We start from the raw sequence: 70666 nt of genomic DNA, 5'->3' as shown, positions 1-70666 counted from the left end.
AAAAAAAAATTAACCGCTCGACTCTGTCTCATTCTCCAGCCTCGACTTTTCAGAGTCGTCGACATCTTGTCCCCATCCAGTGGAGAGTCAACTCAAGCGAGGCGGGATCGTGCCCACTGCAGGGCGGGAGGCCGCCCCTCCCCCGGATTATGGGCGGATCTTTGTGGATACCCAAAGCCACTAAAGCCTGGGGAAAAAGGGGGAAATAGAACCGGCTAGTGGGGCCTAGCGCAGGAAAAAAAAGGGTCCCGCATCGTTGACTCTCCACTGCCAGTGCTGAATTGCCGAGTTCTTGACCAGCCTAGGAAAGTTTAGTCTCATCATTGAACAACATGGTTGCCAAACACCGAAAAGAAAGAAAAGAAAAGAAAGAAGAAAAAAAAACCCCCCGAAATTTCAGCCTTCCATCTCTTTATCAATAGCATGACAAGTCGCAATCGTGCAACATCGGTTTCGTCCTCCTCCTCTGGATGCAGGACTCGTAACTGCCACAATGGTCGTCCTCCCTTTTGCACACACCAAATTGGGCGGAATGTGGGTTGAGTGCGTTCGTTGCGTGTGAGGGTGGGTGTGGTCTGAGGCCCGCAGGATGACCGTCCGGCCGTCTGCAGTTCCGCCCGTTTGTATATTGGTGTGTATGAGATGTGTGCTGATCCTGGGGTGCTTTTGACGTATGAGGCGTGTCGTGATTGGTGCTTGGAGCCATGGCTCAGACGCCTCTGCTCATTTCCATCTTGTTTACCCCGCTTCCCAGCTGCTCCTGGGGCATGTCTGGAGTGCCATGCTTGGCTGTTCGTCTCTACACGAGTACCTCCCAAGGTACCCTACTCGCGTTTGATCTGTTTTTGTTTTTGTTTTTGTTTTTCATTTAGTTGGTTGACTAGCGCCCACTTCATGCCATGGTAAATTGCATTTTCGATCAGGTTCTTCCATGCCCATCGCCATCTTCAGTGGCAGCCAAGGTGGGTAGATGAAGGGGGCTGCTACTTTGCAGCTGGCAGATTAAGCCGTCATGAGCAGGGATATGTGACAAACAATCAATGCTAAGTGAATTGGAGGAGGAGGCTTGGGCATTGCTCGTGTGCCCGCCACTCCTCGAAAAGCATGTACCGGGTAGTGGTAGTAGTAGTAGTAATAGTGGTAGTCGTATGAGTAGGAACTAGACAAGCCTGCCTTAGGTCGGTAGGGTACGTTTCCCTGACATCCAATAGTTTTAGTACCTCCGAACCTAAGGTACATTGGCTTTGGATGGATGGGGGGGAAGGTGACCAGCCAGCTGCCAAAGCACAAGAGGCCCCTTCATTCTTCCCTCCCATAAAAGGAATGCCCATCCTCTTTGTCACACATGCGTACCCTCTATCCTCTCCAACCTACCACACACATTCGACTCAGCCGTGATTAATCAATTCCATCGGCCGACGGTTCACATCAGATCACACCTCCAATCAAGCAAAGAATGTGAGTTGGCATTTCTTTCCATCCATCACGTAACTAGCCCAAATTCAAACGCCGGTTGTCATTTTCCCATTCCACGATAACTGTCTTGGGAGACCTAGCAGACCGTTGCGTCGAGCTAGGAACCTTGCTCAGTACATCTGTTGTTGTGCTGGCCGTTGGTTTTTTTTTTTTTTTTCAAACTAGACTCTTGACCTAGAGCAACATCTCCCCAATCTATCTATCTATTTATCTATAATCTATCTATATGTCCTCCCTTCATCCACGAGAGAAGACTTTCCCCCTCCCTTTCTCTCACAGAGAGTCACAGTCATCGGCAATCGTCCTTTTTCTTCAACAATATCACTGACCATACACAGAGACACACACATCAAAAATGCCCGTCCGCATCCCCACAGCCCGCACCTCCGAGGTCCTCTGCTTCGGCGCCGCCGGCGTCTCCGTCTTTGCCCCCCTCTACATGGTCCTGCCCGGCGCCGAGGAGCGCCTGGCCTCCCAGACCGTCCGCTGGGCACCCCGCTGGGAGCGCAACATCGGCTTCTTCACCCCGGCCGCCGAGCGGGGCATGCAGCGCGTCAAGCCGCCCGTCGAGCGCACCGTCAAGCGCATCGACAACCGCCTGCCGCTCGAGAGGATGGCCAAGAATCTCGGCGGCAGGATCGAGAGGGGCTTTGTCAGGTTCACCCCCAAGCCGAAGGAGTAGAAGAGAGAGAAAAAGAAAAAAGAAAAAAACGCATGTTTGGTTTGCGTTCCGGACGTCCAGACCCTGAGATGGTGGCGTCCAGGTCTGTCACATCTACCTACTGTCGGATGTTGTATTGGTGATTCAGGCCGTGTTTATTCATTCACATTCATTTTTGCATGCATGCAATTCAGAGGCATCAAGCATACTTGGGGTGTTTGGGATCCTTTATATAGGAACACTATGAATAAAGTCGATGAAATGTGTTACTGCCAGTTCCGCCGTAGTAAACTATTTCAGGTGTTGCATCGATGTGATTAGACGCATGTGGTAGGATCAAGGACAAAATATAACGACAGACCCACAAAGCGGCTCAAAACTTTTGCTCAACATGCTCGCCGGCAGGACAAGCCACTTCATATTCGAGCAACAACTCCACCCCTTTCCCGGGGTTGAGTGTCACATCCCATACGATCTCGCCCTTTTGCTTGAGAACAGCCACCGCCCGACCCCACGTCCTGTCGCCCTTCTCGCTGGGGGACCATCGCGAACCGCAACTTCCCCGGCAGGAACTCCCTTTCCGCCCGGGAGCAGCCCACGAGGCAAGGCAATGTCGACTCGCAGTCTTTCGTCCTGGCTGACGGGGACCTGGTCGAGCACCGAGAGCATGACCGGCTTGTACTTGGCCACCACCGTGTGGGAGAAGACGACATTGGCAAATGCGATTGTAGCAATGCGGGACTTGGAGGCAGTAGGTGCCGGTGCCAGAGTCTTTTGCCCGGGCAGCTCGTACGTGGCCGTGAGACCGGCCTCCTCGAATGAGGGCTCTTGAAACTCCAAGATTGGCAGCGGACTGGGCTCTTGGTAGTTCAACGCCATATCGGCATCCCGAACAGTGGGTTCATCAAAGAGCCTAAATTCTTGGTCATTGGAGCCCTCTTCTTCTTCTTCTTCTTCTCTTGCGTAGGCAAATGTCTCTCTCTCCTCCCCAAACAGCTCATCGCGATTTAACTTTGTATTTGTAGCAGGCTTGTGTCCAATCATGCGAGCCCTTCGTTCTTCTTGACTGTCGAGCGCATCATCCCACTTCTTGGATCTGGGAGCAAGTCGAATGTCCCATGGCTTGAGTTCGGGTACGTCACTGCCGGCACCACACAAAGCGGTGCGGCTGGTAGAGAGCATCATCTTGCAGTTTTCCCACGTCTCAGACGTTTGGTTGGTGATCTGCGCGTCAAAGTATAGCCTCCCCGAGTTGGAGGCTGTCGAAAACGCCAGGTCGTACGATGGGGCCCAAAAGGCCCATGAGGTCAAGTAAGACAAGGACAAACTGCAGGTCGTCTCTAGCATGGCATCACCCAACTCGCCACTGGTCTTGTCGGTTGCGACTGATGCAGTGTCACTAGCCAAGGAGCTCCGTCTTGACGAGCCTGGCGTTTTGCCCACGACCTCCAGCGTGACAAGAACCGTGTAGCACTTTATGGGCCAGAACAGCATGCGCTCCCCGCGCTGGCGCACACTCTCGGCTTCTTTCTCAAGATTTAAAAGGGACTGTTTGTGTTTCTTCTGGACTCTCGACTTGTGCTGCTTGTTGTACTCCTTGAGTGCCTTGGCGCGCTCTTTGTTTGTTATTTTTTTTCCAGTCGTACCTGTTCCTCACGTAGGCTCTCAAGGACGGCTTGTAATCCTCGCCGCTCGTCAGAAGCTTTCTTGGACTCCGCTGCCAACTTTTCCCGCTCTTGCTTGTAGGTCTGCAGAGCCTGATCAATGTCGGGACAGTTCTTGCGGTCAAGCGACTTGCCCCAGGAATTGAGGAACTCAAGTCGCATCGCTGCACTATTCTGCTGGTCTTGGAAGATGCGTTCAACTGCTAGGACGGCCTCCCGTTGCTTGCGCTGGGTTTGCAGCTTTGCCTCGGCGTCTTTGTACTCTACGCTTTCCGCTGGTCCTTCATATTCTGAATCGGTATCGTCCTCGTCGGAGTCGTCATCCTCGTCGGGAAAGATGTCTTCGTAAACGTCGCGGTTGGGGAGGAGCTTGATGGTGATGTCGGTGATGAGGGCTGAGCCTGTGCCCTCCACCTTGATCGAGTCTTCGTCGACGGTCGGAGACAGACCCACGATGGTGATCTGATTAGCGCCTGGATATATAGTGCAATTGGGAGGATCCGTCTCAGTCAGCATCTCCAGAAACCAACAGCAGCGGGTTGCGGATTGAACGGTAGCTTGAGAGGCACATCGCTGACGTCTCGAACCACCTGGGCCTGGGCCGGGAGCAGAGTGACGGATCGTGTCGCCAGGTCGCGAACGTGGTACTTGCGGCTGTGAACAGTAGCCATGGTGTACTGACGGTAGGCTTCCTTGTTTAACTGGTGCGAGCAAAAATGGAGCGCGACTCGATAGTTGGCCGAGCTGGGAGTAGAAGCCGTTTCAAACAAGATCAAGATGCGCAGGCCTACGCAACATGCCTGCTGCTGCCCGGGACGAGCCTCTGCAATGCATTGTTGCGGATGCGGCGCTGGAATGGCCTTGCATTCGCCGGCAAGAAAGTCCCAAGTGATTCATCGTCAAGATAAGTCAACGGTCAATTACCAAAGTTGGATGTGATACGCAACGTTAGGCGGAAGCTTGGTACGCCATTGGGGATCAGACAAACTTGGACGCAGGTCGGCGGCATAGCTTCAGTAGCCTGCCTTGTTGAGATTGGGGTAAGTGGAGTGGGGCTCCAAATTGAGGACCCATAAAATGCCGCTGTCGCTGTTCCACTGAACAGAATAAAAACAACTGTATCTAAATACAATGAGCAGCTTAATAGGATTAAAGAATGAGTGAGTGTGTCTTTATCTCTAAATATATAAGTCGGGCAGGTTTATAACAATAAAGACATTTGCTGGAAGACGCTTTGTTGATACGCGTTTGAGCAGCACCATATATAATGACAAAATCTGCGTTCCTTCCCAAGCACTGATGGTGTAATGGTAACATCGAAGCTTCCCATGAAAGTGGCTTGGTCCCCGATCAGGATAATGCTTTGGCCCCGGATTCGATTTCCGGTCAGTGCAATTTTTGTTTTGCTACCATATATCATGCATGGTAGGTAGATATGCATGGTCCGATACAAACCGGTGTGAGCATTTCTTCTATTTTTTATCTCTTGTTTTCTGGTTCAGATGCGTTTAAAATCGAGCAGAGTTGAGCGCCTAGAAACAGTTCTTTTAATCAACCATTTACCTCCCCGTCAAAGAAAATGTGAGCGGTGTTTTCCATCTATAGAAAACACTTTGGGTTGCGAAAGTTTTTTTAAGTTTGCCTACAGGGGTTGAAAGCCCCGACAGCCTTCGGCGTTTAACGTGCAGGGCTCAATCAAATTCGCTGCTAAGACAGATGGACTGGTCAAATAAACGCGGAACTGCAGCAAAGAGGAACATCCATGCACCTTTGTAAATTCCGATCGTTGACGGGTCATACAACATTTTGCATATTCCTCACCGGGAAGATAATGGGTATAAAAAGCTTGAACTCCTCCAGGTCTTTTTTTTCGAGTAAGGAAAATGCAGATTCATTTAGCAAACCAACTCCCACAATCAATTCCAAAGCACGCATCCATCCACCAATTCATCTAGAAAAAAAAAAACATGTCTGCGCAGACCCCTCAAAACCCTTTCCGCATGGCCGTCCTCCTCGAGGGCGTCCAACTGTCCGACATCATGGGCATCGACATAATCGGCAACCTGTCGCGCAAGTACGTCCGCGCGGTGCGAGAATTCAGCCCCGCCATGGCCGACTATGAAGGATCCGCAATCGACCTGGAGATCTTTTACCTCGCCGAGACCCTGACGCCGACCGAGGTCACGCCCTCGTTCCGGTACATGCCCAACATGACGTACGAAGAGTGCCCGCGCGATCTGGACCTGGTGCTGATGGGCGGCAACGGGTTCCGGTCGCAGACCGAGGCCTCCAAGAAGTTTATCCGCGAGGCCTGGCCCAGGACGCGCGTCTGGATGACCACCTGCGTCGGCACGCTCTGGCTCGCCTCGGCCGTCGACCTGGCCGGGCTCAAGGTCACCACCAACAGGGCCGCCATCGAGATCGGCAAGCAGATGTACCCTGCGGCGGACTGGCAGGACAAGCGGTGGGTGGTGGAGGAAAAGGTCTACGAAGGCCAAGGCAAGGGGGAGTTGTGGACTGGAGGTGGTGCAGGTGCAGGTAAGCATCCTATCATGCCCATGTTGTTTGTTTCTTTTTTTTTCTTTTTCTTTTATGCAGAGCAGCTAACAAGCAATTCTAGGCCTCGACATGGTCACCCAGTGGTGCTTCCAGAACTTCAACAAGGACTTTGTCAACGCCCTATCCACGTACCCCCTTGAGCTCCAGCCAGGCCGCAGCTTTGATCAGGAGTACAATTACGACCTCAAGGAGGTTGGAGGGCCTTGGGTACCCACACAGCAGTCTTGATAGAGAGACGGTTATTCTATTTTCTGGGCTGGGGAAAAAAAAATATTCAAAGTGGTATTTGGGAATTGGAGCCTAAAGACTAATAGATATACGTGTAACTCGGTACGCTTCAACGTGGCAACTCTTGGAACAGGCTGTGGCAGCAAAACCTGCTCATGCCAAGCACTGATAATACCAATCGTTGAGCTTCACACACCTGAATGGGCTCACGCAAACCGTGCCACCCTGCCAGTTGATGCCACCACATTGCTGCCATTGCGGCACCGTGCCGGGATTCGTGACGGGCGGAGTAGTCTCCTCGGGAGGGGCACTGGTGGTGGTAGAAGTGACAATGGTTGAGAAGCTGGTGGGAGGAGGGGTGGTCGCGGCAGTAGTGGTCGGCAGGTTCGTCGCAGGACCGCAACCGGAGCCCGTGGCCTTGGCGCGCAGGACGCTCGAGACGGAGGACCAGGCCGGCTTCTTGTTGTAGTTGGCGTCGTAGAGCATCGCATCGCCCGTGCCGGGGAAGGTGCTGGGGATCCACGAGTGCTTGTCGGTGAAACCCCAGACCGTGAAGCCAACGCAGCGGGCGCCGACGTCGAGACACGACCCCACCATGTTGGCGTAGTCAACACCCTGCTGGGCAGCAGCCTGGGAGCTGGCCGGGAGGCTCGAGTGGCGGATGTCGACCTCGGTGTACGACACGTCGACGTTGAGAGCCGTGAAGCGGCGCAGCATCGTCGTCAAGGCGGACCGGGACGGGGTTGAGCCGACGATCATGTGGCCCTGGAAGCCAACGGCGTCGATGGGGGCGCCTGCGGCCTGCACGATCTTGACGAGCTCGATTGCGCGGTCCGTCTTGGCCTGGTTGTACTCGAGATTGTAGTCGTTGTAGTAGCTAGAGCCAGACAAACCTTGTTAGTGGGAGAGTCGAAGGCAGTCGGGCGTCGTTACAAAATGAACTCAACACAACACAACAAAACACGTACAGCTTCGTGTTTGGGTCAGCAGCCTTGGCAGCCTTGAAGGAAAGGGGAATGAAGTCGGTGCCGAAGACCCGGTAAAAGACACTGTCGCGCCAGCCACCATTGTCATCAATGGCCTCGTTGACTACATCCCAGGCATAGCATTTGCCGAGGTAGTGGCCCATGACGTTGTTGATGTGGGTGACAATGACCTGCTCTAGGGATTGCCTGTTCCAGCTGCCAGAAGAGACTGCAAAGTGATGACTGGGTCAGTGGCAGTCCTGGAAACTGGTTCGAATGAAATTAGCCGCATCGACCAAACTTACCCCAGCCCGGTAGCTGGCTGTGCCAGACCAAAGTATGGCAACGGAGGACCTGCTTGTTGCGGGTGGCGACGTTGGTGACGATGTCTCCCTGCGAGTACGAGAACTGGCCTCTGTTGGGCTGCGTCGACTGCCATTTTTGGCCATTCTCGGGCACGACCTGGCCGAACTCGTTGACGTCGTTGACAATGTTCATGTACGGTTGCTCGTTGACGGCCCCTTCACCGACAGCCGTACCAAAGTACTGCAAGCCCGCGGCTTGGGCGACTTGGTTGAGTCCGCATGCCTGCGCGTTGACGGTGGGCAAGAGGAGGCCAATGGAGGCGGGGAGAAAGAAGGCGGAACGCATTGTAATTTGTCAAACAGTCTTTCTCCGAGAGGGGCAGCTAGAAACAGGTCCCTGCATTTAGCGAGACAGAGGGTTGGAAGGGGGAAAAGGAAAAAAAGACGGGAACAGGAAACAACAGGCTTATTAAGAGCAGCATCCTTCACATTGTTTCTTGATCTGATTTATGCTCTGCATAATGGTAATAACTGCTAAATTCTCAGCAAATAATCGTGGGCCAATCGGGCGTGCTCCGTGAAAATTTACCCATTGCGGCTTAGAATTGGTCGCCAAACCGGCCCAACGGGAACGACCCACGAAGTTTACCGTATAGCTTGACCTGATATGGGCTTGGCTTAATATGGCGACCGCAACAAGATTGGTTCAAGGTATGGGATTTTGACTATACTGTGGAGCCGTCGGAGGATCGGAGGATAGGAAGATATGAGGAGGTCTAGCGTGGTTATAAATACGCATACCCCAAGTCATATGATCGGGTTGTCGTGCGCTGAACATGGAAGCGAGGCAAGATTGATGAGGCAAGCAAATTAAGAGCTGTAAACCGGGGGTCGCATGCCATGCCGGCAGGCAGAATACCTTTTGGCACCAACGGCTAAAGTGATGAGTGCCGACGACTCGACCACCAACAGGTGCAAGGGTCATATTGCATTTTGTGAACGCCAATTTGCGCCAAGGGACATGCCCAAGGAAGTTCCACCAATAGGATAGCAGACAGGTTAACCAAGGCAAGAATACGATCCTCATGCTGTGATAGCCGAGCATTATTGCGATTTTACGCGCCAAGAGCCAGCAGAACACTGGAGGTGACAATCTTTTATCTGCTGTCGCTGTGAATCTCATAAAAGCTCAGCAACGCATCCGACTACCACACAAGAGCAACCTCGACCGTGGCGACCCGGCAAAATCTGGGACCTACCGCAAGATAAAGTACGCTGTAGTTTCTGTTTTGGCACCCCATCGAAAGCCGTTCAAGTCCAGGATGCTCCTCTACCACGTACGGGAGAGTCGATAGACTCGATACAGCAAAACGCACCAGAGCTTGGTCAAACCCGGGCCCAGAAATTATAACACAAAAGAACAACTGTAGCAGTGTATTGATACACCAGACATCATATCGCCATAGACTGAATTTTGGGGAAATTATATTAGCCTCTCTTTTGAGTCTGACATTGATCTAGAAAGGCTGGATTTCTGAACGCTTTGAAAGTGATATTAAATATGCGCTTCTCGAAATACCTTCCCGCTCTCCGTTCTGAAAACACTGGGTCCCCTCCAGGCTGCAGCATATATAAGTTTTGCTACGGCGAATAGATACTGGAAACAAGCACTAAAAATTACACTCGAGCAGACTTTTCTCTTGAACCAACAGCACCTGACATAACAAGGGACGTTGTGCATAGCCTAAAGCGCGCTCGAGTTAAAAATAGCAAAAAAAAAAAAAAAAAAAAAAAAAAAAACCATTACACTGCATAGGGCGATTTCAAGGACTACCAAGGCGATGGCCCGATCGAACAAATCTAGACGTGCAAGCCCTATGTGAACCTTTTGATGGCGGCAAGGTCTGTGCTCAGCGGTAGCTTGGGGTTGCGAAGGATGCAAAGACATGGCGTACTCGAGTCTCACGGATGATTTAAGCAAGTCGAATTTTCTGAGTGATCACGATACGGAAGGAGCCGACGCAATCAAAAAGCGCCGTGTTGCAGCTAGTAAAACATTGCGGTACGGGTGGCATTTATTATGTAACCAAGGTACGCAAATACCAGTCTTTAACCTCCTCTCTAGTTCTTCAGCCATCGATGGGGTCTTGGACGCCCTACTGGTTAGGCCTGCGCCGGAGTAAATATTAGCACGAGATAGCCGCGGATAGCAATTGCCCCAACATGGTAGTCGATTCCTGCAATCAACCTTGGCGGTCAGCCTGTCAACTCTCGGGCCCCATGGGGGAAGCCGTGCTCATGGCTCCGGCACTCCATTCCTTTGCACATTGACACGTCAGCTCGGCCGTCCCGATATTGGCGTTGACAAGAGAGTATATCTGCCATCTTGGGACTGCGACAACAGCAAAAAAAAAGAAGAGAAAAAAAAAAAGACTTTTGCTAGCAGCCTGCGATGGTCTTTGGTTCTCGCCGTGCAAGTATACGATGGCCGGCAGCGACACCGATCCAGGGCTAGACGAAGATCCAATCATCCCGAACAACGGGCTGAAAACAAACGTCACAGTGTGGTGCCTTTTTCTCCTGGCTACCGCTTTCCTCTTGCTTCGGCTGTACAGCAAAGGCCGCCGACCACGCCGGGGATTTTGGTGGGACGACTACGTCCTGGGGGTAGCATGGGTGGGTATCCCAAGCATGACTCCCTAGGTGTGTGTGTGTGTGTGTGTGTGTGTGTGTGTGTGTGTGTGTGTGTGCGTGTGTGTGTGAGTGCCCTATAAGCTGACACCATCTTTGGGATGCAACCAAGGCCTGCCAGCTGGCCTCGGTGGTGCAGATTAGCGTCATCATAGCCGACGGGTTTGGTCTGCCCGGGAGATACATCGACGCGGAGCATAGCTACCGAGTCGGCCTCGGCAGCCTGGTCGCTGGCACGATGCTGATACTCGCCACCACGGGAAGCAAGACCTCCTTCGTCCTCACCCTCGTGCGCATCTCGACCGGGCCACCGCTTACCGTCGCGCTGTGCGTTGCGGCTGCCTCGATGAACCTTCTTCACCTTGCCACCATCGTGATACAGTGGGCGCAGTGCAAGCCGCTCGAGAAGGCCTGGCGCCCCGTCCTGTCGGGCAGTTGCCTGCCGTCCGCTGTCAATATTGATATGGCCATGGCCAGCACCGGTGCGATACCCCCTTTTTGTTGTTGCCCTTTTCCCCGGTACTTGGACTGTCGTCCGTTTGCTCTAACAGGTAGCCGAGTGCGGGACAGCATATTCTGGCGTCGTTGACCTCTCGCTTGCTATTGCATCATGGTTCATCGTCGGCAATCTCCAGATCAGAAGGGACGAGCGTATTGGCATTTCTTTTGTCATGAGCATGGGTATATTGTACGACTCTTCCCTTTGCATTCTTCTCTGCTTTGTTGCAACTTGCAAGCAGGCCGAGTGATGCTGACTCGAGAAACCTAAGCGCTGCGATCACGGCCTTTATCAAAGTCCCTGTCCTCACTGTCATGGCCAATCATGACTTTTCCTGTAAGTTGATGGACTTTTCAAACTTCCGAAAGAGGGTCTCTACTTCAAACACAAGTTTGAACTCCGTCGAGACTCTGCTTATTGTTGGCATCGACTGTTCTGACATTGCTTCATCTGGACAAAAGATGAAGGGGCAAATCTTATCATTCTGAGCTCGATAGAGATTACGTTGACCATCATGGCAGCGTCCCTACCGATGCTACGGACGCTTGTGCGAGAATTTGACGGCTGTAAACCAAAGGGCAGCACTCAAGGGCCGGGTCGATTCGAGGATTTGCAATTACAGCGACGGGCGCCGGGAGAGCTGAGAAGGAATGATTGCGTGGAAGACTGATGATACCAAGATAAAAGACAAGTATGAACTAGTCTAGCCAGAAAAGCTCTTTTAAAAAGCCGTGCGCTCAGCGTGGAGATGGGAATCAACTCGACCGATCCCCGCATCTTGTGTCTCTATCACTTTTCCCTGTCCTCAGCGACATTTTACAGGTAGATAAAGCAAAATGACTTTGCATTTCAATTCAACGTCGAGTTGTACATCTGCCGGGCGAGGCCAGTGAGTATCGTTTTCCATAAAGAAGACTAAGAGAATTAAATACAAGGAAATGTTTTCCAGCCGTGAGCTATTCGCCATGTTTTCTTCGTAAAGGACATTACTATTAAACTTAATAAGAACCGGACGCCTCGAAGCCTCGAGGATCCGGCCGAGGGGCAAAGCAAAAACTGCAACTGCCATTCCGCAAAAGCCGAGACGCTTAGAGAATCAGGACCGCGCCGGCAGCAGCGAGGGCCACCGCATTGAAACCAGCACGGGCAGCGCCAGCCGGGGTTGGGGTCGAGGAGGCAGCGCTGCCAGAAGGCCTCGGGGTGGTGGTGCCAGCGGCGGCGCCGGTGCCGGTGGCGGTGCTGGCAACAGTGGCGGCGCTGCCGGTCTTGGGGCCGGTGCAGTGCCAGTGGTCGCCGTGGGGCTGGCAGCCGACAGACGCGGTGGGCGACGGCGGGAGCGTTCGGGTGCCGCTATGGTGGTCATCATCATCGTGATCGTCGTCATGGTCGTCGTCGTCGTCGTCGTCATGGTCATGGTCATGGTGGCGGCTGGAGGTTGCAGTCGCGCTCGCAGCAGCAGGAGGTCTAGTGGTCACCCCGCTGGGGTTGGCGGTCACGGACTGTCCCGGAACAGTGGTGCGGGGGCCACGACAGTGCCAGTGGTCACCATGAGGTTCGCAGTCGACCGAGGCGGTGGGAGATGGGGGCAGCTGCTGGGCAACGCCGACGGCGACGAGGCCGAACATGGCAACGATCTGAGAAACCCTCATTTTTGCAGATTGTAAAGAGTGACTTCTTTGAGTCGTCAGCGGAGAGAATGACTTGGCGATGCCTGAGCTGCTATTTCTCAAATTGTAGTCTTTTGCAAGCTTGTAGGCAGTAAAGAGGGAGTGCGCCGGCAAGCGAGATCCATTGGCTGTCAGAAGTGGCACGACAAGACGCTATTATAGTTGAAAAAAAGATAAAAAAAAAAAAAAAAAAACCATGCGTGATTGTATTGCAGTCATGCAAGCACCTAATAACCTAAACTGCGCCTCCCACAAACTCCATCGCGATAAACACTCACGGGGCCTGGGTCGAGTTTTGCATAAGCGCATCTTGGCGTCTTGGCCCCCCCCCCCCCAGCTCATCTCTATCCGCCATTTCAGAATCTCCAGCCTCATTGGTTCCCTTGGAACAAGACAGGACCTTGGTGCCAGGAAAATCGCAATGTTAATTACTCAATGCCAATGGAACTGAAGTTACTGAACCCCCACCGCTTCAAGCCCCTTTACACGAGTAGGAAGCAGCGAAGCGCCCCGCCCCAGCCCCCAAGCTGGCCATCAGGGTCCTCAAAGCCCATCAAGGTTCCCAAGATCCACCAGCTGTTGCGTCTGGATCCACTCGGCATAGCCGAATGGTAATATCGGTTTGGGAGTTATTCCTTCAGCTCCTAGAGTACGCACTTGAGGACTGTCTGCCTAACACAATTATGGGATCGAGGCCGACCAGCTCAAAGATCAGAACATCCATCTCGGTGACAGGGGACGACTTCTGATTTGCTGCCGACTCCGGCTTGGCTTTAAGCAATGGCGTTCCTCTTGTGTTCAGGAGCTACACATGTTTTTTTCCCGATACCTGCATTGGCTAGAACAAGCCAAGTCAACCGTGGCTTTTTTTTCGGCGAACTTTCTTTTCACTGCATTAGATTGAGGAGCGCACGACACCAAGCCTTATGTCAATTTCAATAGTCTGCTTTGCCCCTTCTTGCCTCCCCTTGGCTTTCGATAAGGTTAATATTATACTCTGATGTCATCAAGTGCGGCCCCATATTCACATTCATGTGGCAGAGGGCGATAAAGGCCAGATAGAACGGACAAATCCTGTCAGGGCGTCATTGCCTTCTCGTGCGCATAGCTCCTTCAATCTTCCCATCGCAGGAGGAGCTAAACGTCTTTGACCCAGGGTGTCTGCGAACACACTCATCAGCCAAGGGAACAAGACATCGGGAGACACTTAACCCTTAACTCTAAATCTGACCCTACACTTGGTGGATAGGAGGCGGCTTCATCATTGCGGCCAGGTACAGCTTGCAGAGAAAGATTTTTGTGGTGGAGAATCTGGAGACAAGTGTGGCAGTGTGGAAAATCTCTTTTCCTCGTTATGCATCAGCCTCGACGCCGCATTGGACGGTGCGGGGAAGCTGTGTGGAAGTAACTACACTCACGATTATACCATGTAAAAGAGTACTAGGGTTCCATGTAGTGGAATTTCTGCCACGGGATACCAGAAAGAGCATTGGTGACGATGATCGCGTATTTACCTCTGGTAATCAACGCCAACGTGGATGTACTTTTTTTTTTTTTTTTTTTTTTTTTTTTTTTGGGTCTACACAAGCAGTTCCATACTAACTTTCCAGAGATCAATTAATACTTGAAAAGACTCGTAGGGTTGATAAGGCTTCACCGTTGATATCTTTCAAACACACATGAACGAATAAAATTAGGGGGGGCATCTGAAACCTGGTTCCACCCGATCCGAGCTGATTCCACCGCGGCACATAACCTTGTCCGACTATTCTGGAAGGACTCCACGCATCACGGGTGCAACATGCATATACGAGACCAGCGGCTTTGAGAATTAGACTAGGTATTATAGCTGGGAACCCTTAGGCTGGGACCTTGTACACCGCTAAGGAAATTTCCCAAAACCAGGAAATCCTGTCCAACTCTGACCACTCCAGCAATTTCCATTGGTCCTCACTAAAAATAATATGGCATAATCGCCGCAGCTGTTCCCTGGCTCACCCTCCAGTAGCTACTCGCTGTCAGCTGATCCTGGAAGTCGGAGGACAAGTGCCCCATGTGCCATACGCAGCTTGTAAGCCCGGAACTGGAAAACTTCGAAACGCTGCACGCGGAATGCGTCGCCAACTCCATCGTGTCTTGGAGTTCAGTCGGGGTGCGACCTCACCGGCTTCTGTGGTCTCGCTTGGCAGCCTTTCTCCTACTGGGGAAAACTTCTCGTCGCAGAATGGCGCGGCGTTGGCAGAATTCAGGCGTGACGAATGTTCTCCTACGTGAGAAAAAAAAAGGACTGTATTAAACCCGCCAGGTGCACCCTCTCATTGGGGAAGTTCGAGCCCCGTGTCGCCATCACGAGGCTGGAATGACCCTGTCGCTCTTATTGAACCTGCATCACAGACTGGTTTCTGATTATACCAACGGGTAAAACTTGGGATAATTAGGCCCCTCAGCTCAATAAATGGATTTTCAAGTGCAAAAAACAGTTATTATAAAGAGTTTACTTCTTGTAGTTTGACGGATTAGAAGATTTTAAACTGCGCATATGATGTGCGAGTAACACAGCGAAGACACTAATGTTCATCGACATATTTTAGGCACAGGAGCCTGGATCTGAAAAAATACCTGGTGGAAATTAGCTACATTAAACTGGCTCCCAATGCTCTAATCATAAAACATCAATGAAGGCTATTTGCAATTATTCTAACAACGAAAACTCCATTCGCCGGGTACGCGAACCCAGCTGCGATGTTCACTGTGATTCTAATAATATAATTTATGGCTGACTTGACAACTAATCAAGGCGGGAGCTTACCACATAATTCTGAAAGCCTTAGAAATTTATAGCGTAAATTGGTGCGCATAATCTAGGTCGATTGACTCTATTCATACCGGATTTGATCTCGGTTATTTTCCTATTTTACGCGCCGGATTTATTTTTTTGAAGTCATGATTAAAACCTTGATGCGATTAAAACCCCAATTACATGGCCCCCAAATACAACGATTTACAAATGAAATCTTAAATTTAGCGCCCCCAATATATCACCGGAGGATATGCTTATTATACGTGTTGTAAAAGAACAAACGTTCTTTGTTTTCCAAGATTCAGAATAGTTAGTAACTGTTGCATGTTTATCTAAACAATACAATCGTTTGAACTCCGAACTTTACTTTGATTTCGGTCTTTTTTTATTTATCTATACTAAATTTATCAAAATGTAGCATAATAAAAGTTTTCCTTTTTCACCTGTTTTATTTCGCTTTAGTTTTTCCTCCAGCTGTTATAGCCATTCCATCTCCACTCATTTCGCAGCGCTGGTTGCGGCCAATACGCACCGAGGTCACCTGGGCGTTCCCGCGGTCTGGGGTTGTTCTTGCATCCTCAGTGACGTTATAAACATGCTTGATTGCTTCGTCTCACGACAACGATAATGCTGTTGCGGCGGAAGAATGATGGACTTTGTTTTGCTTGTCAAAAGCCAAATTTACACAGCTCCAAAAGGCAATTTTGGCCCTCGTCTCAACCGCCTAAGGTGTCATCGATATTGTACCATATCTCAGTGGACTTGACATTTCCTGTAACGAATTTGAATAGGCCTCGATTCTAGCTTTTATTTTCGGAGGTTGCAATCTCAGTCGATGGCGACCTTTCGTCCCCAGGAGCGGCGCAGGATTGCTACCTCGTAGCAAAGCCAGCTCGCCTTGTCCCAAGGCTCTGTCAATAACCCAGCTTCCAGCTGGTACGCTAAAAGAATGCTAGGTGGCAAACCTGCGAGGCGCCGGTCCCCCCCACCATTGGCTGAGAATATCGCAATCTTCTTCGTCAGGTACACGCTGTACTAAGATTCTTTTGCCGGTTACGTGGCCAACGTGATTCGATTCAGCGACTGACGAGTAGGATGATTCCAGGTACCGCGGGAAATAATCCATGCTTACTGGTTCAGTCAAGCGGCCATACGCCCAGGTAACCCAAGGGAATCGACAACAACAACCAATAAATCAATAAAGAGGCGCAAGAGTTGCACAAAAGTCGTACCGTAAAAGGAGTTAAAAGTGAGGCCTCCCCCGTTGAAAAAAAAGCTTGTTATTCTTTTCTTCTCATTGTTCATTTTATTTGATACACCAGTAATTTTTTGAGACCAGTTCGTGCAGTAATACGGCCCGGAAAACCAAAAAAAAAAAAAAAAATTGAATATCACCGTCTATACAACCCGAAAGGCTTCGCTTGGGCCGTGCTAAAAATGGCGTCAGTTTTACCGCTGGGGGCTGTGTCGGGAAGCGAGCATGTTTCGCCTGTTGCAATTGCTGACTCGGTATTATAGTTCACTGTTCTCCTCGGTGGATCAATGGGGCGATTTCATGCGCATGTTGTGGTCGCGCGTTTGGCGGCAGGAAGCAGACGGGAACAAGACGACTCTTGTCACCGTTCGGGAATTTATCACAGTTGTGAGGAACAGACAGTGCTTGACGAAGCACCTGGATCGGTGCGACGACAATATGAATGGGATTATCGATGCGTTTCGGCAATCGCTCATGGCCGTGGAGCGGAAACCATCGGAGGGGAACGATGGGTTCAACCGCTTGGAGTTTTACTTTGTAAACCAGCAGCTGGTTCAGAGACCCGTTGACCAGTGGCAGAGGTTTGTTGCGGCGCAGGGACGTAAGGTCCATCTTACCTTTTTGAAGTTACAGCTCGCGTTGGCATTAGCGCTGGCTAGCGGTAAGTACTTGGCGGTTCTGTCATCCCAGGCAGTTTGGGTTGCGGGTGCTGATTGGACAGGAGGACAGTCGATGACTGGTATTTCCGGAGAAGGGAAACTGCGGTTCCGTGCGAGGAGGTGAAGAGGTTCGGCGTTGTCGTGCTTATGGCGGCTTCAGATGGAAAACACTGTACGTGTGATGATTGCAAGTTCGTTTGGGGTGTGTTTGGCGGTCTGCGAGGAGTGGTGGATGAGAAGGCGTATGGGGCCTGGGTTGTCGCGGAGTGGGAGAAATGCCTTAACTTTTCGAGTATTACTCCTCAGCGAGAGGTGCAGAGGTTGCCGCAGGTGGATCCTGGTTTGTTGGCGCAAAGCATGGTTGGATTTTGAATATTACAGCATTGAGCGGCAATTTGTAACAATAAACTGATCCTTGAAAGAAGCGTGGGAAGCTCGAATCATCCAACATGTGAATGTCGAAAATAGAGTCATGTATAAACAGGTGAAATCGACGAATTAAATGAGTTCACGGAGTGCACATTGTAATTTTCAATTGTATTTGTTCAAATGACTTTACTCCTGCGTTGCCTTCCCGCCTTACTAACTATCTCCACAATTAGCACACACTTATTAACATACTTCAAGTGAAATCCTTTCAATCGCGTGCATAAGTGCGTCATACATTTAAGTATATGCCCTATTAGTTTTGGTATGGCTATTACAACAAGCCTTACGGTGGGCCTTTCTCTCATTAACAAGTGTGAGACTGTTGGGGATTATGCAGCCCGACAAGGAGATGGCAGGTAAAAGGCTAAGCCGTGTGCGTGGTGCACACCTGTGCTGTGCTAGCGTTGAGCGGGCCGAGGCGCTGTTTTTAGCGCGCTCTTCGGCGTCTCGGGGGACGGATGAATACAGACAGTAATTAATTGGCCAAATGTGTGTCTTGATCTGGGGTCATGTTATGGCCGCCCTGGTTAACAGAGAGATGACGACCAGTCATTACGGAGAACTTTGGGGGCGTAAGCGCTGACATCGGTGGTTTAGCACTACGGTAGGGTTTGAGTGCTACTTGGTTAACGCCCGTGTTATCGATTCTTGCTTGGACAGTACCCCCCTGGCTTCGTTGGAGACACAGAATGCAGTCAGTCATGTTCGTGTCGGCCGTGTGGTACGTTGGAAAAATGTGCTGAATGACAGAGTGCGGAGGATCAATGGCGTGGACGTGGTACCAAGTGAGTGGCCTTGGTATAGCACCTGCCCGAGACAATTGGGCTGCACGGGTTGAAATGCAACGCCGCCACAGATAAGACATAGCTTAAAGCCCTGGAATGATTTTCAGTTGGTGCTGGGAGTAAATCGGCGCTACTAGTTGCATTGTTGGCATTCATGGAATGGACTCAGAAGATCAAGTACATCCGTCCTCCACAGGTTACGGAGATACACAAACTCGTAAATCAATTGTCGCTAATACAATCTGGACAAAACAAAAGGACTGACAGGTTTAAATTGGCTTGACTAGTGGTCAATTTTAGATGCGATGACTTTTTCCGTGATCGACGCTGGGTGCAACATTAAACTATTTAAACAGAATTCAACTTAAACTTAACTCCGAAACAAGTCTCAGTCAAGTTGTATTAGTGTTACAGAATCCATATAATGTGGAGATTTTGATACTAGAGTAGTCTGTTCCCTTAGATTATCCATGATAAACGCCAAAAAAAAGGTATAAAAGGGTTGATGTTGGGCCTTGATGTCGTCCCATTCTTATTACTTTCATCTATATTCCTTTCGTCTATCTCATTTTCAGCCAAACAAACCGAGTTTTATTACATTAATTTATCCAAATCTTATCTTTTCATTTCCACATAATCAAATCCACCCGATCAACAATGTTTTCCCTCAAAGCTTTTCTGTTCGTTTCGGTCTTGGGCCTGGCGCAGCTGGCGGTGGCAAGCCCAATAGACAAACAAGTCGATCAACCACTCATTTGCGCGGTGGCCGGTACCAGGGGTGACCCAACCAACCCCAAGGATTTGTGCACCGTAAGTCGGTGCAACCCATCTCTCCCATACCCTAGTCCAAAGACTTTGTAGTTACGCTCAAATGCTAATTGTAATCCAATTGCCGTGGGTTATAGATTTGCACCAAAGGCTGCGTCCGTAAAGTTGATGAACAACCAACTTGCTGTTAAACGAGCCAAGAAGGCTGGCTCTGGGTGTGGAAATGTCCCACTGCCGAAAAGAAAATCGAAACTTGGACTGTCAATATTCAATAATTAGAAGTAGCGGGTACACTTCCAAAAATAAATCATGCTAGTCGTGCTTTTTGACTGGGTCTACTTGAGTGGTTACATTTGTTGATGAAAGCCCACAAAGCTTACGCTGGGAGTCGATAAAGATGAATGGCTCCATATTGAGCCTTGATTTAACTGACTTATGTACCTTTTGTACGTACCTGCAAGTGCCTGCAAGTGACTATATTAAAAGATAAATAATTTATCTGCACATTCCTAAACGTTAAACGTTCCTGACAGAAAGAGCGCAATACACTTTACCTTACTAGGGTAGCCGCTTTTGACATGGTTGTAGTGGATGAAACGCTCACAGAGTCACAGGTGGACCAGCCGTTATGATAAACCCCTACGACCTGGTGGGGGCAGGGTTTTACTGGTCGTCTTTTCTGTGATTTAATTCCATTGAGGAACATAGGCTGACATGACTTGGGTGTTTTGCTGAAGCTAGTTTTGAAAACGAAACTAGACTTATCAAGTCGTGATTTTGAAACCCGCCACGTAATGTCCACGATACTTGAAGTCCTTTCTTCTCAAATTTCATGATTCATCCGTGGCGTGGTTTTGATGCTTCTGAGAACAACCATGGCGAATTGATTTTTGATCAACTTGGGCACCTCGATCTGTTACCAAAGTTGGGCCACCAAAGTTTTAACCAGTCGTTGTGCGGCATCGGCTGCGGGCCGCAAATCTCGCTATGGCAAATCCTTTGTATGAGTGGCGCTGGATCAAACTATAAACGAACACGAGTAGAAAGTAGTACAATATACAGAGGACACTAGCTCCAGTGAAAAGATGACTCAATGAATGATTCGGCTGCTTCTCTTAAGTGTCCCAGGCAGAAAATCACAGACGTGGAAGTGCAAGGACTTGGCGCGGCTGCAGCAAAAGAAGAAATTGATAAAAGAAAAGGGTTCAGCAGGCGAAATCAGGACACTCGAAGCTCAGACTGAACTGACCATGGCAGGCAAATGCAAAAATTGCTAGCCTAAAGCGGCCCAGCGAAATGTTGTTATTAAATTTGCAACTTAGCTTGCTCCCTGATATGTATGCATGGCCCTGTGTTATTGATCACTGGTGAACCCATGCAAGCTGCTCCTCTCCAATCCCCTCAGCCAAGGAAACCCAACAACAGCAGGCTGAGGCCCAGTCCACCGAGCAGAGTTGTCACAACAGCCGACACTGTAAGCAGCAAGCCCGAGATCAAGACATTCAGGGAAATGACCAACGCGCTGAGAGCCAGCAGAAGCGGGTTGATCTGGACGACGAGGGGACGCAGGCCGAGCCGTTCGATCGCTGCGCGGATGGTGCTGGCAATCTCGTAAACGATGTCGAGCACCTTTTCGGTGATGCACTGCGCGTCGCAGGAATCCGCCTCCCCGTCCTCCTCCTGGCGAGCGGCCAAAGATCGGAGCTGGAACGAGGCCGTGGCTTCCCTGAGGGCGTCGGCAATGGCTGCGAAATGCGGGTTGATCTCTTCGGCGAGAGCGTTGGCTTCATCGGTTGAGGGGCTTTCAGGGGCGCCGTCAAGGGTAGCATCTAGGTGAGCAGGCGATGTTAATATTTTGGGGTCAAAAAGTTGATTATGGTGAGAGCAGGTGAGTGTATGTGTGTGTGTGTGTGTGTGTGTGTGTGTGTGTGTGTGTGTGTGTCTGTCTGTTTTATACGTACTGATTTGCGTCGTTTGCTCAACAACGGCTTGCTTGAGAGTGTCCAGAATTGCACCATTGGATTCGAACTGGCGCTTTTCCACAGCCATCCCGGCGGGCTGGGCCATGGCCGGCACTGCAGCTGACATGACGCTGGCGGCCATGGCCAAGGTGGCAACGAAGGAGAACTTCATTATGTCGGCTTACGGCGTGTGGGACGGGACTTGGGGCAAAAGTAAGTTGGATGAGAGGTTGGTACGGATAAAATTTATGTCTCTGCAATTGCACAAGTTTGAATGCCTAATACAAGAATGATAACATGGGAACAGAGGTCTCATATATCCATGCCTTCGCCCTGCCTCCAGCCAGCAGCAATACGAATGCAACCTCGTCAACATTTTTTTTTTTTTTTTCCCCAACAAGGGGCCACCAAATTGCCCAGTCCCAATCGCGCCATATAATGAATTGAATGACATCAAACCCAAGAGCTGCATGGTCTTGGTGAAATTGCGGCTCGGCGGCGATTGGTGCACACAACCCTGCATCGGCATTGCGGTCGTGGTGTGGAGGGTAACATCGGGCCCGCGCGGACCAAAGGTCGGGGGATTTGCATCGTCATCGATAGGATCGAACCTGGCCCACATGACGCGCACTGGAAACCTGGTTTGGGTTCGATTTCCTGTTTCTGTCCAGACTGCCACCGTTGACAGGAAGTCGGAAAAGGCATCCGTTTTCTCTCAAATCAATGGTAGAACCTCCCCCTTTTTTTCTCGGCTGCCAGCCCCGGTCTAGACTGTTGCTTTGTATTCCTGCCGTGTATATCAATGATGGAAAAAGACCGGGAGCTCGGCAAAGCAAAGCACAGTACAGATTGAATTTGTCGCACACAACCCAACGCCAAACTCGGCCATGATTCCCATGAAGAAGTCTGGTGTTTCTTCGCCGCCTTACTTTTTGATGGCGCCTTCAGTGACTGGTTCAACGCCATGGGTGACGACAAGCCACAATGTGTTATCGGTTGCCAGGTTGAGCGAAACACAGTCGGCATCGTCGCCGACTATGACCGGCGCGATCCACTGGCTCAGAGCATCCATCTGGGCGGCGGAGCCGGATGCGCGGTTTTCGTCGGCGCTGCGGACAATGGCGTCGGGGGTAGCGTGGACCAGGTGGGCGAGCTCGGACGAATCGAGGATGCTCGCATGCAGCTGTCGTGGATGGAACCAGTCCTTGTTGGCGGCGCCGACATAGGCAGTGGCGCGCTCGCGGGGCGTCTTGGGCTTGGTGGCCGCGGCGTTGAGGGCGGCAAATGGTAGCTGCACCACAGCGCCGACCGCGCGGATGGCAGTTCCGACCGGCAGACTGATGGCACCGCTGATAGCGCCGAACCCGGCACCGACGTAGTTGCCGGCGCGGGCCTTGTCGGCGATGCCGTGCCCGACGGTGCGCGCGTGGCTGGCTGTTGCCTGACCGAAATGCTTGGGCACGTTGCCGACCTGCCGTGCCATATCAGCCGCGTGCGAGACTGCCTTGTCGCTTACCGACGCCCTCAGAAAGGCACTGATGGTGTGAACAAAGGCGTGCCAAGTCCCGGCCGTGATACCGTACATCTGCAGCGACGGCGGGTACGCTGACAGGAACGGGGCTTTTGCGTCTGGCTGCCCCTGCGGCAGCGCTACCGGTCGCTGGATTGGCTTGGCTTGAGCATAGCTGGGGGCCGTGTCTGTGGGGAAGTTGAAAGGTGACTCAATCGACGGCTGCTGCTTCTCGGGTGTTGAGGTGCTGGCAGAACAGGCGGCGGTGGTCTGATCATACGAAGGCGGCGAATCAGGCCTTGCCCCAGCTTGCTTGTTAGCAGACATCTAAGTGGGATTTTTGCGTGCGTGTGTGGTATTGCCAGTGATGGAGGAGGTCAAAAGAAAAATGGCCCGACTGAGTGAGTGGTGTGTGATTTGGTGGATGTTGGTTGGGTAAGCTACCCGCAAGAGTCGCAAGACAAGGGGCAAGATGGTCATCCTATGTATACTTTGATAATAAATGTGGGCTGGTCTCACATGGCGGCCTGGCTTCACAAAATACGCGACTCGGGATATGGCAATCGGTGATGCTTCATGTGTAAAAACAAAACAGCCGGCGAATGGCATCCAAGCGAAATTGCCAGCTGAACCTGCGGGACCGCCCCGGTGGGCTTAGCGATTGCGCAGCGTCGTGTCCGACAAAGCCGGAGGGAGACTATCGGTCCTGCTTAGAATAAAATCACGAGGCGCAGCGGGGGCATTTGATATCTATGGATACCTACCTACAACGTAAGTACTGCCTCGGGGTCACTGATTATGGCGGGACTTGCACCCTTTGTGGCTGAGCCGGTCTTCATCCACGCCCCGCCTGCAACGCAGCAGCACGGCCGCCTGGACACTAGCGCAGCACCCTGCTGTCCAATGGGGACTTGAAATCATTTGTCAGATCCATTTTGTGCATCCATCAAAAGATTAGGCAAATAGAAATTTGTTCTCAATTTGGCAGCAGCCCCGTGTGTACTCGGCCTTTATTTCAAGGGATCCTTAGATCGCTGATATCAGGGTTCGCTTTAAAACACTGGAGAGAGGGCAGGGGAAAAAAAGAGGATAAAATGAAAATCGAGCCACTAAGTTGTCTTGCTGTGTCACTTAGCCGCTCTAGATATCCTCATATTTGACCAATGACCGCGTACCTACATGTCGGCACCCTTTCGACCATCTCTGCATCATCCCAGTCGCTTGATGCTACGTTTAACACAATAATAATATTGATCCATAGGTAAATTCACTATGCGATAAGAAGCAAAGGCCCCTAGTTGAACAACGGCATCCAGATCTAGGAGGGCCGCATCAAAGTCACTATTGAAAATGCAACAAAGGTCTGGAACTTTGACTGTTTGAAGATTTTCTATATCCTGGAAGGCTTTAGAGATATTCCTTGTATTAGAGCTTTGGGCGAGGCGACCCCAAAGTGCCCATGTCCTACCTGGAATCCTGGATAAGAGCAGCAAATGTGGCAATGCCGAGGTGCACCGTCAGTATTAACTGCTTATTTCACAACATCACAAATAGTTCGCGTGGCCATTATCAAGCAAACCAACAAGCCCATGTCAACAGTATACATCGGTGTATTCGGCTACCTATAAGGGAACCACCATCAACTCTGAATCAGCGCACCCAACCGAGTTCCAGGCAAATCGTCTTGCCTACGGCCGGATCTCCTGGGTGCTGGCCTAGGTTTGCATCGACACGTTGTCGGTCGTGGTGCCCAGTTCGGTCCCATTCAATTTCCAACCTTCAAGGCCACCACAAAATTTTGAGTATGTTGATAGCATCAACTGAATTGGCACATTTTGCCCAGGCCTAACTTCGTGTAGATGATATTGAGCCTTCAAGGTCTATCATCCTAAAGGCACCAATCCTCGATGGACGCCAAGAGTTTCTATCAGTGGGGCGTTGAAGATCAGATGCCAAGCTTGGAATTGGAGCTGCCCTGCGCTGCCTTGCAAACTACATGAATTCCTGGTGGGGATATGCAGTGACGTCAACAGCCCAGGCTGATGGTGACGGCCATCAAGGTTATGGAATTTTGTTGGACTGCATCCAATATGGAGTCAACGCAATGGGAATGCCTTTTTTTTTTCCCCTTTCTTTTCATACCGAAACTCCAAATGTGATCGACATATAAATCGACGAGAAGCATATTCTGCCTGCAATATCTCCTACCCCTTTTGGACTTTTGATTTGGTCTTCCATCTCTTGGCGCAGAAATTGTCAAGGTAAACAACCAAGCACCCATCCTAAAGGCGTTCCGAGCAAGATGACCAACAACCCTCCTTGCTCCTAGTCGAGATAAGCTTCACTCCATCTATCACCACTACTCTACCCGCCCCCCCCCGAGATACAATAGAGCCAAAAATGGGCCTGCCCTACTCGAAACAGATCAATGCGGCTTTCGACCAAGTAACACCGCTGGTGGGCGAGGGCTACAAAGTGCTGGAAACCATCAAGAACATCTCAGTCCTGCTGTCGTGGATCCAAGTGCTTACGGTCGTGCTGCTGGGGTCAATCGCGGGGTTGCTGCTGGCCCTGCTCGTCACGATAAACCCGGACCTGGATCACGAACGGCGCCAACTCGTCACCCCCGTCGTGCGCTGGCTTTGCGCCCGCGTCCTCGCCCACTTCGACTTTGTCGCCCGCCACCCCTGGGTTGCCGTCTGCGGCTACCTGTCTGTCGTTGTCGGTGTTCTGTTCGTCGCCTTTTGCTTTTTGGAATGGATCGATCCGCATATGGAGCTGCGGGGAGGTGGCCAGGCCCAGGACGGGAACGAAGAGGAAACTCAGAACAGAAACAAAGGAAGGGCTGACGACAAGAGCCGGTCCTCGTCCTCAAAAGGATCGGATGAATCCGACGGCGCCGAGGAGTAGCCGAGACATCCTGTTTGTAACCGCCCAAGCTATCGGAAGGGGCACTTAAAATTTTATACTATGCTGTTTAATACAACGTGAAGCAACAAGCCTTACTCGGGGGTGCGAGGGAAAAAAAAAGCTCACGTTCACGTTGAGTTGGGCAGGTGGCCAACGTACGTATGGCTGCCATCTTTGTGCACCTCGGCAAAGGCAGGACCGTCGTCTGTCGACTCCCAAGATAGTGTTCACTCCCCCACAGATGCAAATAGCTGGAGCTTACCAACAAAAGGCTGTGTCTTAGCATTGCGCCGCTAGCTCTTGTAAACTCTCCCTCTTTCGGTGTAGTGATCAACATGGGTCATGGCTGCGGGCGACGGCGGCGTCAGCGCTAGCTGTACGTGGAACCAAGGGCGTCGCATGCCGATCGCCGAGTGTTCTGAACCGGGCGGAGCTTTTCTGAGTAACCCCCGGTAGGCTAGCAATTACGATACGTATACGTCAGCACTTGGCATATGCGTATGATACGGCTTATATATTGGTGCGCTGTGCCGCTTTGCCGGACATGTTATTGTTACCTACGGTTCTACCAGTTATTTGCTGAACGCACTGTAGCCCATAAATTCCTGTTTCTGTTTCTCGGTAAAGAGTAGTCAAAGACAACCCTAAAAAATGGAATACACAAATGGTTACTTAAAGAAGCAAGTGAGAAGACTGTCCAAGTTGATCAAGGCAGCCTAGTTGACAAATCCCAGTATGGTATATAGATGCATTAAGAGATTGTATGCAATCTCGCATTAGCTCCTGGCTCGAGGAAAAAAAAAACACCAACCGGAGCCTTGTCTCCTTCTAATTGTCCACGAAGCCACGAATCTGTCCCAAGAATACCCAACACATCTCCGGCACCTTCAAAACGGCAATCGAAATTACGTCAAAGCACAAGCGCGTCAAGCGCGCTCAAGACAACGGGTCCTCAGTCGGACAATGGAACAGCATTGCTCAAAAAGTGGACAAGCATCTCCTTGCATGACAGGCCCTTAAATTTTTCCGCTTGTCAAACCCCTCCATTAACAGTCTTGTCATGTTTGCAGTTTCAGTTTCCTTTCGGCCTTTCCAATAGGGCCACCTTGGATAAAGACAGACATGCTTTTCTTGGCCTAGGTTGTCCCTCGTTCTTTACAATTAAAGATATGATGAGGAAGCATTTTCGCTTTAATTAAGAGTATAACTCAAGTTATAATTGTAGTCCCTCTGCCATTGCTGGACTCTAATGGATCAGAGTCAAGGCCAACAACCACAACGGATATAAATTCGCAGCCAAGCTCCTTACGTTCCTCTCCCTTCCAGAATGAACTCAGCTTAACCTTGTCAAAAGTCTGATTTTCTTTTACTTTTTTTTTTTTTTTTTATTGTTTTCTTTTCTGTCATTCCAGCATCGCTCCACCACAACGACTACTTTATTCACGCCCAAACCAAACGTCACCATGAAGTTGTTTTTCTCTTTTCACAGTCTCCGCAGCATTGGTTTCGGCCCACGGCGTGGATCCAACGGGTCCAATCGTCGCTGACTTCCAAGATACCGTCAAAGAGACTGAACTCATTAAGAAGCCCTTGCCGGGAGCGAACCTGGAGGACCCGAACCCCGGCTGTCATGTTTTCATTCTGGACACTGCAAAAGGGGGCATTCTTGCATATGGCAAAAGCAAACTGGGTGAAATAGCCAGGGTCAGCTTCGGCTATTGCCCTAATCCAACATATAAAACATGGAGTTTTAAAACCGCACCCAGGCCTGACAAGAAGTTTTTATGCCACGCTCGGCTGATAGAACCTGGAAAGGTCATATCTCCAGACTGGACGGTTCTGGGCTTTAGGGCAGGAGAATACCAAATCGCCATGTATCAAGGGTCATCCATGATGTCTGTCGGTTATAACACTGTACCTGCAGACAGCGTCGAGGGACAAGATATGGCAAGGAAGGCGGTTTCGAGAAATACCAGAGGGGGAAGATAGATTTAATGCCATTTTACCCAGCAGGTTATTTGAGCAAAGCTGGAAAAAACATCTGTGTATCTGGGTGAGCGCCCGCGTGTGCATTTGGTGCATTTAACTCTTTTTTTTTTTTCTTCACAGTTTATTCTTGAGCTTTAATTTTAATCTCTTGGACGGAATTGTTGCTTTTCGCAAAAGAAGAAAAAGGAAAAGAAGAGATTACAGGTCTTGCTTCGATGAACCTTTCATGAGTGTCTGAGACACACCAGATTGCATGACGGTGCAAGCCTCGGAGGGACAATTAACCATCACTTCGTCCCAGCCGTGTACTTGTGGAGGGGCCTATTGGCGCCGTAGCACTACCTAGAAACTACTAAGCAAGGTAATCTTAATTGAGCAGCCCCCGCGCTTTTAGGCCGCAGGAAGCTTCAAACACTCGAGGATCGCATTAAACTCAACTTCAACACACGCACGCACACACAGAGATAGGAAAGGAGAGGTGGTAACCGTTATTCGGTGTAGGCTCTACGCACTACGGCCAACGAGTCTGTTTGACAGCCCGCACTCGTGCTACTTGCGCTCGAGCAAGGCCCTGCTCAACAGGACCAATAACCGCCTCCAGCTTGCCTAATGAGCCCAGCCATGAGCCCCATGGTGCTGACGTAGGAACCAAATTACAGAATGGGCTCCTTCAGTCGACGTGGCATTTTTCCGAGTGGTAAAGAAGTGGCAAGTTGGTGCCCAGTGGCTCACCTTTCAGGCAGCGTTTGGTGCGGACCTCGTCATGGTCATTGCGGACGTGGCATCACGATAGAAAAGTGGTTTCCATGATTGATGGTAACACGGTTGCAGAGGTGACCAACACTCACTCGTTCAACCCTCCACTTTCGGGTATGTGAATCGCGTCAACCACCTCACCCAAGTGACAGCAGTGCCTTGACAAAAGCGACTGCCGAAGGCGGAAGCAGAAGCTTCGCTGAGAGAAAAGCTGGAGTCTGCCGTGCCGGCGCTGCGGGCTGCCATTGGCGCCAATGTGCCTGGCATTATGAACAAGACTGGCACCAGAACCGTCCAGAAACTTTAGCGTCTGCACAGCGCGGCTATAAAACCTTTTCTGACTGCAGTGCAACTCGACTTCTTTGACGTGGGGACAGGTGCGGGTGAATGAACGGCCCCGGGCGGCAGTTTCTGTAAAACATGATAAGCGCTTGACGTGTATGATGTAGCAAAATTTCAGGGCTGACAAATAGGAGTAGCTGGGCCAGTCCAGAGCAATTTGAGCGAAAGTAGCCCGGGCTGGAGTGCCAGGTTTGTGGAACAGCCATGCAGCATCCTTTTGTCTTGAGACCATAGCTATGGAAAGGCAGTGCTGGCGGACGGGTCCATACATGGTCAGGATATGCTCCTCCAAAAATCACCTACCTACCTTCCCATGGGCTACCAGAAATCTTCACCACGATGATATAGACGCTCGTTGGCGTTTGCCGCACCCATGAGCCTTGTGCTGACCGGTTTGCTTTTCGTGACTTGGGCATCGGCGCTTAATATATGTAGTGCCGACTCAACCTTTTTTTTTTTCTTTTCTTCCACTCTACTCTGCCATGCTGTGCAACCCAGGAATTCTAAACCCGCCAGCTGTTTAGGGGCATTCGCATCACCGATCTCTCCTCTCAACCAATCTGCATCGTTGTATGACCGGTGTGCACTGCTTACTAGGATGCAGACCGAACCTGCCTGGTCGCCATTATCGGCCTCCTACACCACTGCAGCTGCCCAGACTGTGTCAGAAAGCTTTTTCTTTTGCACATGAGGTACCGAGTTTCGACGCCGTTCCCTCTTTGTCGGTCAAGTTTCCCCGCCTTCATGTCCCAATAATGACTTGTAGCTAAGATGTGACTGAGCGCCTTGGCCAAATGAGAAAAAGAATGCAACTTGTTCAAGTTGTGCAAAATGTAAACAAGTGGTTATTCGCAGTAGTTATAAACAAATCCCGTCACCCTTCAGTTCTATCCCTTTCGCTCAGCTTGCTTTGCTCCGACTCTATCTTGGGTTTCAGGCACAGTAGGTACTGAGTCTTTTTCTTGTTGCAGCCAACAGGGTTGTTGTCAGAGTTTTTGAAAAAAATAAGCTACATACATACATACATACATACATACACACACACACACACATACACACACACGTTGGCGACGCATGCGCCAGCCATCAAAGCTTCAACATGAGTTCAAACCAGTATAACACATCGCCGGCAGACCCGGCCCCTGAGTTCTACCCACTTGTCAGGCTCGGTAATCTCAGCTGCATTGATGGAACGCCAATTGGATTCGACTTTGCTGGCGTAAACACCAAGGGCTTCAGAGCCGAAGAAGGTGAATGGACATCCTACAGGCGCAATTACTTCTCCTGCACTGCTTCATACACTTTAAACCCTCAGCCGCCAGGGATAGCCATCCAACTTTCAGATAGTTCGGGAAAAATGCACCGTGTATCGGGATTCGCAATAGGCCTCTCGGCTGTAATATCTGGTGAAAACCAGCCGATAGAGCTTGTCCAACACACACCCAAAAGGGACAAAGGCCCGACTTCAGCCCCCCAAAAAATCCGCCTCGAACCCAGGCCTGCACATCCGCCGGCAGGAAACGCCTGGATGCACATGGTCCAGCATACGTTCGAACGCCTGCAGTTCAAACGCGCGACGCCTAACAACGGCAACCGCCCTGCCCCGCAAAAGTTTTACAGCCTCGAAATCGAGCTCTGGGCTGACGTTGGCAATGGTCAAGAAGAGGAATGGATCAAGATTGGCTACAAAAGGTCGGCCAGGTTGGTTGTGCGCGGGCGGTCACCGGGCCATTACCACGAACGGATGCGTATTCTTAACTCGAGATCTGCAGTTGCTGGAGACCACAAGGACTATGAAGGTCCCGGTAGTGATGAGATGATCTCGATGAGGTCTGCTGGATTTACAATGGGTGGGAGTGGGATATTCTCGCCAAACTACATGGGATACGACACACGGGGCGGGACCCACCATTCGAACAATCGCCACGATTTTCAATCACCTTACAATTCGGGCTCGTATTAACCTTGGATCCGCTCACTCGTGCAACTAAAGATGTATTTTTTTTATTGTTCCTTTTGGTCCTATTCTTTTATCGAACCTAGTTTGCGAGCTGGACCATCATAGTGGCGGAAGGACTTTTGACGGGTATTTTGTTGGACTTGAAGTATTATTTGTTCTTGCTCCATCCCTGGCTGGCTTGAAAATATTTGGGGAGGGCTATGGAGTCATTGAATTTCTTGCGGCTTTTGTTTATTTCCTTGGACTTTCTTTTTGTTTTTTTGTTTTTGTTTTTTTTTTACAATGAAGAATACATACCCAGATACTTCCAAGGACAAATAAACGTCTGATCTTTGGTTCCGAAGGCATGAACCTTTTGGTTTATTTCGGTAACCTTAGACCCAAGAGAGCCGCCGTGTAATGGGTTATCTTCTCAGTCTATCTTATATAGAGTTTCATTCTTTTCCCAGCCCGTCGAAGGTGGTGGCATGGCCCCGTGTCGCTTGGTAGGTAACATGGCCGAGTTGCCACCTTCTTCAGTGTTACGACTCCCCCGAAACCCTACTCGTTGCTGGCTGTTGCTTCCGTGCATGCGTGGAGTACATTCCTTGTGTGCTGTTTCGTCATAGAAGGCGCCCATGGGCCCAAAATATTTCCCGCATCCCGTCGGTCACCAACCCCCGACCTGCACCATGCTGCCAATGGCAGTGAGGAGACAGCAGACCGATGGGCGATAACCTCAAAGAAATGACACCTTTGATTCCGCGGTCGAAGTTTATTGGTTGCAAATCAGCAAATGACCCAGCTGCCTGCCTAGCGTGCCAGACTGTCGGGTCCACCCCATGTCGAGTCGTCGGTTATTGATTGTTCGGTGCGGTTCGGTGTATGTGGGTGGCGCTCAACCAAGGGATTATTGACGTACAGGCTGAATTAAACAAAAAGCTGACTGCAGGTGATTGGGTTGCATATTTCTGGCCGTGATGTATGTACGCCTCCCTCAACCGGCTTGGGTCACTGTGATTTGCAAAAGGATGGTGTGCTTCCTCAAGCTCAACCCGACTTTGCCCCGTGGCAGCTCCGAGCATTTTTCGTGCTGGAATTATTTTTGTCATGGAATAACCAATGGTGATCTCGCTGGTTGTGCCATACCCCAGCTATAACGGCCGCGGACAGTCACCATGCCCAAACCCGACTAATGCTACCCATTTTGCCGCCCAAAACAGCCTTCCTCATTTGAGTCTGTGAAGCCGTGGTTCTCTCAAAGCGTGTGCTCAATCCTAGGTCTACTATAGTTTGGGTTTTACAGCTTTTCGTACCACTGTCGAAGCGTCCAGTTATATAGGATGCAGTTGTTTCCTGGATTATCTAGCAGCGATTGAATCCCATCAAATATGGAACAGGTTGACTGGTTGGAACCAATCAACCCATATTATTATCCCATACACAAAGGAGCTTCGTCTTACCCTGTTGGCCGAAGACTGGTTGTCAGAATGGTGCTGAAAAAGTAGAGGGTCAACGCAAGACCAACCATCTTGCCACCTGCAGTTTGCCTATACTTGATGCAGGCTCCGGATACGCTTATGAGCGAGTCCCAGAACCTCCTCATAACTGGTTCTTTTACTGTTAAAGCAATACACCCTTGGAGACAAACATGACCGCAACAATAAACTGTGGACATATAATTTTCTACTATTGTGCTTATAGTGAGTTCCGCCTTGCCATATGCCCTTGAACCCTCCTCCTTTGTCACATTGGCAGTGTCACTAGTCTCAGGGCTCATCCCTGAAGCCCAAAGCCCCACAATTGATCCACTCCGTTCGCTTCGCTCCACTTCGTGGCTCAATTGCGGCTTTGCAATGTACCTGTGGGTCCATCCAAAAAAACGTTTTGGTTCAGGTCTGAGGACAATTTGTCGATTTTCGCCGTTTATAATGGTATTTTTGGCATTTTTGCGACCGAAACTCCCTTATTATTCCACAACCACGCAAAATATTAAAAAAAGAAAATATCGTTAAAAATAGCGTTTAATACCGTTATTAGCAGCGAATTTATTTTTTTTTGTTATAACGGCCGAATTGGATACCACCTGCCCTTAATCCGTTTATGGCGGTATTGTTTTTTCGATTTTTTTTATATTATTTTTAATTTTTAACCAAATTTTATATTTTTTGCACGTGGAGGATCGTATATATATATATATATATATATATATTTACCGTTACATTAAACTTTGGTATATATATTATATTGTATAAACAGTTGAATAAACGGATAGGTAAAGTATATATTTTTTTATATATAATTTACAATCGAAACTCGTTTATACTTTTATTAATTTTAACGATAATGGAACCATAGTTTCAGGGATTATATAACGTGGGTAAGCAAACGTCCACGCTTAACCCAACTGATAGTATTGGTTTTTAAAACCTTTTTATATTAAAAAATGCTAAATATATATTTCATACTTTTTTTTACTATATTTAATCAATTTTATATTATTTTTATTTTGCAGCTAAATTTCATGGCTTCTGCACCTGGGGCCGGCATACGTTTATATAGTATAATATTACAATTTGGTACAGATATCCAATTATATAAGCCGTTAAATAAGCGTATAGGTAAGGTATATTTAATTTTGTATGTAACTTACAATCGAAACGCTTATACATTTTTACCAATTTTGACATTAATAGAACCAAAATTTGAAGGAGTCGATTACATATATAAACAAACGTCCCTGTGAAATCTGATTTATAGTACCCGCTCTTTTTACTATTTTATATCAAAAAGCTATATTTGTATTATTTTTCTAGTTTTGCTTTATTTAATCAATTAAAATTTATTAAAAGAAAGTTAAGTAAAGTTTATATCACAATCTATAAAAAAATGCGTACATTTAAGCTTTTGACAGTTTTACCAATATTCGCGTAAAGGATTCAGTTTTTTAATAAATTATCAATTGATATAAAAATATTAATAAAACTTTTATCATAACCGATAACTGCATGCATTTTATAGCTTAAATCCTTTAACTTATCCATATTTTAATCTGAAGTGAAATCAATACAATTTATCATTTTATAAAATAATAATAAAATATAATAAAAAATTACAAATTTCATTAAATATTTAAATATTTTTCCAAATACACTGGTTAAAAACCGCGGTTATTATTAGAAGAATCACCGAATTCCAGTTAATCCAACGCAGGTTATTTTATATTTTTATGATTTTTATTTATTCTTCTATCTGAATATTCAATTGCATACTATAATTATACCATTTCTTTTTACCATTATAGTGCGAATATATTATATATACCCGCTATAAACGGCAAAATACGACAGATTATCCTTATATTAAAAAAATAATTATTAACGATATTGCAACATTAGGTATATTATTAATAATACCGCTATAAACGGCGAAATACGACAAATTATCGTTAATAATACCGCCATAAACGGCGAAATGCGACAAAATGTCCTCAGACTAGAACGAGCGCGATCTTTTCGGCCAATGTAATTGGTCGAAAAACCATATGGCTAAAAGGTATATGGAGCGTTCGGTCGCCACTGCGAAGCAGGGGGGTTTAGTCTGAGCATTGAGACTACCCTCAGACTAACAATGTCCTCGATATCGCCAGGGAGTATGAACGCGAGGGAATAATACACCTTGTCAATGGAAACAGTAATTACCTTGAAGCATATTATCTTTTGGTTTCGTATTATACATTGGGACATATATCAAACATGACTGACGGAGAAACAACTTGTCTAGGCTAAACGTGTCATTAAAAAACGAAGAAAGGCAGGGCTACGTTGTAGCGTGTTTAAACCTTGGAATCTGGCAAAAATGGGTTCCAGTGCCCGCGGGAAGCATTTCTTTTTTTGTTTCGAAGAAGAACAGTTGCCCAATTACCTTTTTGCGTGCAACATCTCCCCCTATATTCGCAGCAAATCTCCTTTTACGTCTGCACTCAGCTGTGCTCGCCAGAGCTTGTGTTCGTTCAGTAGAAACAACTCGCCACACATCCCGAAGCAGAAGTTTGCCACACCGCCATCCACGAGGATCTTACCCAGTAGGACGCCCCCAGGAGACCAAATATGGAGGCCATCACCACATCCGCTGTACACATTGCCCTGAGTGTCGCACTTTATGCCGTCTGGGACACCTGTGTCGGCCATGGCGAACAGTCGGCGGTTGGTGAGGAAGGGCTGGCCTGAGCAGTGAGTGACGTCGAATGCGTAACTAGGAAAGAATTCAGGTCAGAACAACCCATTTTTCAAAGCCTGCACTGGGCGGTAAAAAGGGGTCAGTGAAGCGGTCGCTCACATGTGCGAGACGCGTGCGTCATCCGTTGTACCATCTCCATGTATCCAGTCCGTATCCGTGACGTAGGCAGTCTTCTCATCTGGACTGAAGCAGATGCCGTTCGGCCTCTGAAAGCCGTCTGCCATAGCTCGGATTGATCGCGTGGCCGGCTCGAACCGATAGACCTGGCTCGGCAGCCTGGGCTTGGGACGTATGCCTTGCTCGTAGCCGTATATCGGATCGGTGAACCACAAGCTCCCATCTGAATGTACAATCACATCGTTGACAGAGTTGAACGGCCGGCCGTGGAACGAGCTGATAATCGAGGAACATCTGTGAGGAGGTCTTGCTTCCATCAAAACGAGGCCCCCCGGTGATGTGAGCGTCCCCTGAGCACAGAAGAGGATGCCGTCGCGGTAGTTGACACCGCCGTTTGCCATTGGCACTTCCGGTGCTTCGATCTCCTCGCAGACAACCGATGCAGATGTTCGGTCGGCGGACAAACAAACCCGATTGATCTTGATGGTCCGCTGGCCAGTTGCCGGGTCCTTGAACTGGTTGCTGGTGACGAAAAGTGCGTTGTCTTGGGCGATGAAGACGCCGGCCTCGTGGGCAAATGGGTACTCATGGTTCTCGTGAAGAAGCTCCAGCGATGGTGAGGTGCCGAAGATGGGGTTGCATTGTTCCGAGTACACCATGAACTGACCCGTGGATGAGGCCATGATGACTGATGGTTGTGTCCGTCTGAGGGCCACGACGCTGGTTACCTACGTGAGGCTTCATCGACTCACATGCCTTGGTTTTGCTGCCCCTCTATATCGCAGCTAGTCACCGCCCCCCCAAAGGTGTGATGCATGATTTGGGGAACTTGGAAACGAGTCATTTGCGAAGGCGAACGCCGACGTCGGGAACATCGAAGAATCTTTGCCAATTGGGCCGCACAACAAAATCTTCTGTAAAATTTATCAACGTGTGGCTTCATCGACTCATATGCCTTAGAGTTTGTTGCCCCTCTATATCGCAGCTAGTCACCGCCCCCCAAACGCGTAATGCATGATTTTGGGAATTTGTAAACGAGTCATTTGCCGAAGGCAAATGCCGACGTCGGGGGTATCAGAGGAGATCTGCCAATCGGACCGCACAACATTTGTTCGGGAGTGTGGCAAGGACGCGACCAGGTGGGTAATCGATTATCCATTATTGCAATAAGAAATAAATACTTAGCAGAGCAGCGGGGCTGGCGATCGAATACCAAGGGAAAGGACACTTCGAACAGCGCAGCGCTGCTGTGCACATCTACTATTACGGGCCATTTCCCTGTAACAAGGTGTATTTCGAATTTTCGGACGTAGTCTAACAAGGGCCAATCCCTTGCCTGTAGACCTAATAACTGCGGGCCTAACGGTATGCAGCCCATATGGACATAACCAGTGTCCAACGCCGCGGCTGCAGTTGAAAAAAACGGGTGGTGAATTGTCCCTGGTTCGATCAAGAAATTTGAATTTTTTTTTTCTTTTTTCTTTTACTTCGAAACTTATCATTTGCGGCTAACAACTGGCGGGAACGGCCAAGCCGCTTACAAATTATAACAACGCCCTTAGAAATTATGTTTAACGTTCAAATAATTTCTTTTGGTTTCAACCCGCTAATTGATTGCATTAAAGCACTCTTGGAATATTATTAGATTAACACTATCTCTAAACAATTTTCGGGCGTGTTTTCTGGCACACTAAGTTTACGACTAGTCTAATGGGAAAGATGGCGAAATTTTCATGCACCATGCGCTGGCCTTTTCTACATCTGATATACCAGATCCACCCGCGTAACAACCACTACCTCTTCCATACACCGAGCGCCACAAATCGAGTCTCCATAGCCTGCATGGCCTGTCGTTGCCGAAAGACACGATGTGGCCTGTAACTCAATCGCCTCGGTCCCCGTCGCGATGCCCTGCTGCTGCCATCCCAATCCCATGACGAGAAGGCGCAACAGCTGATAAGGTCGCCATCTTAGGATCGAAGCGTGAGGCAAGCCCGCCCAACGGTGTTGGCAATGAATCGAAAAGAACCGTGCTTACACGCTCGACATAAAAATGTATTATTGAGATGCGGCGAATGTTACCATGTTGGTGAATCCAACTCTATAACCTCCTAATAGAGCTTCTACGCCCGAGACGAAATAATACGGTGGCTAGCTAGGTGCTTTCACACAAGTGCGTTTTCATTCTTGTTTTTCCACTGTTAAGTCGCCTGCGTGCTTTTCATCCAATCTGTCCATAAGGTCTTCTCCAGCGAAGAGACGGTCCACATCTTCGAGCTCAAGGCCCTTGGTCTCGGGGAAGAACAGGTAGATGATCGGCACCCAGGTCGCGTTCAGCACGGCGAAGATAATGTAGGTTTTCCAGCCGATTTTGTCAATGGCGATCGGTGTAATTTGCACAATCATCTAGTGTGAGCAATTAGCATCTGGTTAAAGGCTGTCGGTTTACGATCTTTCTCTCTCTCTTTCTCTCTGTCTACTCACATAGTTGAAAATCCAGTTCATAGCCGTGGAAATAGCAGAACCCTGTTGGCGCATGCGGAGAGGAAGAATTTCCGCCCTTGAGTGGGGTTTCGGTTAGCATATCGGGGTTTGATGAAGGCACAAGGCAGCGGCTGGAGAGACTAACGGGTAGACCCAGACGGTAGCCTGGAAGCCGATGGTAAATGCTCCCTGAAACACAAACAGCATGGCAGCAGCGCCAATACCGGCGGAACGCGCGATGGAGGTGTTGTTCTGCACTTGATAGATAAGACCAGCTTGGATAGCCATGACGGCTGCCATCACACTGATCATGGAAAGGAGCTGTAAAGGGAGCTGCGGTCAGCAACATGCGCTCGAACATGGTGTAAAACATGCTCATCTTACCAAAGGTCGTCGTCCGACGCGGTCAATCAGGAACCATGGAATGAAGGAAGCCAGGAAGAACCAGGTTTGTAGGAAACCAGACATGAGGGAGGACATGTGCGAGTCAAAGCCGATACTGTGCTGAAAGAGAGTGCTCGCATAGTCTATGATGGTAGTCAGTCTTTGTTTCCCCCCCTTATGCAAAACACCCATTTTGATAACAAGAGAAAGCAACGTACAAATCACGGCGTTGATACCACCGAGTTGCTGAAAACTCTGAATGGCGCAGGCAATGAGCAGTCTCCGCTGAGACTTGATGCGGTCGTTCTTCAGCAGATCCCTCCATGAACCTGCGCCGACAGAGGACTCGATGGCGACAGTCTGCATGATGATGCTGTGCATGCGGCGCACCTCGACATCATCTGTAGAGGTAGCATGGATACGGGCGAGAATCTTGAGACTCTCGTCGGGCCGGTCGTGAGATGCCAGCCAACGAGGGGTCTCGGGGATAATGGTGATGAGGAATAGCATTGGAATAATGCAGACGCATTGAAGGATAACGGGAACCCTCCAGGCGTAGCTGGCGGTATGGGACGAGAAGGCATAGTCGATCCAATACACCAGGAATATACCAAAGTTCAGCGTCGAGAGCTGGGCACAGACGTCTTCAGGAAAGGGTTAGAGCTGCCAGTTATGGAAAGATGGGGTTTGCAACTTACAAACTCCTCTGCTCGACTTGGGACTGAATTCAGCCTGAAGGACGGGGACAGTCGAATTGATGATGCCCATGCCGAAACCAGACACGATCCTACCGAGGATGAGCTGCGCGCGGCCAAATGCAGACGCTTGCAAAATGGCACCGATGATCATAATCCAGGCTCCGATGGTAATGGACGACCGACGACCCAATTTCTCTCCGAATATGGCAGAAAATATGGATCCGAAGAAACAACCGACTGTGTGGTAAAACATAGGTTTAGCCAGGGGGATCATTCCGTGCTTTTCGGATCAGCAGATGCATACTCTCGTAAATAGCAACGATTAAACCGATCATGTCCGATCCAGGGGTGTCGAACGTCGAATTGAAGGCGGGTGAGCCGACTGTGAGTGGAAGTGTTGGTCAGATGGAGCACAGAAAATAGCGGACGGTGAGCTTCTCATACCAAGTCCTCCCATGAGGCCATTGTCGAAACCAATGAGCATAAAGCCCAGGGAGGTTAACACGCTGACGGTCAGGATGAGCGACTGCCCTTGCAACATCTCGACGGCACCCATAGTTATACACTGCTATCGGCTACCACGCAAGTTGATCATTGCCTAGAGTCTGATGAGAAGAAGGACAAAACGTCTAGGCTCTGGACCGGATCGAGAGACGGAATAGCGAGAGCAGAAGGTCGAAGGTTATGCCTGGTGTTCGGACGCCCGTAATAATACATACAAGAGCCAGAGCCGTTGCCAGCAGGGGGCCGAGAGAGGCACTGACTTGGCAGCACTGACTTTTACGGGGACCCCATAAATGAGTCCAGTGGTACGTTGCGGGGAGACCCCAAGGGTGATGGGTCGGCAGCGGAGTCCGTCTGCGCTGAGAGATTATGGGAAGATCGGCATTAGTAAACTCTACTCTAGTGTTTGAAGTAAAAACCAGGATTTCCCCGCAGTTGCTCCAGGGATGGACCTGGTAAGCCTTTCCAATTTTGTAAATAGTATTGTGCAAAAAATAAATCGTAGGCAAGTATTTAACGCTGCTACAATTATACGAGAAGGTGGACATAGATAGAAAAGAACGGTAGTAGGGATATATTTGCTTAGCCTGGTTAAAAAACAAAATCCGGCCAAAAATAAAGCAGCAGCAACAATTGCGACTTAATTGCCGCATAATAAATTTAGATTTGAGAACTCTTTGCACTGTTTATATCACTTTGTATAAACATATATATATATATATATATTAAAGTTCCTAGTCAATTTTGGTTTTATCCAGAGTCTCTTATTCAACTGCGCTAATCTGAACTTTGCATATTTACTTGAAATTTTAGAATAATTTTATATTTTCCCTTGTAAATAATCATTGGAAAAATTGATTTCCAGAGCTTGTATCATTCTTACGGTTTGAAGTTTCCTAGCACGTCCCCGCCATTCAGCCGGGGTGCTAATAGAATATGGAAGTATTATACGGTATGGTAATAGTAACACTGACTCTGCACCCATGTAGGAACGCGTTTGGAAATGTCCAAATACAAAGCTAATCCACAACAGTCCCACTCCCGACCGAGCACCGGCGACATCGGTAAGCAATCGGGCAATGGTTGCATAATTATCGTTCCGTAAAAGTTAAATCATCCCTTTGCTGAAATTAACCAGCCCTGAACATTGTACTGCACCGATTTGCGCATTTGCAGGTTGGGGAAAGAAGGTTTATAATGGACGAATACCAGATTCCAGGATACCGATAATTCCATACGTGAAAAAAAAGTCGCCTGGCTCTCGTCACAGACTCGATGCAATAGAGACCATCTCACGTATCGCTTCTTTTTACCTTACGTACTGACACCGAGATAAGGTAAGGGAGTTGTTGGATCTTTATGTGCCCGTGCCTTGGCCGCTGAGGATTGCAATGTGATTCTGTATTATTTATTAAGCCGGGTGGGAGGGAAGGAAAGCAACATGAAAAGCTGGAATTTTCTCCAAATACAGCTATATATAATAATAGGAAAAGGCAGAGCTCCTGGCTGTAGAGCTAAGGCGCATATAACCCTCCCAGTTATTCGTCCCCGTACCGGCAGATCCCTCATCTCGCGATTCGACACGGAACCTCGTACCTGCTTGTCTGTCACCCCGAAATTGTCAGCAAACACAAGCCCATCTCCATTCTCGTGGCAAATCCAGGACTTGGGTGTCGAATTCAAGATTCAAAGGATATACAAAAGAATGATTGGGATGAAATGCTGGAATTAACACCAAAAGTCAATTTGTCGTCACCAAAGCTTGTTTTGCTGTCATAAAAAGTCAGGGTTGGGGGAAAGTCGTCCTAATCGGTAGCATCGCTAGTCGGGGCAAAGGCTTAAATGGGTACCATTATGCGGCTTCGAATAGTTTCAGTGCTTATCCCTGACGCCCAGAGCTCTACAATTGAACCACGTTCCCTGTGGCTCAATTCGTGGTTTTGCAATACACCTATGGGTCCCATCCAAAAAACGCTCTGGTTTAGGGTTGAAAACAATTTGTCGATTTTCGCCTTTTGAAACGGCATTAAGCCCATCTAGAGCCAACCTTTTTGTTCATCCGCGTCGTAAAGTACAATATGGCGCCTCCTTATCCAGGCCAGGTTTGTATGAACTGACCGATCATTGCTAAGTTTGACGGGGGCTTGCCTCTGCGCAAAGATCTCCGATACACTCAAGGTGACATATTGTCCGGCTTGGATAGTCCCACGGTCGGTCTGGAATTCGGCAGTCGGAGGACTCAAATTCGTGCTTCCGATGTTGTAGCTTGCATTCTCCTGCGCCTAAAATTGCGAGACAGTTAGCCCTGAATGGGGAAAGAAAGCCAGTAGGACATTTATCCATACCTGCAAAGTTGTTCCCGTTTGCACACGAGCCCGTGATATGCCTGGAATTCTGAATGCCGGTGAGATCAGGCGCGCTGTTACCATCAAAGAACGTACCGGCCTGTTTTCTCATCCGTGGGTACGCAAAAGACAGCCGCTCTTGTCCTCGTTGACAAGAGTATGCCACAAAAGCACTTGATGAGAAAACCAGGCTAAAACTTCTCTTGATTCCTCCATCGTCCCCGGGATACCGGTTGCGGCCAAGAAAAGCAGGTGTGAAGCTTGCTACAGTGTTACTGTGATTTCTGTGCCGTTATATTACTTAAAAGGTGCCTGTATCATATATGCACAAATAAACAGATGTCTGTGGCCAGAAGTAGCAATGAATGGATACAGGGAGGTTGACTGATTACAAACAATTTCGGATTAGACAATGGACGAATGGGGCATGTAAACCAAGGAGATGTCATAGCGTACCCTCGACACTTTTGGCTTCAAAGATGTTCTGCATAAAGCTGAGGAATAAGCCACCAAGGAGTGGCCAGGTCTGACGGATGTGTATTCTCCGCACATGACCGCCTCCAAATCGCCGTTCATACCTAATACCATCACAATGGCCCGTTTAACAACCTCTTCCGCAGGGACACTCTAATTTTCACCCTAACAACACTGGAACGCTTCAAGATCCAACCTTACAGAATATTTGGCGAAGCAGGTCAAAGGGAAATTTACACGAAACACAACCCGTGTCCAGCGGCTTGGGCGCTGGCTCACACTTTCGGAAATTTCGTGGGTTGCTGGAGTGCATTGCAGCACGCGATGCATGCGAGCTATAAACCACTTGTAAGCTATGAAGGCCATAGCTTTTTTCTAATTGTCAAAGTCTTCGCCACGCAGACCTAGGGCAAGCCCGTAGAGCAGATTGGGTAGCGCATCCCCCAGCCTAATGATCTTTGCAATACTTGGCTTGTCGCTGCACATTTAGCATCGAAACTGGCTTGCAATTGCTTCGATGTAAAGAATATCGCAGGAAAGGTCGGGGATAGCGTGATTTGATAATGCAGCATTGGCCCAAAAGCATGATGCCTTGGCTTCTGGATGGCTCTCATCTATGACCAAGACTCTGTTTTGGAGACCTGTCCACTTTGTGTTTGTCGGCAGTGTCAACGTCAAAACCTGCCCTTAAGACTCCTGGCCCAAGACTCGGGATTGTCCACCAGCTGTTGTTGGCGAGTCCAGTTCGTCAACAGAGCCTGAATCCATGGGCACCTTGTCAGTTGCCTTTTCTCGAAAAGTTGTGCGTACTTGGGCGGGAATTTTCGATGACCGACTAGAAAGCACTTAATGCTTGGGCTTTTCTCTTGCGCTTTTTTTTTGAGGTAAACCACCCTCGGTGGTCCTGAAATACTCAAGAAACGCCTCAGTCGTAGCAGCAGAAGCTGCAGCTGCGTAGTCCCGCGACAAGACACTTCTATGGCCATCTGAGAGTCACTGACCCTTTTTATAATGACGCAGGTACATTGCCCTCCGACGCACCTGCAACCCCCATATCAAAGGCATTAATGCGGAGCTTGTTGGCGATCTGGTCGCGATGTCTGCTTGACTTTATCAGCAGGTTTCCGAATCCTGTACGTCCCATGTGAAATTTCGGGCTGGCAGTGTAAGTCTGTCGACCCTCCAGCCTTTTTATCTCCTCGAAGAGCGGACGAGGGATCAAATGAGCGATGTCGCAACCAAGCCTATAGCATGATGCCCTTGGAGTCGCCTCGCACGCCATCGCATCGAAACAGTCGCACTGCGCCTAGAACCATCTTGTCGTTTTGAACTCCGCCGCAAATGCCAGCGAGGATAATAACCTTCAGATTGGGGAAGCTCCGTTTGAGGTCTTTCGTCAACCTGGCCACGGGCACAGTATATATCTCGAGCGGTATCGAGATTACGACATCCATGACTCCCATACTCCCCCCATGGGATATTGATTGTCGTCGGCCGACGATTTTGCATATGGCAGCTCATAAGTTTCGTCGAGGGCGAAAATTATGGCGTAATATTCACACCTTAGACTGCATAGCACGGCGACCTGAAATTCTGCAAGGGTTTCGGGATAGTCTCGCCCTTGCTTGATGTCGTGCACAGTTACCAAAGCCTTATCGTATTCGAGGGCTTTTTCTTCGATTACGTCTTATGAGCTGGGTCTGATGATGAATTTTAAACACAGTTTGATGATAACGTTGATGTTATCCGACGGCCTTTGCGCGATGGGATCCTCTGTTTGCTTTTACGCAAGTCGGTTGGCATTTTGGATTCTAAGCTCAGCCTAACTGCAATAAGGCCTGCCAAAACCCGAAAGCAGGTTTAGCCCAGCCCGGCCCGCCAACCCATGGGCTCTTGGCGGGGGCCCGTAATAGCCCACGGGTTTTTTTAGCGGGGAAATAGGGGCCTGCGGGCTGGCGGGTTTAACCTGAATTGGGTAACCCGCGGGTTTCGCGTTAGGGCAATAAAGGAAAACAATAATGCAAAAAAGAGCGAATTTATTAAAATTAGGATAAAGATTTAATAAATAAAATATATCCATCCGTATAACCATCGATTAACAGCTATTTGAGGTAAGAACAACGCAATATAATGGAAAGAAATTATAATAACCATTTTAAACCATTATCTTTTTTTTAAACCCATTGTTTTATTTTTTAAATAACTTAATTAATGCTTTCCATATGCGTATTAATATTAATAAAATTGACTTGGTTATTTTGCAATTTTTCCTTTTCGTTTTTATAATTATTTTTATTTGAATTTTCCAATAGAAAAAATGAAGAAAAAATCAAAAACGAGACCAGATCGAATCCGTAAATAGAAACGAAAAAGAAAACGAATTTAAAATAATATTTGATTGCGGTAAATATTTTTTAATAATTTTAAAAAATATTTTAACTGCAATTTCAACGAATAACGGAATTTTCGTTATTTTGGAAATTCCTGGGTAATTTGAATATAAAATGTAACGGGTTTTAACCATCAAAACCAAATAAAGTGGAAACGGCGGGTGATAGGAATATACACATTTCATTTTTAAAGCTAATAGGGAAGTAATGAACCGTTTAAAAATATTTTTAAATAAAAAGTTCGGGTCATGATTATTAATTTATAGTATCAAAAGGATATTTAGCAATATATACATTTTTCATTTGGAAAATAATGCTGTCAAATATATGCGTTATTTAGCATGTAATGGATCCATTTATATTTGTATATAAACCACAATAAATAGTGCCTAAGTGGAGCTATCGGGGTTGTCGGATTTTCCGCCATACTTTGGATGTGGCAGGAATTGCGATTTAAAATGTCAGCGAATGGGATTTACCCTATACCGGGTTTAATACCCACCCTGCACCTACGAGTCAGCCACCCTATACCGGTTTGAAAATTTCACCAAATTAGCATATTAGTTAGTCTCAGTGCTCAGACTAAACCCCCCTGCTTCGCAATGGGGACCGAGCGCTCCATGTACCTTTCAGCCACATGGCTTTTCGACCAATTATATTGGCCGAAAAGATCGCGCTCGTTCTAGTTTGAGGACATTTTGTCGCATTTCGCCGTTTATGGCGGTACCACCAACGATAATTTGTGGCATTTCGCCGTTTATAACGATATTATTAATAATATATTTAATATTGCGATATCGCTAATTGTTATTTTATTAATATAACGATAATTTACGGTATTCCGCCGTTTATAGCGGGTATATACAAAATATTCGTATTATAATGGTAAAAGAAAATAATGTACCCATAGCATACAATTAAATATTAAAATAAAAAAATAAATAAAAATTATAAAAAAATATATAGTATTTTGCGTTAAATTCATTGGAGTTTGTTGATTATTTGAATGCTGGCCGCGTCTTAATAGCCACTGTATTTGGAAAGGTATTAAAATATTAAATAAAATTTGTAATTTTTTATTATATTTAATTCTTACTTTAAATAATGGTATATAATATGAACTTTAGTTTAATTTACAGTTTTTATAGCTTAGTAAACCCAATACTGCAAAATGCATGCAATTATCGATTAAAACAAAAGTTTTATTAATATTTTTATATAAAATAACAAGTTGTTAAAAAATTAAATAATTTACGCAAATATGGGTAAAATGAAAATATTCTTACTTGATATATTTTTTGATCAATTTGTTAATAAATTTTATATAATTTTTTTTTATACATTTTATTTAATTAAATAAAGCAGAAAATACAAAAAAAGCACAAATTTAACATTTTTTAATATAAAAAATTAAAAAGGGCCGGTATTGTAAATCGGGTTTTACGTTGACGTTTATTCACATATATAATCCACTTTTCCAAATTTTGGTTTTATTAATGTTAGAATTGGTAAAAATGTAAAAGCATTTCGATTGTAAAATATATACAAAATTGAATATATTTTACCTATCCGCATATTTAACGGCTTATATAATTAGATATACGTACAAAAGCTGATATTGGATTAAATATAAGTATACCACCCCCACGTGCAAAAACCACAAAATTCGGCTGCAATACAAAAATATTATAAAATTAATTATATAAAGCAAAAAAATTGATAAAATACACATTTAGCATTTCTTTTTATAAAACAGTTTTTAAACCCGATATTATAAATAGGATTGGGTTTGGACGTTTGTTTACATACGTAATCGAATCTCTGAAATTTTGGTTTTATTATCGTCAAAACTGGTAAACATATAAACGAGTTTCGATTGTGAATTATATATAAAAAAGTATATGCTTTGGATATCCGTTTATTTAACTGTTTATATAATGTGGTATATGCACCAAAACTTAATATAACGATATATAAGTTTATACGACCCTCCACGTGCAAGAATTTATAAAATTTGGTCAAAAATTAAAAATAATATTAAAAAAAATCGAAAATCGAAAAAAAAGTCGAAAAAACAGTACCGCCATGAACGGATTAAGGGCAGGTGGTATCGAATTCGGCCATTATAGAAGATAAAAAAATAAATTAAATCGCTGCTAATAGCAATACTAAACGCTATTTTCAACGATATTTTCTTTTTTCAATATTTTACGTAATTGTGGAATAATAAAGGAGTGTCGGTCGAAAAAAGGCCAAAAATACCGCCATGAACGGCGAAAATCGACAAATTGTCCTCAAACCTGAGCCAAAGCGTTCTTTGGATGGACCCACAGGTACATTGCAAAGCCGCAATTGAGCCACGAAGTGGAGCGAAATGGATCAATTGTGGAGCTCTGGGCTTCAGGGATGAGCCCTGAGACTAGTGCGGACCCCCGTTTCGATGTCGGAAAGTATGTAAAGGAGATAAAACAAAATTTCCCCACCAATAAATCGAATTTATTAATCCCAAATTTAGTGAACAATTTAATGTATTTAAACTTTGTAATTATAAACCTTTATAACGCAATTAGCACCACGGCGCACCTAAATTAATAACTAAACCCCTGTTAACAACCTATATTATTAACAGGCTATAAGCCCAAAAAGGTTTTAATTTGTGCATTAAAATGCATTTTGCATCGCTGGAAAGCCTAAAGTTTAGGTTTTATTTTGGTTATTGTCGCATTTTTACAGCACGTATATTAACGAAAATATTGCAGTTTTTTGTGCGAAATTGTTAGTTTTAGGCGCTAATTCAGCACCTAACCCCCTGTATTTACAATGGGGATCGCTAAAAATTAGCGTTCGATTTAGGCCTTTTTAGGTATTGCAGCGATCGTTTGCATTGCAAATCCAAAATTTTTGGTATGGTTTTTGTGGATTGTGCGCGCCACTGTGATTGGTTCAAATTTTTAATAGGGTTTACGCTAACGAATTAGGGCCAAAAACCCCTGTATTCGCTCGCAATAGCCCACAAAATTCTAATGCGCTTAATAGGGTTTATAATAACCCATAAACCCATATTGCGGAATTACGTTAATTGGTTCGTTACCCTGTACGATACCCTCTACCTTACCCTGCACCCATTTAACGAATTAAATTCGTTACGTGCACCTGGATTGGTACAAATAGCAGGGCACCCATTAATTGCGGATTTTAGGGATTCTAACCCTGTATTTTAATGGATTTTAACCATTAAAAATAGCAATAAACCCTATAATTGGCAACTACAGGCCTAAACCCGTTCAATGGCAAACGGCATAACAAATACTAAATTAAATAAGGTATTTATCCTTAGGCGATTAGGTTAATTAATTACAGCTATAAATAAGCGAATTGCAATTATAATTTAAATTACCCTACAATGGAAAACAGCCTTATAGCGGGCCTTCCAGGCCCAATTCCAACAAATCGGGGACCTAAACCTAACCCAAACGAAGTTTTAACCGCTAAATTACAGGCCCAAAACCTGCAATTAAAAGCGTTAACCTCGTAAATCAATTAATTTTAAGGGACAATTTAACAATTAACTGCGTTATTAACCCTAAAAAGCGGTAATTCCACTAATTTTAATAATAATTCGGAAAATAAACCCGCTACCGCACCCTTTAATCCACCCGGTAACTTGATTTCAAGTGACGGGATAAATGAAAAACTATCGAAACGAGTATTTCCTTTCCCCGACAATTGTAAATTAATAGGGGTTAGCAATCACAATTTGTGGAAATAGGCGTTTATAGTATAATTTAAAGTTACAAAAACAGCGGAATTTATTTCCAACCCTGAAAATGGTTATACCCTACCGGAATACGAACAATTAATCGTATTATTGTTTATAAAAAACAATTTAACCAAAAAAACCTTTGAAATCCATTATATGGCATTCCAGCCCCGTAACGGCTTATAAAACCCTGGAAAAAAATTATTCCGTTGCACCCGAAATTAGTCGAAATTTATTATATCGGGAATTCCACGCCTTAAATTTTTCGAAATTTCAAGGATTAATACCTAAATTTAACAACCGTTTTAATTTACTGGTAATTAAATCAACAAATATTAACGTGCAAATTAACCCCGTAAACGTACGAAATTAGTACGTACGGGTTTTGGAGGGGATATTGCCTATTTGGACCGAACGCCAACGCAATACCCAACGGGCTTTGCAGGCAATAGGCCAAAATTCGGAAAAATTAAATTTGTAATACCTTATGGCGGATTTTATATCCGAAAATTCGATTTTAGGCTTGATAACGGTTAAGGCCGCTGATTGTAGGTTTAAAAGTAGAAAGACGGGTAAAAAAACGCTACTAAAAGCGTTAAAAAGGAAAATAATAGGCAGGAAAACACCTCCAAATTACGAAAAAAATAAAAACTTTAATTCGGATTCTGTTTTTGCAAAAAATACTAAATCCTCCAACTCCAGCGAATTAACCGCTGGAACGTCCATAATTTTTATGGATTTCGAATTACTTACGGGTTCGATTCCAGGTAACGTTAACGAATGCGTAGTGTATAACGCTTTGGAATAAAAGGTTAATTCCGTTATTAGCGGAATTATAAAATTACGTTCGGATTCGGATTCGGAAACCGATACCGGTAAAACGTTAAAACCACAGGTTTTAGCAGCTTATTTTAAGGCTAAAACGAAATTTGGACGCGGCGTAAAAAGGACCACTAAACTTTGGAAACTAGGTTACCCTATCCTGTACAATACAGGTAATACGCACGATATTTTTGTAAATAAACAATTTTTTACCGATTATACCCCCGGTTTTACAGTCGAAAACGGTACAGGGAATGGCCCTGTTAAACCTGCAAATACCGGAATTGTGAAAATATAGGTCCGTTACGGCCAAAAAACTGACGAATTTAGAAAAATTACGTTAAATAACGTTTTATATATCCCCTCGTTTTGAATAAATATCTTTAATAGCTTTATATATTATAATATAAGGGGCGTATTATTAAAAAAGACCTTGTACGATAAGGATCACAAAACGTAAAAACGTTTAAATACCGCTAAACATTTGTTTTGTTTAGAGGTTAAAGGGTGCGATATTTTTATTCGAAATATACCAAAAATTTCGAATTACGCCTGTGTAATAGGTAAACATAATACCATTTTTAACATGGTTTTACAGGGGGTTATAAAGGGTTACGCAACCCCGTTGGAAATAAAGTTAAATAATATAAACCCCGAAAATTACGAGGATTATAGAATTTACACCGATTCGGAACCGGAAAAAAATACGGTAACGGAAAAGCTAAATCCCGAACAAAATACGGAAATAGACGTAAATTCACCTGTAACGCAGAAATTTAGCGGTAAAAACCCTGAAAATCCACGTGAGATTGGGTCCCGTAGGCCCGGTATACCGTTAGGTGACCCTTTTATGCAACCTAATATAAAGGGGATTATTTCCGAAAAAAAGGGGTTTCCCATACAAAAAGTCCGTTATTAAAACCTTTTTTATTTTCGGATTTAAAGCAGACCCCTGTAAATTACCTCTTTTCAGGGTTTAAACGAGCTACGGACAATTGGTTAACTTGTAAAGGAAACGGAATTACAGGTAATTGTAACAAAATCCACGCCCAAAAAACCTTATTATAATATAGGCGTTTGGGGTATATAGGGTTATTGTTGCTAAAAAGACCGCTAAAATTATAAAAGGTTTACCTAATTTTGACAAAAATAGGGCAATTACCTATATTGCTTGCGTTAAAGCTATTTTTGTTAGGCGTATAAATAAAATCGCACTCCCTATACCCCCTAATATTTTCGATTTTATAAAGGGTAATACAGTGATTTTTAAATTTAATCCTTACAATAAAAAGCCCGTATTTTTGTTATTAATGGACCGAAAATCACGTTTTCGGTGCTCGATCCCATTGAAAAATAAAACCGGACCTACGGTTTTAGTGTTTATTAGAGGTTTTTTTTAAGGTTTTACAAACTACGTACGGGCGCTACCCCTTGAATTTTCACTTCGATGGGGGGTACGAAGTTAATATAAACTTTTCAAAATTGGTTTATAAGCAAAAGTGTGAATTTTAGCATTTCGAATCCCTATAACCACGGCTAAAGCGGACTAACGTGTTACGACCAGACAAGTTGGGCCGGTACCAACAAGGCCAGGCGGGGTCACACCCCTCCTAACGACACACGGAACCCGACCGACGGAAACGGGATTATATAAGGATGGAATCACGTAACTTCACGTAACTGCCAAGGAAATAATCTCAATAATCTTGTGAAATCACAACGGATTAAGGAGAATAATTTCACTAATTTAGTAAAATTAAAAAGATTACGTTCGGGATATAATTCATATAAAACACGCTTATTAACATATAAATAAAATTTAGTTTAGGATTATTTAGCAGCAATTAACTAATCATTTACCCAGGAATCGATTATAATTTCACTGTATCTATTAAAAATCCCCAATTACCCAATTAAAACGCTTAATTGCTATAACCCATTCTATTTTACCCTAAAAACAAATCACCAAAGACCTTAATCGTAACATTTTACTTGCTTTTATTTAATATTCTGCCTTAAAATATACCGAATAGTATCGCCGAAACAATATTTTCCAACAAAACCACCCTTTAAATCCCTTTTACTATTAACGCTCCGGCCAACGCTAACGCATTGCGCCAAATGGTCGCGATGCTCCAAACAAAAAATCGATAATTCGAGGAACAAATGACCGAATAAAATAATCAAATTAATAGGAATTATATTAAATACTTTTTATTATTACCTTATAATAATACCCCCGGTATTGTGCAGGGATTTTTTAGAGGAACCCGGGCCTATTTTTACTTTAACGAGGATAACTTCGATAATAACGTAAATAAAATTATTTACGTAATTTCGTTATTAAAGGGCGATGCGCTCGCCTGGTTCGAACTAATCCTACGAAATTATTTGGATTGAAATAAGGAAAAAAACCGTAAAATTGAAATTAACCGCATTTTCGACGATTACGAAAATTTCGAAAAATGTTTTAAGGGAGTATTCGGTAGCCTAAACGAGGAACGCACGGTTAAACGTAAACTGGTGCGCTTTACCTAAACCAAATCGGTGTTATAGGGTAAACCAAATCGGTGTTATTGGGTAAACCAACGGCCTTGGAACCGTTAAGTATCATGATTAATATTATTATTAACGTTGGGGGAAGAAGGAAGGAAAAGGTGTATATCCGGGTCGTGGTAATATTTTTCCCTTGATATATTATCCCTAACCCGCTTTTGTATTTTATTACGTAATACGTGCCTTAGGTACGAATCCATAATATAACCCGCATTCGCCCGTTTTTTATCGGGTATAATCCCCATTCAAAAATAAAAGGATAATCCAACGGGCGCGTGCCCTATTATAATTTACCCGTCCATTATTTTGGGCGGTATAAAACCGTAATTGGGTTTTGTTCGTTTATTTTCGGCCGCGGTTATATCGCGGGTTTTTTATCCCCCGTTCCATTTACGGGCGGTTATTGTAATTCGCCTTTTCCTTATTTTAAATAATATAAATCCGTAGCCGAATTTTGCCCTCCCGTTTTTGGTTGCGATTATATCGTGGTTTTTTTATCGTATTTACCGTTTACGGGTAATTGTCGCGGTTTACTTTCCTTTTATTTTGGGCGGTATAGGGCCGTGGTCGGGTTTTGCCCTCCTACCTTTGGTTATAATGGTATTATGGTTTTTTTATCGTACCCACCGTTTATAGGTGATTATCGCGGTTTACCTTCCTTTTATTTTGGGCGGTGTAAAACCGTGGTCGTGTTTTTGCCCTTTTACTTTTAATTATAATAATATCGTGGTTTTTTTATTCTACCTACCGTTTGCGGGTGGTTATCGCGGTTTATTTTCCTTTAATTTTGGGCGGTATAGGTTTATTTATTTATTGGTACAGTTTATTTCCCGTGGTAATTGCGGTTTTTACCTTTTGCAATTTTCCCGCGTTATCGTCCTAATCCCTTTTATTTTCCAATTTTTCGTCCACCCGAATTTGTTTTGTATTTTTATTTTTTTTCGTCCCCGTTTCCTCCTTTTTTAATTATTTTATCGATTTTTTCCCGTTTCCCCATCGCCTTGTTTTTTATTTATACTATTTTTATATCGTCTATCCTCGTTTCCCGTTCGTTCCTATTTATTATTGTTAATTATATGCGTTATTTAGCATGTAATGGGTCCACTTTTATTTGTATATAAGCCGCAATAGATAGTGCCGAAGTGGGGCTGCTGAGGTTGTTAGATTTTCTGTTATATTTTATGTGTTGCAGGAATTGCGATTCAAAATCAGCGAATGGGGTTTCACCTTATACCGGGTTTAATACCCACCCTGCACTGAGGAGTCAGCTACCCTGTACCGGGTTGAAATTTTCACCAAATTAGCAAATGAATGCGAACCCAGAAATGGTTTGTATGGAAATAAGGGTGTTTTTTCAACAACGTATACAAAATAATTTTTCGGAAAATCGTACGCAGCACCGGAAGTTTTTTGCGGGGTGCGGACCCCCATTTCGATGTCGGAAAATATGTAAGGGAAATAAAACAAAATTTCCCCTACCAATAAATTAAATTTATCAATCCCAAAATTAATAAATTTAGTATATATAAACCCTATAATTACAGGTTTTTACACCGCAATTAGCACCACGCCGCATTTAAGCTAATATTGTGAGGAGGTTACGAAATAGAATAAGCTTAATTTTGAACGCGGGGAAAAGTGGATCACGTATAAGGTTGATGGAACGTTGAAATGGCAGATAACCGTCTGCTAGCGGGTAATAGAGATAATATATTGTTGCACAATCGATTCGTTGAATCGTTGAATCGATGAAGGTATGAAGGTGATGAATCTAAGGCTAAGTTGTGAATTACGTGTTCGAATCCGTAGGTGCAGATCTTCGATCCGGATGTCCGGAATGCGGGGTCACGTTACATGATTTGGCCTTATTCATGTGACTGACCTGCCGACCTATTGAGCCTAACGGCCCATTAAGCCTAACGGCCTATTGTGCTTATGCATGCACAGAAAATCTTCGACCACAACGGGATTCGAACCCACGCGCTTCAACAACGTATATATGATATAGATTACAGTACGTGCATTATACCACTAAGCTAGATTATATATGACGTATTTGTTTTGTTGTTGAAACTATAAACTAAGACGTGATATATAAAGCTTTGTGTGTATAAAGGCGTATACGTTTTATTTGTTATTTATTTATTTACTCGATGCAGGGTGACTAATAGAATTAGCCCATGCTAGCTGCTATATGATAATGCAGGGTAGCTAATATATTAAGCCCTGCGCTAGCCATGTTCACAAATACCTAACCCCCTATTAGCAATTTATATTGTTAATAGGTTATAAACCCGGAAAAGTTTTAATTTATCCATTAAAATGCATTTTATATCGTTGGAAACCTTGAAATTTAGGTTTTATTTTGGTTATTGTCGCATTTTTACAGTACGTATATTAACGAAAATATTGCTGTTTTTGTGCAAAATTGCTGGTTTTAAGCGCTAATTTAGCACTTAACCCCCTGTAGTTACAATAGGGATCGCTAAAAATTAGCGTTCGATTTAGGCCCTTTTAGGTATTGCAGCGATCGTTTGCATTGCAAATCCAAAATTTTTGGTATGGTTTTTGTGGATCGTGCACGCCATTGTAATTGGTTTAAAATTTTAATAGGGTTTACGTTAGCGAATTAGGGCCAACAACCCCTGTATTCGTTCGTTAATAACCCATTAAATTTTAATGCGTTTAATAGGGCTTACAATAACCCATAAACCTATTAACGGAATTACGTTAATGGTTAGTTTATTTTGCATAATACCCTGCAATTTACCCTGCACGATACCCTGCAGTTTACCCCGCACCCATTTAACGAATTCAATTTGTTACGTGCATTTGGATTGGTATAAATACCAGGGTATTTACTAATTGGGGATTTTAAGGATTCCAACCCTGTATTTTAATGGATTTTGACCATTAAAAATAGCAATAAACCCTATAATTGGCAATTATAGGTTTATACCCGTTAAAAGGTTAACGGTATAGCAAATCCTAAATTAAATAAGGTATTTACCCTTAGATAATTAGGTTAGTTCATTATAATTATAAATTAGTGAATTGCAATAATAATTTAGGTTACTTTGCAATGGAAAATAGCCTTATGCCGGGCTTTCCAGGCCCAATTCCAACAGATAGGGGGCCTGAACCCAGTTTAAACAAAATTTCAACCGCTAAATTACAGGCCCAAAACCTGCAATTAAAGGCGTTAATTACGCAAATAAATTAATTTTAAAGGATAATTTAACAATCAACTGCCCTATTAACTTTGAAAAGCGGTGATCTTACTAATTTTAATGGTTATTCGGAAAACAAACCCGTTACCGCACCCCCTGATCCACTCGGTAATCTAATTTCAGGTGACGGGATAGGTAAAGAATTATCGAAACGGGTATTTTCCTTCCCCGAAAACTGTAAATTAATAGGGGTTAGCAATTACGATTTGTGGAAATAGGCGTTAAAAATACAATTTAGGGTTATAAAAGCAGCGAAATCTATTTCCAACCCTGAAATTGGTTATATTTTACCAGAACACGAGCAATTAATCCTATCATTATTTATAAAAAACAATTTAACCAAGGAATTTTTAAAATTTATTATATGGCATTCCAGCCCCGTAACGGTTTATAAAGCCCAGGAAAATGATTATTCCGTTGCACCCGAAATAAGTCGAAATTTACTATATCGGGAATTCCAGGCTTTAAATATTTCGAAATTTAAAGGAATAATACCTAAATTTAACAACCGTTTTAACTTATTAGTAGCTAAATTAGCGAATATTAACGTGCAAAGTAACCCCGTAAACGTACGAAACTAGTATTTACGGGCCCTGGAGGGGATATTCCCCATTTGGACCGAACGCCAACGCAGTACCCAACGGGTTTTGCAGGCAATAAGCCAAAATTCGGAAAAGTTAAATTTGCAATATTTTATGGCGGACCTTATATCCGAAAATTCGATTTCAGGTTTTATAACGGCTAAAGCCGCTAATTATAGGTTTAAAAGCAAAAAAACGGGTAAAAAAAACGTTAAAAAGGACGTTAAAAAGGAAAATAATGGGTAGGAAAACACCTTTAAATTACGAAAAAAAAGTAAAAATTCTAATTCGGATTTTGTTTTTGCAAAAAATATTAAATCCTCCAATTCCAGCAAATCAACCGCTGGAACGTCCATAATATTTATAGATTTTGAATTATTTACGGGCTCGATTTTAGGTGACGTGAACGAAGGCGCAACGTATAACGCCCTGGAATAGGAGGTTAATTCAGTTATTAGCGGAATTATAAAATCACGTTCGGATTCGGATTCGGATTCGTAAACAGATACCGGTAAAACGTTGAACTTATAGGTTTTATTAGCTAATTTTAGGGTTCAAACGAAGTTTGGACGCGGCGTAAAAGGGACCCCTAAACCATAGAGGTTAGGTTACCTTATTTTGTACGATATAGGTAGTACGCATTATATTTTTGCAAATAAGCAGTTTTTTACCGATTTTACCCCCGGTTTTACAGTCGAAATCGGTATAAGAAGTGGTCCTGTTAAATTTGTAAATACCGGAGTTGTAAAAATACAGGTCCGTTACGGCCAAGAAACTGACGAATTTAAAAAGGCTACGTTAAATAACGTTTTATATATTCCTTCGTTTGCAATAAATATCGTTAATGGCTTTATACAATATAATATAGAGGGGGTATTATTAAAAAATACCCTGTACGATAAAAATCGGAAAACGTGGGGACGTTTAAATACCGCTAAATATTTGTTTTGTTTAAAGGTTAAAGATTGCGATATCCTTATTCGAAATCACGTTACTTCGAATTACGCTTGTGTAATAGGTAAATATAATACCATTTTTAATATGGTTTTACAGGGGGTTATAAAGGGTTACGCAGCCCCGTTGGAAATAAAATTAAATAATATAAACCCCGAAAATTACGAGGATTATAAAATTCACACCGATTCGGAACCGGAAAAAAATACGGTAACGGAAAAGTTAAATCCCGAACAAAATACGGAAATAGACGTAAATTCACCTGTAACGCAGAAGTTTACCGGTAAAAACCCTGAAAATCCACGTAAAATTGGGGCCCGTAAGCCCGGTACACCGTTAGGTGACCCTTTTATGCAACCTAATATAAAGGGGATTATTTCCGAAAAAAAGGGGTTTCCTATATACAAAATCCGTTGTTAAAACCTCCTGTATCATCGGATTTAGAGCAGGCCCTTGTAAATTACCTCCTTTTAGGCTTAAAACGGATTACGGACGGTTGGTTAACCCCTAAAGGAAACGGAATTATAGGTAATTGTAACGAAATCCAGGCCCAAAAAGCCCTGTTATAATATAAACGTTTGGGGCATATAGGGTTATTATTGCTAAAAAAAACCGTTAAAATTACAGAAGGTTTACCTAATTTCGACAGAAATTAAGACAATTACTTGTATTGTTTGTATTAAAACTAATTCTGTTAGGCGTATAAATAAGGTCGCACTCCCTACACCCCCTAATATTTTCGATTTTATAAAAGGTAATACAGTGATTTTTAAATTTAATCTTTACAATAAAAAGCCCGTATTTTTGTTATTAATGGACCGAAAATCGCGTTTTCGGTGGTCTATGCCATTAAAAAATAAAGCCAGACCTACGGTTTTAATAGCTATTAAAGGCTTTTTTAGGGTTTTAAAAACTACGTACGGGCGTTACCCCCTAAATTTTCACTTCGATGGGGGGTACGAGGTTAATACAAACTTTTAAAATTGGTTTATAAACAAAAGTGTTAATTTTAGCATTTCGAATCCTTATAACCACGGTTAAAGCGGAATAAGGGAACGGTCAGTTAGGGCTATTTTGGATAGGTCTCGGCTTACCATTATAGCGGCGGGTTTACCATTATATTTATGGTATTATTTACTATTTGCCGTTGTTAATTTAATTAACCGTACAGCGGTAATTAATAGGGATTTAATACCTTACGAAGAATTTTATTCCGAATTCCAATTTGGATTCCCGCATAAACCCAATTTAAGGTATTTTCGGGTTATTGGTACTGTATACCAGGTTATTATACCGCTGAAAAAACGCCAAAAATTTAATAAATTGGTTCCCCGCACCGAAACGGTGAAATTTTTAACCCATTTATCAAACTTTACAATGTTGGTTTACGCACCCGTTAAACGGGCTGTATACAAAACCTTTACCGTAAAAATTATAAAGGGTATATACGTTGAAAATTTGGCTATTTCAGGGGAAACGCTGAAAATTTTAAAGGGGGAAAATATAAATTTAAAGGGGGATTTTAATTTTGAATTTGAAAACGAAATTAACAGCGTTCCAACGGATAATTATCCCTCAAAAAACCCTGAAAATACAGTGCCCGCCAGGCTTGTATAGTTTACCGTTCGCCCCCTAAAGCTTATAACGGTAGCGGTACCTAGTCCAATATTTAAAACAACGGAAATTCCGGTGTTTTCAGCAACTAAAATATAAAATATGGAATTAAATTCGCAGTTCGAGAACCCAGATTTAATGGATATAAATTACTTGTATTATTTTTATTTTCAAGCCAAAAAGAAGATAAAGAAAAAGCCCACTAAAAATGGTGAATTAAATAGTTATTAATAGGCTTTAAATAACCCTTAAAATACTAAATAATTAGCTGTTTTAACGTTTAAATTAGACCAAATCGCTATTGCAAAAACCTTCCGTTTCATCCCAAAAGTTAAAATGCCTATAGGCCGTAGATTCGTTTTTACCCGGCCGGTATTTAAATTAAAAAAGGATAAAAATAATAAATTTATCAAATACAAAGCTGGGTTTGTTGTTAGGGGTGTTTTATAGGTTAAAAACCTAAATTATATCGAAATTTTTGCTAACATTAATATACCATTTACCTGACGTATATTATTGATTATAACTAATGCACAAAATTGGGAAATAAAACAAATTTATTTTATCGGTGCGTTTTTAAATAATAACCTTACCCACGTAAATATATAATTGCAAATTCCAAATGGTTTTAACGAATGGGCAAAAAATTGTAATTTTACCACCGCTAAAGTTTTAGTGGAAATGGGTTATAACCCGAAAGAACTGCAGGTTATACAATTGGAAAAGACGTTACATCGTTTGAAATAGGGTCCAAAAAAATGGCAAAACAAATTTAAAACCCTATTTTTCAAAAAAGGTTTTAAACCATTAGTCTCTAATCCCGATGTTTTTTATAACGTTAAATCCAAACATTTTATCGTTACCTTTGTAAACGACTACCTGCTAATAAATCCTAAATCGCAATATATTTAAAATATAAAAACCCGTTTTAATAAGGTATACGCGTTGGAAAACAGGGGCCCTATAGCCTATTTTTTAGGCGTTTAAATTATAAGAAAAAGGTTTAAGCGCCTATTTTGGCTCCATTAAAATTAGTATATAAAAGAAGCATTAGCAACGCTCGGATTAATTAATTGCAAATTTATATTAGTTCCTTTATAACCGGGTGTGGTATAATATAGCGGGGGTAAACCCGTAAATACGTTGGAAATTAAATTATTACAGCGTATTATCGGCACCCTTATGTATTTAATGCTATTAATGCGCCCGGATATCGGTTTTGCGGTTTAATGGTTTTCACGTTTTTGAACAAAAACCACTATAATCCACTTAACGGCAGCTAAAAACCTATTAAGTTATTTAGCGGGTACTAAGTCCTTATTTATTTATTACGGACATAGAATATTTAAAGCCGAATTACCACCCAATTTATCAATAGGGGGTTTTGAAAGCTTAAAATTACTGGGTTTTAGTAATAGCGATTATGCCGGGGTAAGGGAAAATTTAAAATCCATTTACGGATATTTGTATACCCTATTTGAGGGTTTTATAACGTGAAAATGCAAAAAAATTAACATTATAGTTTTAAGCACTCCAAAAACCAAAACCGATACTTGAACGGAAACCCTGCGTAAAACACAGTGATACAAAAATTTATTTATAAAGATTAGACTACCTATAAAAGGCCTTATTGCAATATTTGGAAATAATATAGGTTTTATAGCTAACGTATGTAACCTTACGCACCACCAACGTATTAAATATACGTTATTAAAATTTTATTACGTACGGGAATTAGTTATAAAAGGATTAGTGATTTTCAAATACCTGGAATCCAAACAACTGCCCGCTGATAACCTAATAAAACCCCTAACGTTTCCAATTTATAAGGTTTTTTTTAAAATTTATAGGGTTTAAACCCCTAAGAATTTAGTTTTTACCTATTGAATTTTAGGGTATTTAATTAATTCGTTAATTAATTATCCATTACATTTCCTTTGTTTGCAAAAATTGGATTTTTGTTAGCCCAATACCGGCCGTATTACCCGAATTTACCCTGTACAGGTTAATTAATAAGCAATTTATACCGACCTTATACCAGAAGTTAAATTAAAATTGAAAAAGCTCGTGTTTTGGGCGCTTTACGCATTCGAAGTACCCTATATAATATGCCTAATTTGGATTATTACCAACGAATAACCAAATTAGTTACCTGGTTTAATAGTTAATTCCGTGCGTTAATATTATGCGAATCGGGGTTTCGAATCCAGGGGTTATGTTATAGGGTAAGCCAACGGCCTTGAGACCGTTAAATATCCTTATTGGTATTATTACTAACGCTGGGGAAGAAGGGAGGAAAAGGTATATATCCGGGTCGTGGTAATATCCTTCCTTTTATATATTATCCCTGACCCGCTTTTGTATCTTATTACGTAATACGTGCTTTAAACACGAATCCATAATATAGCCCGTATTCGTCCGTCCTTTGTCGGGTATAATCCCTATTTGGAGGTATAAAGGCAATCCAGCGGGCGCGTATCCTAATATAATTTACCCGTCCATTATTCCGGGCGGTGTAAACCCGTAATCGGGTTTTACCCTCCTATTTTCGGCCGCGGTTATATTGCGGGCCTTTTATCCCCGGTTCCGTTTACGGGCGGTTATCGTAATTCGTTTTTTCCTAATTTTGGGTGGTATAAGTCCGTAATCGAATTTTATTTTCCCGCCTTTGGTTACGATTATATCGTGGTTTTTTTATCGTATTTACCGTTTACGGGTGGTTATCGCGGTTTATTTTCCTTTTATTTTGGGCGGTATAAAGCCGTGGTCGGGTTTTACCTTCCTATTTTTGGTTGCGGTGGTATCGCGGTTTTTTTATCGTACCTGCCGTTTGCGGGTATTTGTCGCGGTTTACCTTTTTTTTATTTTGGGCGGTATAAGGCCGTGGTCGGGTTTTACCCTCCTGTTTTTAATTACGGTAATGTCGCGGTTTTTTTATCGTATTTACCGTTTGCGGGTATTTGTCGCGGTTTACCTTCCTTTTATTTTGGGCGGTATAGGTTTGTTTATCCATTGGTATAATTCCTTTCCCGTAGTAATTACGGTTTCTGTTTTTCGCATTTTTCCCGCGTTATCGTCCTGGTCCTTTTTATTTTCCAATTTTTCCTCCACTCGAATTTTTTTCGTCCTTATTCCCTTTTCTTTTACCATTTTATCGATTTTTCCCGTTTTCCCCTCGTTTTGTTTTTTATTTATATTGTTTTTATTTCGTTTATCCTTATTTTTTGCTCGTTCCTATTTATTATTTATATCGTTATTTATCGTTACCGCGTCGTTATTATATCCCGGGCTTTTATTTTTTTAATCGCGTTATAAATAACGTTTAAATAAACCAATACCGGTGGTGGAAATGGTCGGCCTCCCCTTTGTAGTGGTTAATTATTTTCGTCGCACAATAATAACGGTCGTTTATTTATAAATTATATCGATTAAATACTAATTAGGTGGTATTGTTAATTTATATTCGCAACGTTTTCGTCGCGTTATCGGTGCCGCGGAGCTCCAGGGTAATTTAAATAACGACGAATATACCGCCCCGGAAAATATATTTATTTTTTACGTTTTTTGTGTGAAAACGTCCAAAACCAACGGGGTTTGGGAGTATGGCCCTGCCCCCGACGGTATTAGTTACCAGCGATATCGCAATACCAAAAGATCGCATTGTTATTATAACGAGGCCGCCTACGCCTTTAACCCTATTTTCCGCCGCCGTTTGCGGGAATTAAAAACCACGACCGCGTATGCTAATTGGGTCCGCGCCTACCAGGACGCATAGGATGAAATGGCCAATTCCGGGGCCGTAACGACCTTTACCAAAACCATTGTCCTTACTATTATATCCAATACCCCTTTTCGCAGCGGCGGTAATCGTAATCGTTAATTGGTACAGATTTTCGCACGCGGTTTTATTTACCTGGAAATGCGTTTAACTTTTTTGGTATATGATTGTTTTAATAACGTTATTAATTTTTAAAATTTTTTTAGGAACGCAATACGTCGCGTTATAAAAAAAACCTGCAGGAGGCGCGCCGAAATAATAATATTTTCGTTATTTTAATTACCGTCCTAACCCTTTCCCCCGCCGTTTTTATACGCCAGTTTCGCCCCGCGTATTCCTTTCGCCTTTTCGCCTTTATTATTACCACGTCCCGTCGACGTTTCGAAATTTCCCCTCCGCGTTACCCCGTCGCGTTTCGTTTTATTCGTGCCCCGATTCGGTATATATTTGGTTTTTCGCGTCCCCGTACCCCTATTTTATCGCGTTTTCGTGTTTTTAATCGTAATATGGGCAAAAACCCGTTTTTTAAAAGGTCCCGTCGTAAATTTTTTTTAATCGAAAATATTACCCGACGTCGTACCGCCTTATTGCGGGAGGTTAACCAATTCGTTAAATAATGGAAGCTCCCGGTTTTTAAAAACGACGCGGAAAATATTAAAATAAAAAAAGGACGTTAAAATAAAAAAAAGAAATAAGGAAAAAAGAAATTTGGATGGCGAATCGGAAACGTATAATTCGGTTTTTAATTAATATTTCATCGCCGCGCAGGGTTACCGCCTCGTTTTATATATATTAATTTAATTTAAAAATTGGGAGGGTGGGATACGGCTACGTCGCCCTAAAAATAGGTGCGGGTTATATAATCGTCGGTTTGTTTTTATTGCATTTCGCCCCGGTAAAAAGTTTAATTTTGCGTGTTTTTTTTACCGTGCGTTTAATTAAATTAATATTTATTTTAAGTTTACCGCGTCGTTTTTTTTCCGGGGAATCGTCGACCTTTTAATTAATTATAACAAATTCCTGGTCCGGTTGGATATTTAATTATTAACGTCGTTTTAATATTAAATTATTATTTATTTGGGCCGGCCCCCATTTTGCTTCGAATTCGTCCAATGTCCGTATATTTTCCATTATTATTAAATCTTTTTACGTGGGTTTATTATATTTTTTCTATTTTACCAAAATTTTGCGTTTGCGTTTTTTCCTCATTGCGTTTTTCGCGACCAAAATTTTTTTTATTACCCATTCCTCCGCGGTTTCGTTATTTAAATCGGATGGGATTAATAACGGGCCGGGTTTAATGTCGGTACGAATTTGGGACGGTAATGGGTCGTCCGCGGTTTTTTCGATTAATTTTACGTAAAAAATGGGGTAAATTCTTTTCGGGACGTTTAACGTAATTATTAATGGTATAAAAATCGCTATAATCGTATAATAATTCGCCACGAAATTAAATTTTTTATTCGGGCGATTAATTTTAACGTTCCGTAAATTGAAAAAAATTTTATCCTTTATTTTAAAGCGGTCCGCCGGTTTCCGTATTTTATTCGCGTTTTTTTTGGCGTTATTGTGTATAAATTATAACGGCGTAGGTTACGTTTATACCGTTTTTAAAATGCTGTAAAAACAAATTCGCGCGATTTTTGGGCGTGGAACCCGGTCGTCCGTTTGCCTATATTACCGGGACCGCGTTTATTTTATATTTTAATAATAATTTATTAAAATTAATTTCCGTGGTTAACGAATTCCTATTATTTAGCGTTAATTAAACGGCCGGTAAATGTCCGGGTTAATTTATTTGGTCGAATACCACGAAAATTTTTAAATAATGCTACATTTCCTAATTAATCCGTTCCGTACCCCCGTCCGTTTTTAAATAATAAGACGTCGATAATAATTATAAAATTCCTATTTATCGGTATAATTCCGATTAAAAACCTTTTATTTAATCCGACCCCCGATCCGATATAATCGCGTTAAAAAAGCCCCTAAACCGCTATTAGGTGGAAATAAATTTCGCGGCGCAAATTTCGGTTTTTATCGAATATATCGCTTTTAATTGGATATATTTGAAAAATTTATTAATTATAACTATTATATAACGCGGCGCGTCCGCGTTATTACCTGGGAAATCCGTTATAAAATCGATGGAAATTTGTTTCCAAAATTTATCCGGTATTGGTAGGGGTTATAATAGTTTTTATTTGCGTCGTTTCGATGGTTTTATCCTGCGGTATATATTGCAATTACGTACGAATTGTCGGATATATTCGGTTATCCCGTTTTAATAATAATTTCGAACCAAAATCGTAAATATATTATTTTTACCGCAATAACCAATTATTGGGGATTCGTGGGTTCGTTGCAAAATTGCCGTAATTAAAGGTTCCTAATTGGGTAATTGAAAACGGTTTTTATATAATAGCGTGCCGGAAACGTTTATCAAATAATCCGTTATTTGTGCTATCGTTTCGGCTTCGGGTAAAAACCGTTTTATATTTTATTAAACCGCGTTACGTTTGTGGGCATATACCGGGTTTTTTTCTATTATTTCGTTTTAAAGTTGTGTTATATAAAATTGCTGGAAAATAAATATTTTTTCCGGGACCGCCGGTAATATATTTTATGATAATATTTAAAAAATACCGATTATGGTTTTATTGGGTATTAGGCGTAATATTATCGTTTTCCTTTTTTCGTTGGTTTCGTCCTGCTCCCGTTTCGATAACGCGTCGGGGATTATCGCGTATTTCCCTGGTCGGTATTTTAAAACGTAATTAAATTTGGATAGGATTTCGGCCCACCGTATTTACCGTTCCAATACCACCTTCGGTTTTATAAAATATTCGAACGTTTTACAATCCGTAAAAATGGTAAAAAAAAACGGATATTGCGTAATTCCGCTTCCCATATTTGCAAACAATGGATAACCGCGAATAATTTTTTATCGTGGATAATATAATTACGTTGGGCCGTCGTTAATTTAACGGAATAAAATATTACCGGTTTTTATAACCCGTTTTTCCTTTTTTATACCAATACCCTCCCGATGGTTGCGCCGGAATAATCCGTTTTTATTTTCGTTTCCGTTTCGTCGCTCCATTAGGTTAATATTAGCGTTTGCAAAAATATTTGTTTAAATGCTTTAAAAATAGCGTTTTCCTCCGGTATTTATTTAAACGGTATTCCTTTTTTAATAGATCGAAATAAAGGCGCCGTTAAACCCGAACACCCGTTTATAAAATCCCGGTAAAAATTTGCGAATTTTAAAAAACCGCGTAATTTTCGTAATTTCGTCGGGGTTTCCTATTCCCGGATCGCGCGTAATTTTTCCGGATCGGTTTCCACATTTATATTGGCGTATATAATAAACCCCAAATATTTAACGGAAATAACCGCGAACGCGTTTTTATCGAAATCCAAATTTAAACCCGCCTTTTTTAATTTTCCCAAAATATGGGTAATTTTCCGCCAATAATCCGTTTTGGAACCGGACGTATATATTAAAATATTATCCAAATATATTAATATATAATCGTCCAAAATATTCCCGAGGACGCCGTTAATATATCGTTAAAACGTGGCCGGGGCGCCCGTTAATCCGAATAAATATATTAATTATTCGAATAATCCAAATTTTATGCGAAAAGCTGTAAAATATTTATTTTTTTCGCTTATGCGTAATTTATGGAAAACTGCGCGCACGTTTATTTTAATAAATTATTTTTTGCCGGATAAAAAGTGGAATAGTTTTTTAATTAATGGTAAAAAATACCGGTTTTATATTATAATAGCGTTTAATATTTTATAATCGACGTATAAACGCTATTTTCCAAAAGTTTTCCGGATTATTAGGACCGGGGTTACGGTTAACGACGCGCTTGCTCGGATCCATTTTTTATCCATTATATCGATTATTTATCACCGCAATTCCAATAATTAATCGCGCGGTATATAGTATAACCGGTTTTATAATAACGGCGGGAATTTACCGTCGTTATCCTTTTGGATCCGGATATAATGGTCCAATTCGCCTTTAAACGGGGGTAAAACCGAAATTTTACCATCGTTAAATAGGTTTTCGAAACTTTTTAATTTTGCGGGTAACGTCGCCGGGGGCCCTACGTCGTTTTTATTTACCGCCGTTAAGGTTAAAACCCGGGTTTTATTTTGTAACGAAATAAAGGCGAATTCCATTTATTCGTTCGTATTTTTTTTGCTTTTCGGGCCGCGGCCAGGAAGACGTTACCTATAACTATTATAAATTTCCCGCTTTTCGGACGTAAAAACAGCTCCTGCACGAATAACCTTTTAACGGACCCTATTTTTAACCCTCCCTGGTTTAAATTAAATATTATTTTCCGATAAATTATCCAAGGGAATCCCAGGAATAAATCCTGCGTTAATCCCGGAATTATATAAAAGGATATCGGCGCGGACTAACCGTCGATATTTACGTCGCGATTACCTATTTCCCGTATATCGGTTCGTATTCGTCCCGTTACCGTGCCTAACCGGCGGATTTATAGTAAAAAAAATTTTATTATTCCCAATTTTTCGGTATAATTTTTATTTATAACCGCGTAATATTCGCACCCTAAATCCATTTATGCAATAATAAATTTCGTTAAATTAATTAAAATTGGGATAAAAAATGGTCGCCCATCTATTATAATTTGTATTTTTTTTAATTATTTTTTCCGATTTATATTTATTGGCGTATTATAGGGTAATCCGGGCCCGTCGCGTCGGTTTTCCCCTGGGTTAAAATTATGGCCCAAAGTTAATTTTTTCCTTTTTCGGGGTCGTTTGGTTTCGGACGTATAACCGGTGCGAATTAGTAATTTTGGGCGTAATAAAAGGCGGACCCGCAACGGAGGTAAGCCCCTATTTTACGGCGTCGTTGGAATTTTTAAACGGATATTTATAAAACCCTATTTTTCTTTTTATTTCCATCTAATCGGCGCTTTTTTCGTTTTTTACCAACGTTATAACGGTTTTAGCTAATTTTTATCGTTAATACGCCCGTTATTATTATATTTTTTAAACCTATTTATAAGGAATTTGGAAAGGGGGCGTTCCGTTTTTGGCCGAAACGTTTATTTAAATCGATAACCTCCAAATCCTGGGCGATATAGCGGTATATAGCGATAAATCCGTGGTAGGAATCGGAAACGATACCCTTTTTTACCGACGCCTCCTTTATCCGGTTAACGACCCGGAAACGCAAATAATTGGCCCGTATTTCGTTTAATTATTCGATACCCCCAGCCGTAATAAAGAAACGTTTAAATTTAATAAAAAAATGTGCGAACGATTCGCCGTATCGTATTCGGAGTATTTCCAGCTCGGCGAAGGTTTGGGTTTTTTTATAAGGGTCGTCGTACGTACGTCCCAAATATTCGATAAAATTTTCGTAATTATACCCCCTTCCCGTACCCCCTATTTCGTAAAAGGAACGGACGATATTTTATATTATAATAATAAAGTTAAATTATACGTATTCGAATTAGTCGCGCTAATTCCCGACAAATTCCGTATCGCGTATTAACTTATACGAAATAGCTTATTTCCAGACTGTGAACGTAACCAGTACGCCGTCGTATAATGGGGGGTTACGTAAAAGTTTCTTTTTAGGGCGTTATTTTTGCGCGATCGCACCTGCGTTTAAAAAATATAATTGCATTTAAACGATGCGTTTTTCCAATATCGCGATATTCGCGACCAAATTTTGGTAAAAGTCGTAAATTTCCCCTCCCGGGCGTGGCCTTGGGTTGGCTATTATCGTGTTTAAATTTAAACGTTAGTAAATATTATAGGGTAAACCAACGGTTTTAAAACCGTTAAATATTTTTATTAGTATTATTATTAACGTTGGGGAAGAAGGGAGGAAAAGGTGTATGTCCGGGTCGTGGTAGTGTTTTTCCCTTTATATATTGTCCCTGACCCGCTCTTGTATCTTATTACGTGATACGTGCCTTAGGCAGGAATCCATAACAGGTTATTATAATTTTGGGGGTTTTTTCCAATTCGGGGGTTCGTCCATTTCGGAGGTTATAAATCGGTATAAAGGGTTTAATTATCCAGGGGGTTTATATCGGGAATTCGAATCGGGTGGGGACATAAGGGGGATTTCTTTTTTTAAGGTTTTATTTTTATGTATTTTTTTTTCCGACTTTATGTAAATAGTAGCAAAAAAGGGGGTGTTAATTATATGCGTTATTTAGCATACAATGGGTCCATTTTAATTTGTATATACACCATAATAAATAATGCCGAAATGGGGCCGCTGAGGTTGTTAAATTTTTTATTATATTTTGTGTGTTGCAGGAATTGCGATTTAAAATTAGCGAATGGGGTTTTACCCTATACCGGGTTTAATACCCATTTTACATTTACGAGTTAACTACCCTGTACCGGGTTGAAATTTTTCACCAAATTAACAAATTAATGCGAGCCCAAAAATGGTTTGTATGGAAATGAGGGTGTTTTATTAACAACGCATACAAAATAATTTTTCGGAAAATCGTGTGCGGCACCGGAGCTTTTTGCGGGGTGCGGACCCCCATTTCGATGTCGGAAAGTATGTGAGGGAGATAAAGCAAAGTTTTCCACACCACTGAATCAAATCTATTAATCCCAAAATTAGTAAATTTAGTGTATATAAACCCTGTAATTACAGGCTTTTACACCGCAACTAGCACCACGCCGTACCTAGGCTAATGCCTAACCCCCTGTTAGCAACTTATATTGTTAACAATTATTTATATCGTTATTTATCGTTACCAATTCCCCGTTATAATATCCCGGGCTTTTATTTTTTTAATCGCGTCGCAAATGGTGTTTGGACAAATTAATACCGGTGGTAAAAATGGCCGACCTCCCCACCGTGGTGGTCAATTATTTTCGTCGTATATTACTAATAATCGCCTCATTATAAACTGTATCGATTAAATGCTAATTAGGTAATATTACTAATTTATATTCGCAACGTTTTCGTCGCGTTATCGGTGCCCCGGAATTCCAAGGTAGTTTAAATAACGACGAATATACCGTTCCGGAAAATGTGTTTATTTTTTGCGTTTTTTGCGTAAAAACGTCCAAAATAAATGGGGTTTGGGAATATGGCCCTACCCCCAACGGTATTGGTTACCAGCGATATTATAATACCAAAAAATCATATTCTTATTGTAGCGAGGCCGCCTATGTTTTTAACCCTATTTTTCGCCGCCGTCTACGAAAATTAAAAACCACGATTTATAATAGTCGTTATATCGTCCAACCTTCAATTAAAAATATTATCGTGGACAGTAAAAAATCCCTGGTAAAAATACCGTATTATTTCGAAATTCTTTTACCGCGTATAGCAATTAGGTCCGCGTTTATTAGGACGTATAAAATAAAATGGCCAATTCCGGGGCCGCGACAGCCTTTATTAAAATCATTGTTTTTGCTATTATATTTAACATTTTTTCTCGTAACAGCGGTAATCGTAACCGTTAATTAATATAAATTTTCGTACGCGGTTTTATTTATTTGGAAATACGCTTTGTTTTTTTGGTATATAATTATTTTAATAAAGTTATTAATTTTTGAATTTTTTAGGAACGTAATACGTCGCGTTATAAAATAAAATTTGCAAAAAACGCGCTGAAATAATAATATTTTCGTTATTTTAATTACCGTCCTAACCTTTTCCCCCGTTATTCCTTTACGCCAATTTCGTCCCGCGTATTTCCCACGTTTTTTCGCCTTTATTATTACCACGCCCCGTCGTCGTTTCAAAACCTTTTTTTCGCGTTACCCAATTGTATTTTATTTTATTCGTGCCCCGATTCGGTATATATTTGGTTTTTCGCGCCCCCGCGCTCCTATTTTCCCGCGTTTTCGTATTTTTGGTCGTAATATGGATAAAAACCCGTTTTTTGGAAGGTCCCGTCGTAAACTTCTTTCAATTAAAAATATTACACGTCGTCGTACCGTTTTATTGCGGAAGGTTAACCAATTCGTTAAACAATAGAAGTTTCCAATTTTCGAAAACGACGCGGAAAATAATAAAATAAAAAAAAGGACGTTAAAATAAAGGAGAAAAATAAAAAGGAAAAATATTTGGATGGTAAATCGGAAGCGTATAGTTCGACTTTCGATTAATATCTTATCGCCGCGCACATTTATCGTTTCGTATTATATACGTTATTTTAATTTAACAACTGGGTGGGTGGGATACGGCCACGTTGCCCTAAAAATGGCCGCGGTTTATATAATCGTTGGTTTATTTTTATTATTTTTCGCCCCGGTAAAGGGTTTAATTTTACGTATTTTTTAACCGTATATTTCGTTAAATTAATTTATTTTAAACTTACCGCGTCGCCTTTTTACCGGAAAATTGTCGACCTTTTAATTAATTATAATAAGTCTTTAATCCGGTTGGGTATTTAATTATTAATGTCGTTTCGACATTAAATTATTATTTGTTTGGGCCGGCCCCCATTTTATTTCAAATTCGTCCAATACCCGTATATTTTCCACCGTTATTAAATCCTCCCACGTGGGTTCGTCGTATTTTTCCCATTTTACCAAAATTTTGCGTTTACGTCCTTTTTTCACTGCGTTTTTCGCGGTTAGGATTTTTTCCATTACCGATTTTTCCGCGGTTTCGTTATCCAAATTTAATAGGATTAATAACGGGCCGGGTTTAATATCGGTACGAATTTGGGACGGTAATAGGTCGTCCGCGGTTTTTTTAATTAATTTTACGTAAAAAATGGGGAAATTCCTTTTGGAACGTTTAGCGTAACCGTTAATAGTGTAAAAATTACCACAATTATATATTTATTTGCCACGAAATTAAACTTTTTACTCGGGCGGTTAATTTTAACGTTTCGTAGGTTAAAAAAACTTTATCGTTTATTTTAAAA

General features: G+C 43.8%; 14 protein-coding genes across 14 annotated transcripts; 7 read left to right on the top strand and 7 right to left on the bottom strand.

Moving 5' to 3' along the window:
• Positions 1-1831: 1831 nt before the first annotated feature.
• PpBr36_03982 (uncharacterized protein) lies at positions 1832-2158 on the top strand (the record flags this gene model as incomplete). Its single annotated transcript, XM_029891149.1, has 1 exon — positions 1832-2158. The coding sequence occupies one exon, from the start codon at positions 1832-1834 to the stop codon at positions 2156-2158; it is 327 nt and encodes a 108-aa protein (XP_029750252.1).
• A 352-nt stretch (positions 2159-2510) lies between these two features.
• On the bottom strand, positions 2511-4472 carry PpBr36_03981 (uncharacterized protein; the record flags this gene model as incomplete). The annotated part of the gene is made up of 4 exons (XM_029891148.1): positions 2511-2624; positions 2696-3685; positions 3784-4263; positions 4332-4472. 4 exons carry the CDS (start codon positions 4470-4472, stop codon positions 2511-2513), a joined length of 1725 nt encoding a protein of 574 aa, XP_029750255.1.
• Positions 4473-5768: 1296 nt separating this feature from the next.
• On the top strand, positions 5769-6588 carry PpBr36_03980 (uncharacterized protein; the record flags this gene model as incomplete). The annotated part of the gene is made up of 2 exons (XM_029891147.1): positions 5769-6339; positions 6422-6588. 2 exons carry the CDS (start codon positions 5769-5771, stop codon positions 6586-6588), a joined length of 738 nt encoding a protein of 245 aa, XP_029750254.1.
• Positions 6589-6741: 153 nt separating this feature from the next.
• Positions 6742-8204, bottom strand: PpBr36_03979 (uncharacterized protein; the record flags this gene model as incomplete). The annotated part of the gene is made up of 3 exons (XM_029891146.1): positions 6742-7465; positions 7557-7782; positions 7859-8204. The coding sequence occupies 3 exons, from the start codon at positions 8202-8204 to the stop codon at positions 6742-6744; spliced, it is 1296 nt and encodes a 431-aa protein (XP_029749766.1).
• Positions 8205-10342: 2138 nt separating this feature from the next.
• PpBr36_03978 (uncharacterized protein) lies at positions 10343-11298 on the top strand (the record flags this gene model as incomplete). The annotated part of the gene is made up of 3 exons (XM_029891145.1): positions 10343-10534; positions 10662-11031; positions 11101-11298. 3 exons carry the CDS (start codon positions 10343-10345, stop codon positions 11136-11138), a joined length of 600 nt encoding a protein of 199 aa, XP_029749767.1. The 3' UTR covers positions 11139-11298.
• Positions 11299-12136: 838 nt separating this feature from the next.
• Positions 12137-12697, bottom strand: PpBr36_03977 (uncharacterized protein; the record flags this gene model as incomplete). The annotated part of the gene is made up of 1 exon (XM_029891144.1): positions 12137-12697. One exon carries the CDS (start codon positions 12695-12697, stop codon positions 12137-12139), a length of 561 nt encoding a protein of 186 aa, XP_029749772.1.
• Positions 12698-17208: 4511 nt separating this feature from the next.
• Positions 17209-17553, top strand: PpBr36_03976 (uncharacterized protein; the record flags this gene model as incomplete). Its single annotated transcript, XM_029891143.1, has 2 exons — positions 17209-17431; positions 17465-17553. The coding sequence occupies 2 exons, from the start codon at positions 17209-17211 to the stop codon at positions 17551-17553; spliced, it is 312 nt and encodes a 103-aa protein (XP_029749773.1).
• A 1747-nt stretch (positions 17554-19300) lies between these two features.
• Positions 19301-19504, top strand: PpBr36_03975 (uncharacterized protein; the record flags this gene model as incomplete). Its single annotated transcript, XM_029891142.1, has 1 exon — positions 19301-19504. The coding sequence occupies one exon, from the start codon at positions 19301-19303 to the stop codon at positions 19502-19504; it is 204 nt and encodes a 67-aa protein (XP_029749774.1).
• A 1308-nt stretch (positions 19505-20812) lies between these two features.
• Positions 20813-21544, bottom strand: PpBr36_03974 (uncharacterized protein; the record flags this gene model as incomplete). Its single annotated transcript, XM_029891141.1, has 2 exons — positions 20813-21240; positions 21373-21544. 2 exons carry the CDS (start codon positions 21542-21544, stop codon positions 20813-20815), a joined length of 600 nt encoding a protein of 199 aa, XP_029749775.1.
• Positions 21545-22297: 753 nt separating this feature from the next.
• On the bottom strand, positions 22298-23209 carry PpBr36_03973 (uncharacterized protein; the record flags this gene model as incomplete). The annotated part of the gene is made up of 1 exon (XM_029891140.1): positions 22298-23209. One exon carries the CDS (start codon positions 23207-23209, stop codon positions 22298-22300), a length of 912 nt encoding a protein of 303 aa, XP_029749768.1.
• A 2073-nt stretch (positions 23210-25282) lies between these two features.
• Positions 25283-25792, top strand: PpBr36_03972 (uncharacterized protein; the record flags this gene model as incomplete). Its single annotated transcript, XM_029891139.1, has 1 exon — positions 25283-25792. The coding sequence occupies one exon, from the start codon at positions 25283-25285 to the stop codon at positions 25790-25792; it is 510 nt and encodes a 169-aa protein (XP_029749769.1).
• Positions 25793-29978: 4186 nt separating this feature from the next.
• On the top strand, positions 29979-30842 carry PpBr36_03971 (uncharacterized protein; the record flags this gene model as incomplete). Its single annotated transcript, XM_029891138.1, has 1 exon — positions 29979-30842. One exon carries the CDS (start codon positions 29979-29981, stop codon positions 30840-30842), a length of 864 nt encoding a protein of 287 aa, XP_029749770.1.
• Positions 30843-34765: 3923 nt separating this feature from the next.
• PpBr36_03970 (uncharacterized protein) lies at positions 34766-35857 on the bottom strand (the record flags this gene model as incomplete). Its single annotated transcript, XM_029891137.1, has 2 exons — positions 34766-35072; positions 35157-35857. 2 exons carry the CDS (start codon positions 35855-35857, stop codon positions 34766-34768), a joined length of 1008 nt encoding a protein of 335 aa, XP_029749771.1.
• Positions 35858-37355: 1498 nt separating this feature from the next.
• Positions 37356-39296, bottom strand: PpBr36_03969 (uncharacterized protein; the record flags this gene model as incomplete). Its single annotated transcript, XM_029891136.1, has 8 exons — positions 37356-37580; positions 37659-37734; positions 37804-37979; positions 38043-38185; positions 38261-38686; positions 38741-38977; positions 39045-39122; positions 39185-39296. 8 exons carry the CDS (start codon positions 39294-39296, stop codon positions 37356-37358), a joined length of 1473 nt encoding a protein of 490 aa, XP_029748962.1.
• Positions 39297-70666: the final 31370 nt, after the last annotated feature.

Source organism: Pyricularia pennisetigena, chromosome 6 (assembly GCF_004337985.1).
Source record: "Pyricularia pennisetigena strain Br36 chromosome 6, whole genome shotgun sequence".
In the NCBI taxonomy this organism is placed as follows: domain Eukaryota; kingdom Fungi; phylum Ascomycota; class Sordariomycetes; order Magnaporthales; family Pyriculariaceae; genus Pyricularia; species Pyricularia pennisetigena.
This window is presented reverse-complemented; position numbering and strand designations above follow the sequence as displayed.